The 72,089-nt window shown below is 44.0% G+C and overlaps 1 protein-coding gene across 1 annotated transcript; it reads left to right on the forward strand.

The window, feature by feature from the left end:
- Nucleotides 1–778: 778 nt before the first annotated feature.
- Nucleotides 779–36,349, forward strand: LOC149282499 (uncharacterized). The gene is made up of 5 exons (XM_089498189.1): nucleotides 779–822; nucleotides 1,116–1,290; nucleotides 4,411–4,531; nucleotides 5,924–6,619; nucleotides 35,773–36,349. Exons 2-5 carry the CDS (start codon nucleotides 1,216–1,218, stop codon nucleotides 36,144–36,146), a joined length of 1,266 nt encoding a protein of 421 aa, XP_089354315.1. The 5' UTR covers nucleotides 779–822; nucleotides 1,116–1,215; the 3' UTR covers nucleotides 36,147–36,349.
- The last annotated feature ends 35,740 nt before the right edge of the window (nucleotides 36,350–72,089 follow it).

The raw sequence follows: 72,089 nt of genomic DNA on the forward strand, positions 1-72,089 counted from the left end.
TTTTGGGAGGAAAAGTATCCATAAAACTAACTGGTTAAGATACAAGGATGTACTGAAAGAATTGCAAGGAAAACTAGAGATCAAAACACAAGAAGAACCTAAAGAATCTGGCCTAGATTGTCACTGGTATCTTTATCGTCAAATGAGGGAGAGGTTTAAAATAGATGTGAAATTAGAAAGAATACAAAATGAAACATGGGAATTGTGGAAGCCATGCTCCATGTTCATTCCATGCCTGATGAGAGTGTTGGGTGCGAGGCATTGGAGAAGCATCCAGCTGTGTTTCTCTAGCCAGAAGCCAAAGGAAGGCATTCTCCTCTGAAGGCCACTGGGGAGGTCAGGAGGTTTCAGCAGATGATGCGCTCATTTCACATCTAGCTACAGGGACATAGCCAGGGTCCTCTCCAATTCCCCATCCCCTGACCCCCCTCCACTCTCACAAGGCATGGAGTGTCAGGACCATGGAGAACAGGTCTCAGGAAATGACATGCATGTGGCCACTAGGGGGAGCTGTTGTGGAAGTCATTGACAGCTCTAGTGGCAGTTAGATGTCTCAGCATTTAAACAGTACATCATTGGAATGTTGATGCAACTGTCAACTGTCATTCTCAACTGTCACTGAGGAAGAGTCAGACAGTGTGTGCCTCAGAGTGGGTTGTTACTGGTGTGGATGGTGGAGGGTGTCGATGTATATAGTGTTGTACACAGTGGAACTTCTTATATGCATAAAAGACTCATCTGAGAGAAGATTACAGTGTCTCTTTGCTCATTGAGAAAGCGACAGGTGTTTCTTCAGCTCACAATCTACTGACTACAGTCAAGGTGGAGTATCTGGCGTCATATGTTAACGTGTTGCCTCACGTGCTGCGCAACATAGCAACGTCAAAAGTGTTTTAACATGGAGTATGTGTTGTGTAGGAGAGTTGCAGTGAAGCTATGCTAGGTCCATGGGGCTTTGTTTGGTGAAGAGGGAGGAAAGAGATACCCACCTCTGCATTGGCCCAAAGGAGGCATATGTCACCTGAGTATCTCACTAGCAGCATGCTGTTCTCTGTGTCTTTGAGTGATGCAGGATTTCTTGACAAACCAAGCCTAACCCTAGTCTCTTTTCTCAGGAACTTCATCTCGGTCTCCTTGTACACAGCTTTGGGACATATTTTGCTGGAAGAGACCCAAGTGCAGTGCCACCAAGATCACCCCTCCCCTGCCCAACTAATGGCCAACACAGAGGCCAAGCAGAGGAAGTTGGGCTCCAAGAGAAAGAGGCTGTTGAAGTACAACAACTCTTTGGTGAGTTGCCATCCTGACTATTAGTTTCATTTGTGTCATTGTTGGGCCAGTTCATGAAAGTGAGTGGAGAACATATTGTTCCAATTTGGCAAAGAAAGTGCTGGTTAATCCTCTGTCATCCCACTTTTTCAGGGGCTTTAAAAAATGTCCCAGTTTCTCTATCCTCCTCCCACTTTCCCCCTTCTCCTCAGCTCTCTTGAGTTGCTGCAAAATGACTTCCAAGGTGTTTGCACCCCATCAACTCAAAAGGGGGGAGAGGAGATAAGTTGCCAGGGTCTTCCCTTGCCAGGAGGCTGAGGCAAAAGCAAATTGCTGTGCCCTTCCTAGCTTGTGTGATCTTCCTCATAAACAACTTTGGCCATCTTCACCGCCTTCGGGTGTTGCTTGTGCACATGTGCCTTGCTTTTCCTGTCTGTGAAATGTTGGGGATAGGGGAGACCATCTCTGGATCTAAATTGGGGATGGGCCCAGTGGCCCTCAAGTCCAGAGTGCTCCCCAGAACTGTTTTTTAAAAAGGAAGCCACCCACCTCGGCGGGCCGGCCCGGTTGCCGCTGAGGGACGTCCCCGCAGCGGGAAAGGGTCCTTCCCAGCGAGCGGCTCCCAGCAGCTTTGGCGCAGGGGCCGCTCGAGCCGTGATTGGCTCCGGGGGGGACCATAGGTGGGACTTCCACCCGCGCTGTTGGGACTACAGGTCCCAGCAGACATCGCAGGAGGAAGGGCCCGCCGATTGGGCGGCGTCATCGGATGGCGCCGCCCGTTGATTTGGGGAAGGGTCGGGAGGTGGGCGTTGCAGCCCTTTCCAGGCCTCCCATTGGTTCGTGGGCCTACAAAAGGCCCACGAGGCGGCAAGGCGGGCGCCATTGCCAAGGAGCTCACCCACCCACCCTCCCTATGTGGGTTGTGCTATTGTCACAACTTTGTGGGGCGGTTGCATAGGTCTTGGATCTGGTGGGCGTGGTTTCCAGGGCTGCGTAGCACTGGATCGGGAGTCCATCCAGACAGGGAGGTGCTGCAAGAGAGGCGGTGTTGCCATTGCGGGGGCATCATCAACACAGCGTCCCCGGTGGCAAGGGATAGTTATGTGTCGATGCACATCTGCGGATATGTGATCAATCGCTTGGGCGACCATTGGTACAGGAGCGTAAAAGAAATCCCTTGCCATCCCGAAGCTTGGCCATGACCAAGCACTGGGGTTCATCCACTCAGCACTGGGCTGATGAATGACAGATCCAGACCTCATGCATTGGAGCCAACCCTACCTTATGGATTGGGGATATACCTTTTGTTATGCTAATAAAGTTGTGGCCTTTCCTCCAAATATGTGCTGTTCTCTTTTGTCCGTGGCGGCGTCCCTCTTAGGCAAATGACATTTCCTCTGAAATTTGGCAAGAAATGGCTAATTGCACCATAATTCTTTTGTAGCTAAATGTACTATATATGTGTTGGAAATGCCAGTATCCAAATCCATCCTCAGTATCCCAGCCATGGTCTAAATTATATTTTTTGTTATATTTTATATTATATTTAAAAGATTCAAGACAAACTGGATCTCAAAGGCAGTAGCTTTTTTGCATATGTATGTTGGGTATGATGGGCACAAACGGGACAAAGTCTTTAAAGAACATCTATTGAGGAAACCTTTCATTAATAACTGGGTAACTGTGAAAAAATGTTTTACATTGGACTTCCACTTTGGGTTTCCCCATAGGAGGCTTTTTTAGGCCAATGGGGAAAAGATCAGAGACATATTAACTCATAATAATGAAGGAAATGTTATATTAAGGTTAAAGGAAGAAATCATATCTAAAATAGGCCATATGAACTGGTTGAATTATATTCAACTTGAAAAAGGAATCATAGAATCATAGAATTGTAGAGTTGGAAGAGACCACAAGGGCCATCAAGTCCAACCCCTGCCATGCAGGAATTCACAATCAAAGCATGCCCAACAGTATGCAAAGGAATCTTGTAGCACCTTGAAACCAACTAAATGGAAGAGATTTTCAACATGAACCTTCATGGCCTTGTGCCCAATTCATCATGTGCATGATAGACCTTGTCACAATAGGTCTACCAAGCCAGATTTACACAGGATAAGAGTTTATTTGGTTTTGAGAAAAAATATAATGAATATTAATGAAAGAAGATGAAAAAGATATATTATGTAAAATATATAACATCTTACTGAAAAGATCCCTTGAAGAAGTGGAAATTAAAGGTTCGATGACAAAATGGGCACAAGAGTTGGGATACAATTTAGACGTGGAAAAATGGGGAAAAGCTAGATTAAAAACAAAAAAAATTACTGTAGCACAAAAAAATAAAAGAAAATTATTTTAAAGTTGTAAATAGATGATATCAAACTCAATTATAAATTAAAGGATAACTGGTGTTGGATATGCCAAAAAGAAATGGGTACATATTTGCATATGTGGTGGCAAAGCACATATATAAAGTCATTTTGGGTGAAGATTCATTTGGAAATAAAGTTAATATTAAAAATTGATTTTGAGTTTGGACCAGAAATATATCTGTTAAACAAGACCTTATTACTAGACCCAGAGGAAGAAAGGAAATATTGGGAAATATTATTATACTTAATATCGGCTGCCAGAAGGATAATAACAAAGAACTGGAAATTACCTATAATAATCCCACAAACAGAGACTTGCCAAAACGAAATCCAGGAATTGAAAGATCTAGACAGATTAACAGCATTAATAAACAAGAAGGATATGGTTAAATGGGAAAAGGATTGGGAAGCTGTCAGACTTTATTTAACGGCTGCTCAATACCTCAAGGAGAGGTAAAAGAAACAAAACCTTTTTACAGTTTCTTGTGGAGAGTTATCAGGTATAAGCCTAATATATAACAGATTTGTAGCTTGTTGATATATGTTTTTATTTATCTTGTTGTAAAAATGCAAGCTTTGTAAAAAGAGAGATATATTACCACAATAAAAAAGGGAGGAAAAGACAGTAGCTTTTTGCTTGCTAACAGAATTTAAAGTTTATTTCCTGGACTGAATTCTGAGGTGATGAAATAATATTTGGATGCACCATGTGCTTCCCTCCCCTTTTCTTAGTCACTCTCTGGATGAGGGCTATTTCCTATTTTAGGTGACCTTTGCGGATGTGGCGGTCTATTTCACTGAGGATGAATGGAATCTGTTGACGAAGAAACAGAGACTTATGTACAATTATGTAATGATGGACAATTATGAGAATGTGGCTTCTGTAGGTAAGGAACCAGAATCCATTGCTCTTTCTATAAAGACTGAGGGCCCTTTCATACTGTATTATCATGTCGCTATGGTTCAACTAGAATTATAGAATCGTAGAGTTGGAATAGACCACAAGGGACATCCAGTTCAACTCCCTTCTGCCATGCAGGAATACACATTCAAATCACCACCAAGAGATGGCCACCCAGCCTCTCTTTAAAGACCTCCGCCAAACTCTAAGGGAGTATATTCCACTGTCAAAGAGCTCTTACTGTCACGAAGTTCCTCCTAATGTTTAGGTGGACCCTCTTTCGCTGTGACTTGCATCCATCGTGCTGTTTCCTTTTCTCTGTAGCTGAAAAAAAGCAAGCCTGCTCCTTGCACAAGATGACACCCTTTCAACTATTTAAACATGGATATCATATCCACTCTTTATCTTCTTTTCTCCAGGCTAAACATAACCACCTCTCTAAGCTGCTCCTCATAGAGCTTGATGGCTTCCATACCCTTCACCACTTTGGTTGCCCTCCTTCGGACATGCTCCAATTTGTCAACATCCTTTTTGAATTGTGGGGCCCAGAACTGGACACAGGATTATTCCAAGTGAGGCCTGACCAAAACAGAATAGAGTGGCACTATTACTTCCCTTGATCTAGAAACTATTCTTGCATAGATGCAGCCTAGAATCACATTGGCCTTTTTAGCTGCCGCATCACACTGTTGGCCCATGTTCAACTTGCGGTCTACTAGGAGTCCTAGATCCCTTTCAAGCCTAGTTTAATTGTGATAGCAACATCCTGTAGAATATTTGAATCTGTACTTCAGTGAGGCACTATTGCTCTCTAGTGTCTAAGGATCCTAAACTGCCAATTCTAGGATTTTGTGGAAAGAAGCCATGGAGATTAATGCTTTTCACACCCAAATGCTACTCAGCACATCCCTGAGCAAGTTTCCTACCATTTTTGGCCCTTCCTCTATCCTTTTAAGGCTATGGAGAGTTTTCTTGGGGGAAAGCCCTCACTTGGGCCTGCAATGGCTCAGAGAGGGCCCAACAGTGGCAAAATGGCCTCCTCTGCCCTAAACAGATGCTGTTGGATGTTGGGGGCAAAATATTATTTCATCCCCCCCAGGCAATACGGTTGCCCCTGAGATCTCCTCCAAACCTCATCAGTAGTCCATGCCTGTCTTATAGATGTTTTAAGGCTGCTCCCTGGCACTTGACCCTCACCAAAATTTGAGTCCAGGTCCCAGCCCCCTTACTCTGACTTTGCCAATGACTTATTGGAATCTGACTCCAACTTAATTTAATATCAAACAGGGAGGAGTAAACATAGGGCTAAATCTTGAGCTAACACTTTCCTCTCTTAACTCTGATATTCAGTATTATCTATCATTGTCCTTCTTTACAGAAGAACTTGTCAGTCATGGGAGAGTCCACACATCAGAGAAGCCATACAACTGCCAGCATTGTGGGAAATGTTTTTCTCAGTACTCAAACCTACTGACACACCAGAGAGTCCACACAGGGGAAAAGCCATACAAATGCCAGCATTGTGGGAAAGGTTTTTCTCAGAAGTCAAACCTAGTGACACACCAGAGAGCCCACACAGGAGAGAAGCCATACAAATGCCATCATTGTGGGAAATGTTTTTCTCAGCAGACACACCTAGTGACACACCAGAGAATCCACACAGGAGAGAAGCCATACAAATGCCAGCATTGTGGGAAATGTTTTTCTCGGCAGTCAAGCCTAATGACACACCAGATAATCCACACAGGAGAGAAACCATACAAATGCCAGCATTGTGGGAAATGTTGTTTGTCAAAGTCACACCTAGTGACACATCAGAGAGTCCATACGGGAGAGAAGCCATACAAATGCCAGCATTGTGGGAAATGTTTTTCTCAGCAGTCAAGCCTAATGACACACCAGAGAATCCACACAGGAGAGAAACCATACAAATGCCAGCATTGTGGGAACTGTTTTTCTTTGAAGTCAAACCTATTGAAACATCAGAGAATCCACACAGGAGAGAAGCCATACAAATGTCAGCATTGTGGAAAATGCTTTTCTTGGAGGTCAGGCCTATGCAGTCACCAGAGAGGCTACACAGGAGAGGAGCCACACACATCCAAGCAGTGAACGAACATTATTTTTGTGAAGAAGGAATACAAAAATACTGTTTCAATCTGGCAGTGATGAGAAAAGGCCCTCATGATTTTATTTGTACATTTTTTTCTGTCCATATGTCTGTTTATGTTTTAATGTTATGTTTTGTTAAGTTTAGGTTTTAATTGCTGCTAGTATAGATAATTGTTTTGGGTTATAAATTTGGCTGGGGATTATGAGTCATGGTATAGGTTAGTTAGATGGGGGGCTGGGATTTGTTGCAACTGGCAAGTATAGCAATGATAGCATTCTGAATATGGAATGTTGGCTGGTAGTAGTAACAGAAAGGGAGCTTGCTTCTTCAAATGTCTGGGGCAGGGAGAGATTGTGCATGTGAGAAGGATGGCAAAGTGGGGCTGGTTAATAGTGAGGGATAGATGGTGGGAATTGTAGGTGGGGGCTGGGTTTGGTAGAAGGTGGAGTTTTAGGTTTTGGGGTTTCAATATATTCTGGGCAGTTCTGGCTTAAACATATTTCTGATATGTGTTTTCAATAAAGGTCTTTGCTGTTTCAACACACTGGATTCTTTGATGCACAGAATTTGTGAATATGCACAAAACTGACACTTTCTTCTCTCCTCAATCCTCAGCTCCATTCCCAGCTGTAAGAACAGCAGAGACAAACATACATCTATCTATCTATCTATCTATCTATCTATCTATCTATCTATCTATCTACAGTATACACAGAGCTACTATTTCCAAAGCAGAGCCTTCCTTTCCTGCCTTTCCTGGGCTCCATTGCGGCCTCTTAAAAAATTTCCTCAAAAGAAGGAAGGAAGGAAGGAAGAAGGAAGGAAGGGGAGGCTGCTGAACCCTCGTACACTCCTCCTTCCCTCAAAGGCCACCAGTGGAATAAACAGCAGCAGCAGTAAGGCCCTGGTGGTCCCTGCACATGATCAGAAGGGGCCTTTGGATGTATGTGTGCATGCGCAGTCTCAGACTCAGACCTGAAGCCATTGCTGCCCTCACAGTCTGTTCTGAGGGATGGAAATGGGGGACAACCCTTGTTCGTTTAGAGGAATGGCTTGAGGATCTTCGGGGGGGGGTTGGGGGTTATAAGAAGGAAGGAAGCCCCTCTTCCCTCAAAGAAAGCTCTTCCCTCAAAGAAAGGTACGGGGCTTCCAGGCCTCCTCTCCCTCTTCCCTTCCTTGCCTCCTCCTCGGAGGATTCCTTGGGGCCCAGGTACTTGGGGGTTATTATGAGAAAAGAGGGCGGGGGTTCCCTTAAAGAGAGGCATGGCCATGGAAGGGATCATGATCCAAATATAAAAAGGTCTTTGAGGAGCCCCCTCCCTCCTGGAAAGTGGAGCAGAGGAAAGACCCTGGAATAATGTGTCCAGTTCTGGGCACCATAATTTAAAAATGATGTGGAGAAAGTGGAACGTGTCCAAAGGAGTGTGACTAAAATGGTGAAAGGTCTGGAAACCATGCCCTATGAAGAACACCTTAGCGAACTGGGGGTGTTTAGCCTGGAGAAGAGACGGTTAAGAGGTGATATGATAGCCCTGTTTAAATACTTGAAGGGATGTAATATTGAGGAGGGAGGAAGCTTGTTTTCTAATGCTTCAGAGACTTGGACCCGGAACAATGGATGCAAGCTCCAGGAAAAGAGATTTCACCTCAACATTAAGAAGAAGGAACTGACAGTAAGAGCTATTTGACACTGGAACACACTCCTTCCTCAGAGTGCAGCCGAGTCTCCTTCCTCAGAGGTCTTTAAACAGAGGCTGGATGGCCATCTGTCGGGGATGCTTTGATTGAGATTTCCTGCATGGCATAATAGGGTTGGACTGGATGGCCCTTGGGGTCTCTTCCAACTCTATGATTCTATGAGTGTATACAGAATAGCCCCCAGAATTCCAAAGCATGGAGCCATCAATCTGCATTAATCCTACAGTGTAGGTGCAGCTTTATTATCTGTCTTTTATTGCTCTTTGTCCATATGAGCAAGAAGGGGAATGGCATCTGCCTGCATTGAGATACTTCACTATCATCTTAACTGAGAAGCTCTACAGACCACCCCAAAGGGACGGCCTGCAGTCGCCCCTTTTTGCGATGGATCAGGGCTGCGGCAGGCTCACCCCGTGGCCCTGATCTGGCCTGTCAAGGGTGCGAAAAGGAGCCGCAAAAAGCAGCTCCTTTTTGCACCCTCAAAAGGGCCACCATAGCCGCATTGCCATAGTTATTCAGCACTTATTTGGGGCTGCGTGATGTGGAGCAGCACATGGCATCCGGGCATCCTGGGAGGCAGAGTTGGGCATGCAACTTGAGGACACTATGCCCTGACACTGCCCCTATGCCAGCCTTAATGGCCGGTGTGTACAGGGCCTGAGTAACATCAGAGGCAGCATGTAGGCCTGTGGCTCCATCGCAGAGTGGTTTGAGCACTGGTTTATGACTCTGGAGACCAGGGTTCGAATCGTAGCCCAACCATGAAAGCCACTGAGTGACCGTAGTCAGGCTACACTCTCTCAGCCTCAGAGGATGATCAAGGCAAAGCCCCTCTGAAGAAATGTGACAAGAAACCTCCTGATAGGGTTGCCATAAGTCAGAAATGATTTGAAGGCACACAACAACAGTTATTTATTCGTTTATTGTAACCTAAAACATAACATAAACTAATGACATGACATACAAAATGACATAAAATATATAATAAGAATTCCTTTCATTCTCTTTCTCTCCTTCCTAAGATATCTATGCTTGGTGTTTATACATATTTTTGGTAATGTTCCTTCCTTATATACACATGATAATAGATAATAATAAAGGCTGCACCTACAATGTAGAATCAATGCTGTTACTTATATACAAGTGATTTTTGGATCTATCTTAAATATATGGATCATCCCAAATTCTGAATACAACAGCTTCTCTTACTTAATCCTGAAAACCAAGAATTGACATTTCTCCCAACATGTTACTTAAGTATTTCATTACCAGTTCCCAAATACTGACAAGTTTCCCCAGAGTTTCGGGTTTCATGGCTTTTATATGGGGTAGATGTATTAGATAATGCGTTTTCACTTTTGTATGTTTTTAACCTTAATTTTAAACTGTTTTAATGGTCTTATTTTAAATTGGTTTTTAAAAATTGTTTTAAAGGCGTTTTATCTTGAGAGCCGCCTTGGGAGAAACGCGCTGTATAAATAAATAAACAAATGCATGAGACATATCCATTTGTCTCTTTCAGCCATTTCCAAAAGTTTTAATGACCAATCCTGCACCAGAAAGATTGAACTCTCTTTCCATTTCGATGCTATTAAGATTCTGGCTACCAATGTCACATAACTCAATATCTTAGCATCTCTGCCGGACGAAGAAGCCAGTGAAGCTTTGAAAGTTTGCACGATGCAACTTTTTTCCCATTTTGGGAGGCCAATAAAGGTATATATTTTGTATTGTGGACAAGTCTTGGTTTCCAAATCTTTAATCATCTTCACTCATCCTTCCCTGGAGACATTATTCCAGCTTGCCCACATCCTCTTGAATCTTGGTGTCCAGAACTGGATACAGGATTCCAGCAGAGGCTTGACCAGAGTAGAATACAGTGGCACTATTACTTCCTATGATCTAGAGTCCTGCTGATTCAGCCTGGAATCATTCTAGCTTTTCTGCCTGCTACTCCACACAGTTGACATGTTTAGCTTTGCGTCTACTAAGACCCCAAGATCTGTTTCACATGTGCTCTTTTCAAGCAAGGTGTCACCCATCCCAAGTTGAGCCTGTCATACTTTGGACATGCCATGAGAAGACTTGAATCACTAGAAAAAGACAATAAAGCTTGGCAAGGTAGACCACGGGAGCCAGGGTGGAGTAATGGACTCCTCCTGCCCTTCCCCTGGCCTCCAGTTCTGGACGATGGATCTGGAGACCAGGGTTCAAATCCCCGCTTGGCCATGTAAACCCACTGAGTGATCTTGGGCAAGTCATACGCTCTCAGCCTCAAGGGAAAGCCATGGCAAACCTCCTCTGAACAAATCTTACAAGAAAACCCCATGATAGGTTCACCTTGGGGTCACCGTGACATCCTGCATTTTGCATTGCCTTGACCTCCTTTGCGGTGATGCTGAACATTTCTAGGTCCGCATGCCGGGGGCGGGGCTTATGCCCTCTGTGGGTGGGACTTCTGCCATCCATGGGCAGGGCTTCCACCATCGGAGGCGGGGCTTCCAGGGCAGGAAGAGACAGCTAGAAGCCAGGGGAAATTAGGGGGGTGACGGGCACGTGCTTTTGCTCCTGCTGCTCCTGCCCTTCCCCTGGCCTCCAGCTGTCTCTCAGCTGGGGGAGAGTAAGGGCCCCTGGTGGGGAGGAGCAATGGGCCTCTGCTGCCCTCCGTGAGGCTTTGCCAGTCCTGAGCTGTACTTCCAGGGACCATTGGATTTGATTCAAATTTCTGCATGTGTTTCGCTTCAAATGGTTTTAAAAGGCTGCTGGCTCTTCTCTTTTAATTTGCCATATTTTAAAATACAGATTAAGCCCACTTAAATCACTCTTGTCTTAAATTGCATTGCCATCTTGTGGCACATGTGAGACTAACTGAGCAACAGAAGTTGAAGCATAAACTTTTGTAGACTTGGTCTCCGTCCTCAGATGCATGGAGTCAAGAGGTGCCCAGGAAAGACCTTAGATCCTTCCTGAGCACCCTCTCACTCCTTGCATCTGCCGAAGGAGATCAAGTCTACAAAAGCTGATGCTAAAACATCTTTCGAAGGCAAAAGGCCTGGTCCAGCTCCTCTTGGCTTCTCCACTGGGTTTTTGGCACAACTGGCCTCACTTTTATCTTTCACACAATCCTTTTTCTCCTCCATTTCTGGACTAAATTCAGCAGGTAGTCAACTCGGGCTTGGAGCTGCTTCTCCTGTGGCCTTTTGTATCTCTCAACTAACATGACCTTTGGATGGGAAAATAAAGAACAAAAAGAAAATAAAATCTCACTTAGTTTTTAATTAAAATTCCCTGCCAGAGCAGGAGAAGCAAGAGTTGGAAGGTGAGAGTCTGAACCTGATGTGAACATTGTTTTCTGGGAGCAGGTTGTAGGTGACACATCTGGTTCACATGGTCATCATGGTATTACTGGTTGTTCTTTTGTACCTGGAAAACAACAATGCATGCTCTTTGGTTGCAGTTTTTCTCCTTCTCATTCTGTATTAATAAACATAACACTGAGAAATAACAGACACGTAAAGCTAATGATGCAATAATCAAACAAATGAGTTTCGACAACAATTTCCAAATCATGTCAGATAGGAAAACCCAGCAAGACAAATCATTTGGACCTGTGTACCTTTCTACAAATAGATGCAGGAGGTTTAAAGGGAGATGTGTCTATTTTTGTTTACATATGCAATGCAGATATCCCAAATCTCTAACAAAAATGTTGTATAGTGAAATATTCTCTTGTATCTGGGAAATGTCTAATTAACAATTTGTAAGCCACTCTGATAGCCTTGGTTGAAGAGCGGGGCATAAGTAAACTATTATTATTATTAGTTGTGTGTTTATTTTGGTAAGGAATTAACTTTATATACTTTTTCCCCCAGTAGTGATAGGCATTGATCTGCACCTTTTAATATATCTAAATGATAGGCTCTGACCTGCACCTTGATATCAAAAGTGCATCTTGACCTGAGTAGCTGTATGGCTCTAGCATGGGACCTAAATAACAGGTTCCCACTGAAACAAGGGGAAGCCATGGGTTTTGATATGTAAATGAATTTCCTTTCCCAGCTCTGAAGATGGGTGAGATCATGCCAGGAGCTGCTTAGCTGCTATCAGGCAGATGTCTTAAGGAAGTGTTTCTCTCTTGTGATTGAAGGGGAGCCATTTGAATCAAAGGAATGCTATTTGCATAGCCATTTGGGTCCCTACTCTAGCAGAAACATTTGTTAAGATCAAAACATGGACCCAAGATGTGAAATACACTTCAAACAGTTTCAGACTGATTGCCCTTTGTCTAGAGACCCTGTTAAACCCTTAAAAGGTCTCCTAAATTTAGGGATGTGCTGCTGCCAGCCACTCTCAGCTGCCTCCCTCACCCAGGTCAGTCACCGCCTGTCTCTGGTCATTTTGCCGCCAACATCTATGTCAGTTTGAAGTCAGAGTCGCTCTGACCTGGTCTGCTAAGTCTTAAATATTAAGCAGACTTACAAACCCTCACATAAATTGGACTTCCCAAGACAGAACCTCTACATCAGGTGACTATTACCATGAGAAAAGCCTATTATCTATCCCACATCTACCAGGTTATTTCCTGAGCCTTGTATGAATGCATGTGCGTATGCTCCTGTGCGTGTTTGAACTCCTGTTTCCAATAAAAGAGACATTGATTGTACTTGGAGCCTCTGCCTCGTTTCTGGATTTCTAGTTCCTGGTATCCAGATCGAAGGCACGAATCCTGAGGTGTAGTAAAGGCCTCCTCTTGTGACCTTCAGCTAATTAAATTCCCCATTGATAATAAGGTCACTGTTCACTGTTACAGTAGAAAGGTGGTATGTAAATAAATCTGGCTTCTTGCCTCATGAAATTCATTGAACGGCTCTCACTAAAGACAAAGTTCTGTGTCCCATTATGTCTAAGCCCCTTAGTGGCTTTCATCTTAGTGGGAAAGTGAATCCATGATGGTTTTAATCTTGACTGTCCAAGGCATTGAATTTATTGGGGGAAGAGAGTTCAGTAAAAAGTTTGGGGTGGATTTAATGTTCCCCTGCCCTGACCTCCCTTACTTTAAGGATAAATGCTCAGTGGGGAGGAATAACTAACTCTCTTTGCAAGACAGCCAGATGTGAACACGCTGCCCAACTCTAAAACACATGGAAAGTGCATAGGCTTCTTCTGTACCTTGTCAGCTAGTTCCAGGTCATCCTCTGATTCTATGAGATCCATGTTCCTGTAGCCCTGCCAGTAAGATCCCAGAGGCAAATGTGAGTCATCCTCCAATCCGCATTCAACGTCCAAATAGGCTGCTTTGACTCCGTAGGTCAGAGAAAACCTGTCCATTTGAACAAAGAGTAGAAAGATGAGCTGGTGCCCCTTTTCCATATTGCAGCTTTTCTCCTAAGGCCAAGAACCTCTTGCATAAAAGTGTCCCAGACTCACTTGGCTCCCTTCCTCTGGGTCAGAAAGAATTGTCTGGTTCACGATCGCCGTCTCTTCTTCATTTCGCATGATGCCTTTGTCATTCATCTTAAGGTCAGACAATTTTGTGGAGGGATCTTTCTTCTTTCCAAGTCCTTTGTCTGGAGAAGATTTTTTTTAAGTATAAGAACAGTCTAACAAATAAACACAATTTTACCTGAGCAAATTAAGTGAAACTAAGGAGAAGCATCATAGGATCTATCAGGAAGAACTCTCTTCATCATGTAAACTTTTAACAGGTTCACTAGTGGTCAAGTTGAAGGCAGTTCTTCGTTGGTCTGTGTTCAAAGGAGGTTTGTCATAGGCCACCTCCACCGTTTAACTGTGGATGAAAAAGCCCACCAGCCTATATGCCTAGAAAAGAAATTGAGGGCACCTTCCTGGTAGGATTTTTCTTGAACTGCCTCCCAAATAATATGTCTTCTGTGAAAGATTACAAGCCTTGTGTTTTTTAAGGAGCCAAACTGTGTCTAAGCATTGCCAAGGAAGAGGTTCATACATTTCTAAATGGGGTTGAGAAAGTGGAAGGAGAGACAGTTTTCTCCTTCTCTCTTCTTGCTTGATCTTGGGGTCATTTAGTGGAGATGGGAAATTCAGGACAGACAACAGCAAAACAAAAACCACATTTCACACAGTTCATGTAAACTTTGACAGACTGTGACTTCCATATTATTGGGGCATTGAATTTCCTCCAGGTTTTCATCCATGGGGCTGGAGCCCATTTCCAAAATAGAGTCAGCACCAGAGAGAGCTCAGACTAAAAGACAGAGCAGATTCACCAACCCACTAACATGGAAGTCTCCATTCACTACTGTCTATGTGATATAACTCCAAGCCATTGTCCTCCAATGTCCTCTTTCCTTCCCAGTTCACATTTGTAGATTATCCCTTGCAGATCTTGGAGAATGAACTTCCAACCGAAGGAAGAGCAATATCCTTATTTTACTAGCATGTGTTCTTTTTAAAGAAATGCTTTTGTTCATTCTATATTTTGTATTCTGATCCACCTTGAGACCCACCCATGGGAGAAAGGTGGGATGAAATGTAATAAATAACACAACCATACAGTTCAAAGAGTGTACAATAGGAATGAATGGATAAGAAGGATGCTTTCAGGTGAGATCAACCAGTCCAACGTGATGCCTTCACAAAGCAGGAGTAGGTTCCACTGTAAGAAAGACAGCACTCTAAACACTAACATAGAATAGGAAACAGGCAAACTAACCCAGAGAAATGCTCTTGTCCTGAGGTCTCTCCTCCTTCTCTCAGCCTCAACTGACTCAACTCCCACCTTGGCCAAGATTCTCAGTTCTTTCCAGGGAAACCAACCAAAGAAACACATTCTCCTTGGTTCCATCTGACCACTTCTCCATGAGTCCAATTACATGGGTTGCATTCCTCTTAATAGGAGGATTTCAACTGCTTTTTAACCTTTCACAGTCAGCTCTCAGGATCCACAGATTCTGCATCTCATTATATCCCCCAAAAGCCAACCTTGATTTTGCCATTTTATGTAAGGCACATCATACTACAACCCCATTGTTTGTAATAGGACTTGAACATCCAGGGATTTTGGTTACTAAGTGGGGTCCTGAAACCAAACCTCAGCAGATACTGAGGTCAAACTGTAAATAATGTTCAAATTCTTTTAGTTTTCAGAATAAACAACCATACAATCAATAAAATTATAATTCAAAAATACATCACACTTGTTCTTATTTTTGTTCTTATTATTACCATCTACATCTTTCTCCTTCCTACCTCCTTTATTCTTTAAACCACATGTGAAGACTAGATTGGGTGGAGAGGCTGAGGGGAGAACTTCTATCTATGCAAGGTAGCCGGGGTATCGATATCAATAACAGTGTCGGTGACAGTGAAAAGCCCTAATCTGGAAAGGCCTGCCGAAAGAGATCCATCTTAACAGCCTTTTTAAAGGCTTCTAAGGTGGTGACGTGACGGATCTCTTCCGGAAGGTCATCCCAAAGCCTAGGAGTGGAAGAAAAAAAGGTCCTCTGGGTTGCTGTAGCCAATCTAGTCTTCTTAGGCTTTAGGAGATTTTTTTCCAGTGCAGGGAGGATTGTGTGGAAGAAGGCACTCCTGCAAGTAGTCTGGACCCAAGCCATGTAAGGCTTTAAAGGTTACAACCAACACCTTGTATCTTACTCAGACACTAATGGGCAGCCAGTGGAGGGATTTAAGAACCGGTGTAATGTGGGCAGTTCTAGAAACTACAAATTCCATGATTTCACAAGATGTTGCTATAATAATTAAATTAGAACCAGTGTTGCATGCAATGTAGCATTCTAGAGCACTTGCCCTCATTCTATAGGAAGGGCAATAGGTCCTTACCCACAGAGGACACATTTTCATAGGTTTCCATCATCACCTCGTTGTACAGAAATTCCTGCTTTGGACTCAAGAGTGGCCATTCCTCCTCTGTGAAGAACACTGCCACATCTCAAAAGGTGATCTGCAATAGAAAATAGCCTTTGCTGAAAGAGAGAGGATTGTAAATAACACCCCCATTGCATCCTAGTCAGTCAAATTCCCAATGGCTCCACCACAAAAAAGGAGGTCTGGACACTAACCTGTCCGGAGGTCTTCTTTCCTCCAGTTTCTTCCACAAAGGAGGAATTGAGGGTTGTTTCTCTTCTTTCCCTTCCTTTGGAAGCATCTTGGTTCTTTCCACACCTGCAGAAAATACAAAGTGTTTTTATGTGCACACATTTATGCACATTTCACAGACCACGGAAAGTACAATTCAACAGCGCTAAGGGCAAATCAAACCTGAATCTTCCCTAAATTCAAAATAAATCCTTTGGAAAGAAGGATATAAATTAGTGATGATATTATTATTATCATTATTATTATTAGTATTAGTATTATTAGTCTCATCTCTAAACCCTCAGAGAGAGAATCTTCTCAATGCTGGAAGACTAAGACAGTTCACTGGGCCTTTCGGGGCATAGAGACCAGCATCATTAGCCGGCATGAGGGCAAAGGTGGCGTCTGCACAGCGCACTCCCTGACTCTTCCCGCATGCTGGTTTGACGCTGCACACTGCACCACATCACAGGTGACAACACGACGTTTCTCTGGTGCTACATCCAGTTGACGCAGTGCCAAAGGAGTGCAGAAAAGCCGCACCATTGGCAGATATGGCACTTTTTCCCCGGCGCAGAAAGGAGCTCCTTTTTGCACCACGGAAAGAGCAGATCAGGGCCACAGGGTAACCTTATCATTGTGCAAAAAGGAGCTGCAAAAAGCAGCATGTTTGCCATGGTCCTGATCTGGTGCTAAAAGGGGCGGCCTGTACATCCCCTTAATTTCCAGAAAATGGGGCTAGGATTGGAGTCCTAGGGTTGGCCCCAGCCTTCATCACTCCCAAAGAGGTCAATAGGAGGAGGGCTGGGTGGGACTCATGTGTCTGATTGATTTTAATGGGTCTATTCTTTTCTTCCAATAATCTATATGAAATCATAATGTATAGCTAGACAGGAATAACAATAACAACAACCCAGTAAGAACAACTATAGCAATTGCAATATTTAAATGTCTATATTTAATGTTCCCCATTGCCTTCCCCTAAGGCTGAGAGAGTGTGACTTGTCCAGTCACCCAGTGAGTTTCTATGTTGGAGCTGGGATTCAAACCCTGATCTCCAGAGTCATAGTTCCACTATGCTCAGACCACTAGGCCACACTGGCTCCTATAACATGGACATCATTTCACTGGGCCATTGTATGTCATGGACTTGGCCCAGCTTCCTCATCCATGGAGGTCATTTTATAAGCCCCTTCTTCTCCTCCATTTCCAGGCCCAGCTCCTTCTGCATACCCTCCGACTCTCCCAGTTTGGCAGGGACCCTCCCCTGGTTCATCCTCTGCCCTCCCACCTTTTCAGCTGCTCTTCAAAGGCCACAGTTTCCTCCTCCTGCTGCCATTTCTCCCCTTCTCTTCAGCTCACTGCCATTGCTGCAAACTGAGTCCAAAGGGCAAAAGGAGTCTGCCCTCCATGAAGACAGCAGAGGAGAAAGGAGATGAGGGGCCCTTCCCAGAGGCTCAGGCAAAAGCAAACAGCTGCAGTCTCTCCTAGTTTGCCTCTCCTTCCTCTGAAAGAACCTTGCAGTCTTGATCATATTCTGAGGTTGTTTGGTCCCAGCCTCCCTTTGATTCTCTTGGATCCCTCTCCAAAATCTCATGGCCCCACAGAGACTCCCAAGAGAGGAGAGGAGGCCTGGCAGCCGGAGAAGAGGGGAGGAGGAGGGGGGCTTCCTTGCATCCGGCCCCCAAAGCTGCCTCCCTACAGAAGACCCTCCAGACCCCCATCCTTGGCTCCAAAATGGGGGCTCTTCCCCCTCAGCCATCCTTCTCTCAGAGGAACCAAATTTGCCCCCCCCCCATCGCCATCTTGAGGCACCCATCTTCCCTTTCCTGCGAAGGAAACCCAGAAGGAGCCCTTCTTCTTCCTAAGCAGCCAACGGTCAAAGCCACCAGCCTTCTAGAACCCTATTCAGGCTCCAAGCCAACCGCCAGCCTTTCCCAGAATTCCACGCTCTCCCTCCTCCCAGCGGAGGAGACCGGGAGACGGAGCAATGGGTGCAAACGACAGGAGAAGAGAGTTTGTTCTCTTAAACTTGTAATTCCAGTTGTGTCCCTTTATGAGGGAGAATGGGATGATATTATTATTATTATTATTATTATTATTATTATTATTACCAACAACAATAATTATGGTAATTAGCTTCTTGTTTCCAAAACCACAGAGCCTTGTGAAATCTCAGACTGTGTTTATCACACAGAGGCTTTTGCAGCTCAGATCCGAAGCCACTGCGAGTCCAACGATGCGAATTCAGGCGACAACGTTTTGTGTTATCACACGCGATTCCTTTCTTCTTCTTTTTAAATAAAGTTTATTGAGTTTAAAATAAAACATACATACATACATCTTTCTAAAAACAACCGACAGTTACATTGACAAGGTATATGATATATCAATATTTGTATGTAGCCTTTTATCCTCAGAGGTTCAACAGTCAGTTCTTTGGCTTCTCCCATCTCATACCTTCTTCAGATCATCTACTTGCTCCTTTTATCTTTCTCACTCATCCAACTAATCACACTTTCCCGTGTCTCTTCCTCCTCGTTCATACATACTCTAACCTTCTTCACATACTTAATCTTCTCTCTTCTCTTTACGAATCTGCCTCTGAATCTACATCTTCTACACACTTTGCTAATCTATCAACTACTTCTTCTAACGTTCTCATCTTCTGCACTAAAAGACTTCCGCCTCCATTGATTTATAAAGCTTAGTCCTCTCTTGCAATCCACTTCTCTTCTGTCGGTTCAGTTGTCCATTTGAAGTATAAGTTCTAGAAGATGGTCTGTTTACTGATATGAAATGATAGAAATGGATAAACTCTCCTTTAGGATTAAAGAAGGCTCCTGGGAGACTGTTCCTAAGGACTGGTGCAAAGTCTTAGAACACATTAAGAAGAAATGGGGTGATATAATTATATGCTATTATCAGCTAGATCTTGGGATACTATGTTAGAGGTTAAAGAGATGATTACTTTTCTCTCTCTGAAAACATGCTGGAAGAAATCTATTGGTTTACTTTGTTGTTGGAACGCTTTACCCTTTACTATAATTCTGCATTTGGGGAAAATAGTTATTCTTCAAGACTGGGCAGCTCTTTCGATCTCCATTTCTTTGCATACAGGATCCTGGCGATAGAAACCATATACATTAAGGTTTTCTCATGTTTCTTATCCAGATTACCTTCAAACATCCCTAATAACGCCCTTCAGGGGTTAATGGAAGTAGGAACCTATAGCTTTGTTACATTTCCAGCATGTATTATTTGTATTTTTATGTATTTTAGCCAATTTTGCTGGTGCTAGATGCCATCTGAAATACATCTTGTACCAATGTTCCCTAAGGTTTTGGGCCGCTGTCAATTTAATGCTTTGATTCCATGCTTTTCCCCATTGATTGAAATTGATAGTGTGACCACAGTCTTTGCCCAATTTTATCATTGATTCCTTGATTATTTCTTGCTCTGAGTCCCAGATTAGCAACACCTTTTATATTTTACCATCAGACCTTTTTGATATCCTTTGATCAATAAAAGCTTTTCTAGCTCTGAACTATCATCTTTTTTCTCCCGTGATTTTAGGTCTTGCTGCGTTTTGGAGTATATTTGTTGATATTCAAACCAATTCAGGTTAAAACCTTGTAAGTTTAAATCTTTTTGTGTTTTAATTTCTATTTCTTCACCCTTAAACTTTAAGAGATCGTCATAAATAATCCAATTCCCTTCTCTCTCCATTTTCGTTCTGTAAATGGCTTCTAAGGCGAGGCCCATTTTGGGAATCCCATAACTATCCGACCTTTATACTTGTTCCAAATCTTAAACAACGCATGTCTAATACAAGGATTGTTAATCGAGGGATGTGCTTTTTCTTTGCCATATAAGAGAAAAGCATACCTTCCAAATTTAAGGCCTTCGCCTTCCAATTCTCATGATTCTTTATCCTGCAAATTAATCCAGTTTTTAATTAGCCTCATCATATAATTTAATATTTGGAACCATTAACCCTCCTCTTTCCTTTGCGTCTTGTAAGACATTTAGTTTTACTCCAGGGTTTTCCCTCCCAAATGAAGTTTGTTAAATCCTTTTGCCAATTCTTAAGCATTTTCTCTGGGATTATAATAGGGAGAGTTTGAAATAAAAAGAGGGTTTTAGGTACTATGTTCATTATAAAGGCAGCTTTCTTACCTAAGAAGATAACTGCAGTTTATTCCAATTATTAATTTCATTGTAATTGTTTTTCCACAGAGAGCCATAGTTATTCCCAAAGAGTTCATTTGTTTTATTTGAAATAATTAATCCTAAATATCTAATTTTTCCCTTAAACTTCAATTCCATTGAATCCGGTTACTTTGGACATTTGTTCTTTATTCATATTTTTCGTTAAAATCGCAGATTTTGGTAAATTCACTCTGAAACCACTAAAGTCTCCAATGTTTTTTAGAGCCTTGTTAAGCTTATCTGCATTATCTAAGGGCTCCTCTAGATCTATAAACAAATCATCCGCATAGGCTTTTATTTCATATGTATGTTTTTTAATTGTTACTCCCTTCAAATCAATATCCAATTTTACCTTCCTAATTAAGATCTCAATCACAACTAAGAAGAGAAGGGGAGATAAGGGGCATCCTTGACGCGTTCCCTTTTTAATTGGAAAGGAGGGGGTTTTCTCTCCGTTTCTTAAAATATTAGCCTTTTGATCCGAATACAATCTCTCTATCCATCTATGAAAACTATCTCCTATATTCATCGCCTCTAAGATTTTAAACATTGTGTTCCAGTTTACAGAATCGGATGCTTTTTGTAGGTCTAAAAGAAATAAACCTGGCTGCTTGCCATTATGTCTATGATAGTCCTCCAAAATATTCAAAGCATGCCGTCTTTTCTCTTTTAGTTGTCTTCCAGGGAGAAAACCTTTCTGATCTACATCAGTAATTTTACTTAAGATCTTTTAAAATCTTTTAGCCAAAATTGCTGTGTATATTTTGTAGTCGGAGTTTAATAATGAGAGAGGCCTATAATTAGCGGAGTCATCGTCTGCTTTGCCTTCTTTCACAATTAAGGTAACATTCGCTTCTTTCCATGTATCTGGTCTTTTACCAGTAAGAGCTTCTTTGGAAACTTGGCATAACTCTTCCTTAAATGCTTTATACAAATCTAAGGGAAAGCCATCTGGGGTTTTATGGGCTTTCCCTTCCTCTATGGCTTCTAAAATTTCATCCATAGTTATATCTGGCTCTAAGAAATTTCTTTGCTCTTCGTCTAGTTTCACTCTTTCTTCTATGTTACACCAATCGAGTAAGTTTTCCACCTTGAGATTTTCACTTCCGTATAAGTTTTTGAAGTATTCAAAGAAGGTCTGTTTAATATCCTCTTGTCTTGATAATATTTTCCCGTCTTTCTTGATTTTTAAAATTTAGTTTCTATTTCTCTTCTCTTTTAATTTAAGGGCGAACCATCTCCCTTCCTTCTTGGCATGATCAAAACAGTCTAATTGGGGGCTCCTTCCGTGGGGCTTCTGCAGTGATTCCAAAGTGACCCTCATTTTGGCGAAATCGCTAACAAGTGAATGCACAGAAATGGCTTCCAAACTCACTCCGATTCCACTCCGAATTGGTCTGGTGTGGAATGCAACTTTGCTTCTGCTCTGTTTCACCACCACAAACCCCCCGGTTGCAAATTTCCCATGATGCAGCACTGCAATTCCCCCCATTTCCTTCCGGTGGTCCTTTCGTTTTCAGGGCAACCGAGGGGAGGGGGGAATGGGCAGCCAGTGGGAGCGGAGGAAGGTCCAGGTAAAGGGAAGAACAGTATATAAAACAAAAACATGAAACAAGATAGACAAGGTAACTGTTACATGGATTTGTAATTGGTTGACCGGCCGAACCCAGAGGTTGCTCAGCAATGGCTCCTTTTCATCCTGGAGAGAAGTGACCAGTGGGGTGTCCAGTGGGGTTCTGTCCGGAGCCCAGTGCTATTCAACATCTTTATCAATGACTTGGATGACAGAAATGGGGGCATACTTATCAAATTTGCAGATGACACCAAAGTAGGAGTAGTAGCTAATTCCCCAGAGGACAGGATCAAAATTCAAAAGGACCTGAATAGACCAGAAAGCTGGGCCAAAGTTAACAAAATGAAATTCAACATGAAGAAATGTAAGGTATTGCATTAAGGCCAGAAAAATGAAATGCACAGATATAGGATTATGGGGGACACCTTGATGAATGAAACTATGTGTGAAATGGATCTAGGAGTCCAAGAAGACCAAAAGTTGAACATGAGTCAACAGTGCGATGCAGCAGCTAAAAAGGCCAGTGCAATTTTAGGCTGCATCAATAGAAGTATAGTGTCTAGAAAAATCAAGGGAAGTAATAGTGCCACTCTATTGTGCTTTGGTCAGAGCCCACCTGAGGCCCTCACTCCTGGAACCTTCTTCCCCCGCGAGCAAGATCCATCACTTCTTTAACCAGCTTCAAAACGGAGTTGAAGACCATCCTGTTCAGGGCAGCGTTCCCAGGCATTGCATAATTGTCACTTGCTATTTGATGTTCTTTTGTTGTCTGTTTTATTGAATCATTTCCTGTATTGCTATGTATTTTATATGTATTATCCTACTAGAGAGGCCCCTTCCCCACCACCACTCCCTTTGTGTCGTGTCTTTTTAGATTGTAAGCCTGAGGGCAGGGAACCGTCCAATTATAAAGATTGTCTGTACAGCGCTGTGTAAATTTACAGCACTTTATAAATAAAGGTTAACAACAACAACAACAACAACAACAACAACAGTTCTGGGCACCACTATTCAAAAAGGATGTTGAGAAACTGAAGCGTGTCCAAAGGAAGGTGACTAAAATGGTGAAGGATTTGGAAACCAAAGATCACAATGGGACAGTCTCAATGCTTCAGGCAAGGAGCATCAGACTGAAGTCACAATGGGACAGTCTCAATGCTTAAGGCAAAGAGCATGAGACTGAAGTCACAATGGGACAGTCTCAATGCTTCAGGCAAGGAGCATCAGACTGAAGTCACAATGGGACAGTCTCAATGCTTAAGGCAAAGAGCATGAGACTGAAGTCACAATGGGACAGTCTCAATGCTTCAGGCAAAGAGCATCAGACTGAAGTCACAATGGGACAGTCTCAATGCTTAAGGCAAAGAGCATGAGACTGAAGTCACAATGGGACAGTCTCAATGCTTCAGGCAAGGAGCATCAGACTGAAGTCACAATGGGACAGTCTCAATGCTTCAGGCAAGGAGCATCAGACTGAAGTCACAATGGGACAGTCTCAATGCTTCAGGCAAGGAGCATCAGACTGAAGTCACAATGGGACAGTCTCAATGCTTCAGGCAAGGAGCATCAGACTGAAGTCACAATGGGACAGTCTCAATGCTTAAGGCAAAGAGCATCAGACTGAAGTCACAATAGGACAGTCTCAATGCTTCAGGTAAAGAGCATCAGACTGAAGTCACAAAGGGACAGTCTCAATGCTTCAGGCAAAGAGTATCAGACTGAAGTCACAATGGGACAGTCTCAATGCTTCAGGCAAGGAGCATCAGCTTCCCTCGGTTCGCGTCTGACATCTTTCTCCTCCGCATCTTTAACTTGGGCACCATCCACTTCATAAGGTCCTTTAATTCCTTTATGTCTTCCTCCATTCGATAAACGTCTACCTGGTGTTCTTCTGTCCTGGGGCAGCTATCAAGCGACTCCCCCACTGCCAGGTCCCAGGCTGTCACTCTGCCCCCCGACGGCCTTCCTTTCCCCAGTCTGGGGCCAGAAACCCAAATCCTCCAGTGGTGGCCTGGATGGTGTGAGCTTCAGGAGGTTTCCCAGTCTTGGGCATGGCTCCTAGTTCCTCTGAAGAAGGCACTGCTCCTCCACCACTGGGATCTCCAGAACCACCGGGTTCCCCAAGAACTCTTATTGTTCCTGGGTCTCCATTGGAGTTAAAACTGTGAGACCTGGAGTCAGTCCTGTGCTCAGAAAATAAAACTCATTTGAAACAAAAGAAGCTTTATTGATGAATCCAGGCAGAAACATCCATTAACACGGTTTTGCAAAGTCGAAGTCCAAAGGAACCTGCTGAACCCCTCCCTAAGCCAGACCCCAATTCCCAAGCTAAAGCAACACAAGCGGAGGTTGCATAGATCCCAAGGTTGTCTCTACTTCCCTTCCCTTCTCCCAGACAGCCTCACCTTGAAGAGCGGTGTTCCCAAGCCAGCTTCACTCCTCCTTGATAACCATCCTCCAGCTGCAACCCCAGCCCCTCTCCAAAAGCCCTCCTTCATCTAAAAGCCACTCCATCTGCCCTTCTATCATTTTCCATGATGTGCTTTCTATCACCCATCACTCTACACTACCTACTATGAACTACAACTCCTACTTTAATAAGCAAACCCTAATATTTTTACCCTTTATGACAGAACTCTTATACACTAGTCCTGACACGCAATGGGCCAGTCCCAATCCTTCAGGTATACAGCACCAGTCTGAAGTGACAATTCTCCTGTCTCAATCCTTCAGGCAAGGAGCATCAGCATAAAGGCACAATGGGCCAGTCTCAGTCTTTCAGGCAAGGAGCATCAGCGTGAAGTCATAATGAACCTGAGTTCAAATTGGGCCAGTCTGAATCCTTCAAGCAAGGAGCATTGGCCTGAGGTTGCAATGGGCCAGTCTAAATCCTTCACGTAAAAGAGCACCCCTCTGAAGTCACAGTACTACTATCTCAATTATTCAGGCAAAGAGCATCAGCCTGAGGTCACAATATGTCATGTATTCATGCATTTATTGATTTAGGGATTCATGCCATAAGGGTTATAGGTTTAGGTTTAAATTAGAGTTAAGACAGATGGGATTTATGGTGGGTTAAAATAATATGTTTGAATATGTGCTTTAATAGAAGATACTAGAAAGAGGTAGAGAGATCATGGCTAAAGAATGTGCTTCTTTGCTAGGATTGGAATGTGTGGGAATCACCCTTCTAACAGAGCCTTGAGTTTAAAAGACTGGTCTCTGGAAAAGGAGGAGGGAACATAGAGAGTCATTGGTGTTGTTATATTGTATTATGTTGTTATGGGTTTATGCTTATTATATTTTCATATGGTACCATATTAGATTGGGATTGATGGGGTTTCATATTAGATAGATAGATAGATAGATAGATAGATAGATAGATAGATATTGTTAAGCCATAATGTTAATTAAAACTGTTGTGTGGCTGAGCTCTGTGGTCCAAGGCCAGAGGTTCAGTGGTTGAGAAAAGGCACATGAGAACTTAATTGTCTTTAGAACAGCTGCCAAAATCTCAGATGGGAGGACACTGCGCAGGAAAGGGCTACCCAATTAATTGGCTTTATTGGTGAATGGGGTGGGGTTAATTGATATGGTTATAAAAGTGATATGTTTATACTTTCTTTCATTCCTGCCAAATAAAGTCCCTTCTATTGCATGTATCTTCTTCAATAAAAGCTGTTCTTTTTCAAAGTACTGCCTTTTGTGTTGCAAGAGGGGCTGCAATTAGGACCCTGACAGATATATCTCTCCCCTTCCATTCACCCTGCTTTCCCAAAAGACCTGGAGAGCATACCAAAACAACCACAGAACCTTTCCCTGCTCTTGTGTAATGCCAGGTCAGTCAAAAATAAAACACACATAGTCCATGATCTCCTATTGGATGAAGAGGCTGACCTGGCTTGTTTCATGGAGACCTGGCTGGGTGATGAGAGCTCAGCCACCTGGGATCAGGCCTTACCAGCCGGGTTCTCCATCAGTGAGAAGGTAAAGGGAGTGCCTTTGGTCCATAAAGACAATCTTGCTTTGGCCAGGATACGTATCCGTACGATGGACCAATCGAATGTATTTGCCTCAGCTTAAAGACTAGGGAAAGTCTGGGGATTGTGTTGATTTAATGTCCACCCCGTTCCTTAACATAAATACTCTCTGGAAAAGATAACATCAGAATTATCACAAACCAGGGAAAGAGTGACATTCCTGGAGGAAGAATATTAAAAATTGGGAAAAGAGATAGAGAGATTAACAGAAGAACATACTGAAGATACAGCAGAAAAAATTAAATTAGAGCAAAGATTTAGGGAGAGATATCTTGGAATAAGAGGTCTTCCTGAACAGAAGGACGAAGATCTACATAAAAGGATAATACCGGCCTTGGCTGAATTTATGGACCTAGATAATGAATCTTTTCTCCTTGAGGTGGACAAGATGTTAGAGTAAGCTCCTGGGTTGCAAAACAGAAGAGTCTGCCCAGAGATATTGTGATGTATTTTGTTAGGACTCAAATGAAAGAAGCAATTCTTCAACAACACTTTCATACAAGATTCAAAACCAAAGAAAGTGAACTTTTATTGTTGAAAGATATCTCTGGGAAACTGTTAAGGAAGAGGAAGGAATATGGACCACTGACTAAGGTTTTGCGCAGCAATGGAATCTACTACAAATGGGAACTAACTCAGGGCCTATCTTTTACATTCAAGCAAAAAAGATACCAAATCAACTCGGTACAAAAAGAAAGACATTTTCTACATGAGAATGAAAAAGAACTTAATAAAGGGGACAGTCGGAAAGAAGAAAGAAACAACCCCAGAAAAGGAGAAGAGGATAAGGAGGAAGAGAGCTTAGAAGAAGAAACAGAAGAAGGAGAATTGCTTAGGAAACCAAACACAAGAAAGGACGATATAAATGGAGAATATGAGGATGAAACAGGAAAAGACGGACATCCTATCATTGAATGTTAAAGGAATTAACAGCCCAAAAAGACAAGGTAAACTTTTCCATTATTGAGGGAAACAGAGACAATGTAATTTGCCTTCAGGAAAATCCTATAAAGGAAGAGGATATAAGATTGTTGGAAAACGCCAAATTGGGGAAAGAATACATAGCAGCCTCAAAAAAGAGGGGAAAAGGTGTAGTGATGTATGTAAAGGATAAATGAGAATCTAAAGAGGTATTCTCAGACCCCAATGGATACTTGGTTGGTGTAGAAGTTACTTTACAAGACCAAAGGATCCTAATGGTGGGAGTTTATGTACCCTTAGGAAATAAAGGCCTGTTCTTTGAAAAATGGAAAAAACAAATGCCAGACTGTATGTGCGATAGGACCTTAATGATGGGAGATTTGGCCAGTGTCCGTGTGGCTGGGGCTCCAGGGTCCCTCAGTCCCTTCCTGCCTTCTTCCATATTACAGTGGATCCTTGTTATACGCTGGGCTTTGGTTCCAAGATCCCCTGTGTATAACAAAATCCGTGTATGCTCAAGTCCCATTAAGTATAATGACATAGCAAAATGGTGTCCCTAATAAAAAATGGAACATCAAGGTAAATTTATACTTTTTTGGAACATTTTCAAACCGTGTATGCTTGAATCCATGTATAAAAATCCGTCTATAAGAAGGGCCGACTGTAACTGCAGGAGGAGCCTGTGAGGGTGGGGCAGGGGGAGGGGCCTTCCAGCTCCTCTGCCCCTATTGGCCAGAATGAAGAAGGGGAGGAGCTTCTGCCTCTCTATTTAGCTCTGTGCGCAGAAGAGTGAGTGAGGAGTAGAGAGTGAGAAGGGGTTAGAGAGAGACAAGGAGGAAGGAGAGAGACAAAGACAAGGAGGGAAGGAAGGAGGACAGTGGAGAGGGACAAGGCCTGGAAGCGGTAGGCTTCACTGCTGTGCTGAGGTCTCCAACTGCCAAGCGCTGAGTTGGAGGTGGCCATTTTGTGTTCCAGAGGCCATTTTGTGTTCCGGTGGCCATTTTGTGTTCCAGTGGCCATTTTGTGTTCCAGAGGCCATTTTGTGTTCCGGTGGCCATTTTGTGTTCCGGAGGCCATTTTGTGTTCCGGTGGCCATTTTGTGTTCCGGAGGCCATTTTGTGTTCCGGAGGCCATTTTGTGTTCCGGTGGCCATTTTGTGTTCCGGTGGCCATTTTGTGTTCCGGTGGCCATTTTGTGTTCCAGTGGCCATTTTGTGTTCCGGTGGCCATTTTGTGTGCTGCTTGTGATTGTGGGGAATAATGTTCCGGAACCTTCTCTGAGGCCTCTTCAGTTGAACAGAGGCTCCTCTTTCTCTTCTGAGGCTCCAGAGTCAGAAGGAGGCCAGGCTCCTTGGGCCAAAAGGAAGGAAGTGTGTCCCTTTGTGTGTCTTTTGTGTCTCTTTTCTGAGAGGGTTTTCTTATAACACACCTCTGCTCCTTCTGGGGAACTTGGGTTTTAAAAGGGGTCAGAAATGGGGAGGATAGGTTTAATACAAGCCTTATTATTATTCTTCACAAACATTGGGCTTTGGCTCCTAAGAGGAGGATTGTCCCCCCAAAAAGGCCAAAAGTGGCTCCTTTGGGAGGTTTTAAAAGTCTGTCTAGTTTTCTTATTGAGAGATTTTCAGGGAAGAAGGAAGGAGACATACCAGAATAACTCATATTACCAAGAATGAAACAAGACATGGGTGCTTCTACCCTTTTACAAGCAACTCTGGCTGTATCTGCACTGAAGAAATAATCCAGTTTGAAATCGCTTTAACTCTCCTGGCTCCATTTTGTGGAATCCTGGGATTTGTAGTTTGTTGTGGCATGAGAACTCTCTGGCAGAGAATGTAAAATCCCAGGATTCCATAGCACTGAGTGGTTAAACCGGTGTCAAAGTGCCTTATTTCTATAGTGCGGATGCAGCCTTCTTGGGAAAAGGGCTGATGATGGGGAAAAGCACAGGGGGACTCTGGAGGTTTCAGCAGATGATTCATTTATTTATGATGCACTCATTTCACATCTAGCTACAGGGACATAACCAGGGCCCTCTCCAATTCCCCATCCCCTAATCCCTCACCACTCTAAGAAGGCATGGAGTATCTGTTGTGTAGGGGAGCTGTAGTGAATCTATGCTAGGTCCAGGGGGCTTTGTTTGGTGCAGAGGGAGGAAGGGGATGCCCACCTCTGCATCGGCCCAAAGTAGGCATGTGTCACGTGTGTATCTCACCAGCAGGATGCTGTTCTCTGTGTCTTTGAGTGCTGCAGGGTTTCTTGCCAAGCCAATCCTAACCCTGGTCCCTTTTCTCAGGAACTCCATCTCAGCCTCTTTGGACACGGCTTTGGGCCTCTCTTGCTGGAAGTGACCAAGAACAGGGCCACCAGGACCCCCTGCCCTCCTGATGGCCAACACAGAGGCCAAGCGGAGGGAGTTGGGCTCCAACAGAAAGAGTCTGCCGAAGTACAACAGCTCTTTGGTGAGTCACTATCCTATTAGCTTCATCTGTGTCACTTCTGGGCCAATTTATGAAAGGAAGCAAATAATATACTGTCCGAGTTTGGCAGAGACAGTCCTGGTTAATCCTCTGTCACCCCACTTTTTCAGGGGCTTTTAAAAATTTCCTGGCTGCTCTCTCCTCCTCCCATTTCCCCCTTCTCAGCTCACTTCAGTTCCTAAGTGCAATTGAGTTTGCACTCCATCAATTCAAAAGTGGGGAGAGGAGAGGAAAAAGGAGACGGGATATGGCCCTTCCCAGGAGGCTGAAGCAAAAGCAAACTGCTGTGCCTTTCCTAGCTTGTGTGATCTTCCTCATAAACAACTTTGGCCATCTTTACTGCCTTCTGGGTTGCTTCTCCACATGTCTCTTGTTTTTCTCATCAATGAAATGTTGGGGGCTATGGGAGAATGTCTCTGGATATAAATTGGGGGTGGGCCCAGTGACCCTTAAGCCCAGAGTGCTCCCCAGAACTGCTTTATAAAAATGACATTTGCCTCCAAAATGTGGCAAGAAATGTCTAAATGCACCATAATTCTTTGGTGGCTAAATGTACTCTATGTGTTGGGATAGTCAGTATCCTAATCCATCATCAATATCCCAGCCATAGCCTAAATTATATTGTTTATTATATTTCATATTATATTGAAAAGATTCGAGACAAACTGGATCTCAAAGGCAGTAGCTTTTTTCTGGCTGACAGCATTTAAAGTTTATTTCCTGGACTGAATTCTAAAGAGATCAAATAATATTTGGATGCACCATGTGCTTTCCTCCCCTTTTGCTTAGTCACTCTCTGGATGAGGGCTATTTTCTGTTGCAGGTGACCTTTGCGGATGTAGCAGTATATTTCACTGAGGAGGAATGGAAACTGTTGACGAAGAAGCAGAGACTGATGTACAGTTCTGTAATGATGGAAAATTACGAGAATGTGGCCTCTGTGGGTAAGGAACCGGAATCCACTAGCATTATAGAATCATAGAGTTGGAATAGACCACAAGGGCCATCCAGTTCAACCCTCTTCTGCCATGCAGGAATACACATTCCAAGCACCATCCAGCCTCTGTTTAAAGACCTCCAAAGAAGAGGACTCCACCAAACTCTAAGGGAGTATATTCCACTGTCGAAGAGCTCTTACTGTTCCAAAGTTCCTCCTAATGTTTAGGTGGAACCTCTTTCTCTGTCGTTTGCATCCATTGTGGTGTCTCTTTTTCTCTGAAGCAGCAAAAGGCAAGCTTGCTCCATCCTCAATACAACCCCTTCCAATATTTGAACATGGATATCATATCCACTCTTAACTTTTTTTTTCTCCAGGGTAATCATACCTAGCTCTCTAAGCCACCCCTCATAGGGCTTGATGGTTTCCAGATCCTTCACCATTTTGGTTGCCCTCCTCTGGACATGTTCCAACCTGTCAACATCCTTTTTGAATTTCGGAGGCCAGAACTGTACACAGGATTATTCCAAGTAAGGCCTGACCAAAGCTGAATAGAGCGGCATTATTACTTCCCTTGATCTAGAAGCTATACTCGTATTGATGCAGCCTAGAATCACATTGGCCTTTTTAGCTGCCGCATTACACTGTTGGTCCAAGTTCAACTTGTGGTCTACTAGGAGTCCTAGATCCCTTTGAAGCATAGTTTAATTGTGATAGCAACATCCTGTAGAATATTTGAATTTGTAGTTTAGTGAGGCACTATTGCTTTCCACTTTATAAGGATTCTAAATACTGCATTGTAAAGTGCCAATTGTCAGAAGCAGGTTCTGTGGTTCATCCAGAATGGTATTAGGGTTTAGGGGGGATTGTTAGTAGTTTAAATGCTAGTAGTTTTAAGTAGTTACTAAGGATATTGGGGCCTAGAATGGCTTCAGGGAAGGGAAGCAGTTGTGGAGGCTATTAACTGCCTGGTCTGTGAACTCTGGGTGGCAGACATGCCCCAGTGGGGAGAGGCGCATGTGAACGGTGGAAGAAGAAGGCAAAAGGTACCTTGGCAGCCGGGCTGGTTAGGGGCTGAAGGGGAGGAAAAGGGAGGAGCGTGAAGGTAGTTAATGATGGAGGGAAAAGGTTTAGACACTTCAGAGACAGCTTAGACTTATTAATGGATCCTTTTGCCTGAGTTTCTCAATAAACCTTTTGGTGGAAGCAAAGAACTTTTTAATTCTGAAGCTAAGTTCTGGCCCCAGATATCTCACCAAAGCTAGGATTTTGTAGGAAGACAGCATGGAGATTACTAGTAATGCATTTCTCATTGAAATGGTAGCACATCTCTGAGTATTTTTCCTTTTTTGGCCCTCTTCCAGCCTTTTGAGGTTCTGCTTCACTTCCCCAAAGGGATGCAATGGGATACTGAGGCACAAAACTTTATTCCTATTTTAAGGCAATACAATGTGTGGTTGCCCCTGAGATCCCCTGGGGGCCAATGTGACGCCCCCAATCCCCAACAGTAGCCCATCCCTGTCTTAGAGATGTCTTAATACTGCTCCCTGGTGCTTGATCCTCACCAAAACAGAAGTCCAGGTCCCAGCCCCCTTGCTTTGCCTTTCCCAATGAGTAATTTGTATATGGATTATCCTGCCTTTCTCAACAAATGAGCTTCAAAGTGTCCCTTTTATGCATCACATAAATGGGTGTGTGTCTGTGATAGAGAGAAGGAGTGAATGTGAAAAACAGAAAGACAAGAAAGAGATGGTGAAGGTGAAATACTGAAGCAGTGCAGATGGGCAAGAGGGAAGGTTGGAAAGCAGAGGGGAAAAGGGAAGGGGATCAGGCTTAAGAGGGGGATGAAATGCACAGATATAGGACGGGGGACACCTGGCTGAATGAAACTACATGCGAAAGGGTTCTAGGAGTCCAAGTAAACCACAAGTTGAACATGAGTCAACAGTGTGATGCGGCAGCTAACAAGGCCAATGCGATTTTAGGTTGCATCAATAGAAGTATAATGCCTAGATCAAGGGAAGTAATAGTGCCATTCTATTCTGCTTTGGTCAGGCCTCACCTGGAATATTGTGTCCAGTTCTGGGCACCACAATTCAAAAAGGATGTGGAGAAACTGGAGCATGTCCAAAGAAGGGCGACTAAAATGGTGCAGGATTTGGAAACTATGAGGAACGACTTGGGTAACTAGGGATGTTTAGCCTGGAGAAGAGAAGGTTAAGGGGTGATATGATAGCCCTGTTTAAATATTTGAAGGAATGTCAAGCTTGTTTTCTGCTGCTCCAGAGACTAGAACACGGAACAATGGATGCAAACTGCAGTAAAAGAGATTCCACTTCAACATTAGAAGGAACATCCTGACAGTAAGGTCTGTTCGACAATGGAACAAACTCCCTCTGAGATTTAGGTGGAGTCTCCTTTCTTAGAGATCTTCAAACAGAGGCTGGATGGCCATCTGTCAGGGATGCTTTGATTCCTACATGGCAGAATGTGGTTGGACTGGATAGCCCTTGTAGTCTCTTCCATCTCTATGATTCTAGGCCTCTGGGAGCCAGGAGGGGGAGGCAGGAGCAAAGCCAGGATCGCCTAGCTCTGTGCGGAGAGAAAGGGACCTCTGGGAAGGACCAGGAGAGGGGCCTTGGGGATTGGGAGGCAGCCACCAACCTCACAGATTATACTGATAATAATAATAAGTTTTATTTGTATTTACCTTCCTCTCTCAATGGAGTGAGGCAGTATTACAACCGTAAAATAGCCACAAAACAACAATAGCATCCAATTTACACACAGTAAAACAACAAAACGCTTAAAACACAATTTGGAACAAATAAAAACATCATTTAAAATGCACAGTTGTTATCAGAAGTGGGATTTTTCCTTAAGTTCTTTACAAGAGGTCAGCTGGATAAGCCTGCCGGAAAGGATCCGTCTTAAGTGCTTTCTTGAAAGCATCCAAGGTGGTGTTAAGACGGATCTCCTCCGGCAAGTTGTTCCATAACTTGGGGGCTATGGCTGCGTATGCTCTGTGAGAAGTTGTTCTTAGCCTGACCTTTGGGTAATCTAATAGATTCTTCCCAGATGTTCTGAGAGTGAGGGGCGGATGGTGTAGGGAGAGGCGTTCCCTCAAGTAGCTCAGGCCCAAGCCATGTAGGGCTTAAAGGTAATAAGCAACGCTTGGTATTGCGCCCGGAAGCTAATTGGCAGCCAATGTAGGGATACTGGTGTTATATGGTCTGACCTAGATGTTCAGGTGACCAATCTGGCTGCCACGTTTTCAACTGACTGAAGCTTCCAAACTTGGTACAAAGGTAGCCCCATGTAGAACACTGAATTTAGGAAATGAACTTGAAATCAGGCCCTTGTTTTCATACTTATTAAGGGTTCCATTTAGCAATTATGAGCAATGTCTATGAAGAGTGGAAAGGGTGACAAAAAAACTCCTTTTTCTCTAATGCTTCTTTTCCAACCTGAGCTTGCTTAGCTCCGTGGTTGATTCCAGAGGCCCTTTGTCACTCGAAATGCTGGAGTCTGGGGAGAAGACCCACAAGTGCTATGCTTTTAGGAGAATTTCATCCTTAGCTCAAAGGGGAGATTGAGGCAACAGTGACCTCGGGATTCATCCCAACTATACCAGGCCCAGAAGCACACAGAACTCCAGAGGCGTTTCAAATAGGCTTTTGTGTTTTATTTAGGGGGAAAGCAAAATACATGCACGCACACACACATATACACATATAGGTGTTCACACACCACATGCGAGAACTAGGTAACAAAGGTGGGAGTGGTGAATAGCGTAAGGCTTTGCTAATGGTAATACATTACCTAGATGGATCTTGATTCCAATTGCTGAGGGTTCAGAAAGGGGAGAGAAGTCAATAACTGCTATAGCAAGTGGGGCTGGTGAGTGTAGTGAGGTGTTTAGCAATGTAAACCAACGGAGTGTAAGTCTGCAAATGGACTGATGCTGAAGAACAGCCAGTTGGGGCTGATATTTATACTGAAATTGTTGCTTGGGGGCAGAAACCGAGCATTCAAAAAGGTTTAAATAGCTTTAGGATGTTTCCTGGGTGGGGAAAGAATTGTCTGAAACTGAATTAAATTAAATGGGTGCTTGGCGGAAATACTTCAGCCAAAAAGGATTATCACACCAGCTTTTAGGTCCTTCTTGGCTCTGAATTCTGGTCCCATTCAAAGCCAATGTATAGCACAGTCTGAAGGCGACACTCCCAGAGTTCAATAATAACATAGCAGAGTACAGTAGCAAATCTCCAGATATAGCTATTGGCAATGCATTAACCACTTTCCACACTTAAAAATAACTCACAGACACAGTTGATTTCCTCCAAGTCCTTGGAGATTCTTTAGCTTGAGTTGCAATAGAAAACAAATATGTACCAGCTCTCCTCTCTGACTTTCATTAACTTCACAATCTCTTGTACACACAACTCCAACCCACATCAATCCACATGTGAGCTGTATACTGTATTGGTTGTGAGTCATCTCCTGGTGACACACAGCATGAAGCATCCTCTGCAGTTAGCTTGCATCATGCCATGTGCTCTGACTCAACACTCTATGGCAGTCTCACAGGAAATGATGCCACTTTTTAATCAAAGTACTTTTACATATATATATTGGAATATTTTTCAAATGCTTGACTATCTGCTTCTACTGATTTCCGCATGACAGTTCCCCTTCAATTTCTTCTTTGGTAGCTCTGAGTAAGGATACAGTCATTATATGGATTTGGGGCATCCAGAACAGGGTCATGTTCAGTTCACTCACACCAACATTATTAATTTAATCTCAGATAGGGAGGGATGAACGTGGGGCTAAATCTTGGGGCAACACTTTCCTCTCTTAACACTGAGATTCAGTCTTGTCTGTCATTGTCCTCCTTTACAGAAGAATTTGTCAGTCACAAGAGAGTCCACACAGGAGAGAAGCCATACAAATGCCAGCATTGTGGGAAATGTTTTTCTTCCAAGTCATACCTATTGGTGCATCAGAGAGTTCACACAGGAGAGAAGCCATACAAATGCCAGCATTGTGGGAAATGTTTTTCTTCAAAGTCATACCTATTGGCGCATCAGAGAGTCCACAGAGGAGAGAACCCAAACAAATGCCAGGATTGTGGGAAATGTTTTTCTTCCAAGTCATATCTATTGGCACATCAGACAGTCCACACAGGAGAGAAGCCTTACAAATGCCAGCATTGTGGGAAATGTTTTTCTTTGAAGTCAGACCTAGTGAGACATCAGAGAGTCCACACAGGAGAGAAGCCATACAAATGTCAGCATTGTGGGAAATGTTTTTCTTTGAAGTCATACCTATTGGCACATCAGAGAGTCCACACAGGAGAGAAGCCATACAAATGCCAGCGTTGTGGGAAAGGTTTTTCTTCCAAGTCATACCTATTGGCACATCAGAGAGTCCACACAGGAGAGAAGCCATGCAAATGCCAGCATTGTGGGAGATGTTTTTCTAATAAGTCAAACCTAGTGAGACATCAGAGAATCCACACAGGAGAGAAGCCACACAAATTCCAGAAATGAACTAAGATTATATTTATCAAGAAGCAAAACAAAGAATATATTTTAAATCTTGTGGTGATAAGAAAAAGCCCTTGTGATTTCGTGTGTTAGGTTTGTGTGTCCATATGCCTGTTTATGTTTTTCAATTATATTTTGTTATTTTGAGGTTTTAATTGCCTTTATTATAGATTATTGCTTTCGTTTATAAATTTGAGTGGGGGTCATGGTGGTGGAATAGGTTAGTTAAACAGAGGGGTGGGATTGGCTGCAGCTGGTTAGAACAGTTATGAGAATGATAGCATTTGGAATTTGTTCGATGTTGGCTGAAGAAAGTTGGGGACAGGTATTAACAGAAAGGGCTAGTTTGTGGGAATGGCAAAGGGGGCCTTGTTATCTGTGGGGCATAGACTGTGGGAATTGGAGGTGGGGGCCAGATTTGGACGAGTGTGATGTTTTAGGTTTTGGGTTTTTAATGTTTGGTTTGGGGAGGGCAGCTCTGACTTAAACACTGAATTTCTGATTATGTGTTTGAAATAAAGTTTTTGTTGTTTCAACACACTGGACTCATTCATGTACAGAAATTCTGCATTTGCACAAAATGTACCCTTTCTTCTCTCCTCAGCCCTCAGCTCCATTCCCAGCCATAAAAACAGAGGCAAAGACACATATATACTCAGAGAGACAGAGCTATATGTACAAACCAGAGCCTTCCCAGCCTTTCCCTCCTGAGTCCAGCTCCGCAGCTTGGTCTCCATTCTGGAAGGAAGGAAAAAAGGCCGTAGTCCTTCCCTTCTTCCAAAGGCCGACAATGGAATAAACAGCAGCAGCAGCAAAGGCCTTACAATCCCTGCGCATGCTGAGAAGGGGTCTTTGGGGCATCTGAAAGGAATGAAAGTGCCAAGGGAAGAGAAGCATAAAGGGACTGCTGAAGTCGGGGGGGAGGATTTGGGACCTGTTTCAGGCACCTTCCTCCTGGAACCCATTATTAGAGCCTTCCACAGCTTACTATGATACTTTAAATGACTATTTCACAGAAAATATCTCTCAGATAAGAGCCAAATTGGACATCAGCATTATTGCGGAGGCTATAAGTGAGGTGTCCATGAGTAAGATCATACTGGATCAATTTGAATCTGAGTACTGAGGATGTGGACAAGCTCCTTGTAAGTGTGAAGAGGAGAACTTGCCCTCCTGACCCTTGCCCTTTTTATATCACCTGAGATATATCATAGATACATCTCTTAGTTAGGGCTATTTTCCATCATGTTTAAAAGAAGCAGTGTTACAGCTGTTTATGGAAAAGCCCTCCCTAGATCCCTTGGAGATGAACAATTACAGACCGGTCTCCCGTCTTCCATTTCTAACCAACATAATTTTGAGGATAGTTGCTCTTCATCTCCAAGCGGTCTTGGATGAAACAGATTATCTGGACGCATTTCAAACTGGCTTCAGGATGGGATACGGAGTCGAAACTGTTATGGTTGCCTTAGTAAATGATCTTTGCTTCAAGGGGGGGGATGTAACTTACCAAACTTTAAGGTGTATTATTATGCAGCTTGTCTCAAATGGTTAGAAGAATGGTTCAAATTAGAAAACAAGAATTTATTGAATATAGAAAAAGCTAACCTGAATCTTGGTATACATGTGTATATGTGCTATACAAAACCAAAATATAATAATGCTTTTAACCATCATGTTATAAGAAGATCATTGCTTAAAGTATGGTATAAAATGAGACATCAGTTTTGGGTGTAATTGCAAGAGGCCTATTACAATAGAACAAAGGACAAAGATACTCCATGGCTAAGATATGGAGATTTAATAAATAAAACACCAGAAGGAAAATACAATATGAAATCTATGGAAGAACTTAATGAAAGAGGAAACATGAAGGACTGGTTTTTATACAACCAATTAAACAATCGTTTTAAGGCAGACAATAAAGCTCCTGAGTTAACGATGGATAACAATGAAATAGATAAAATTATGATGGACAAAAAAGGTAAACACATATCAAATATTATAAGTTATTAAAAGAAAGAGATCTAGAAGATGAAATTATTAAAGACAGCATGGTAAGATGGGCACGTGATATAAATAAAACTATAACTATAGAGGAATGGGGGAAATCATGGAAAGGAACAAATAAATTCACTCTGTGCCAAAACTATAAAGAAAATGATATCAAAATGTTATACAGGTGGTATCTAACCCCCCCAAAAACCCACCAGATATACAAAGCTGGCAATACTAAGTGCTGGAAATGCGGGGAACCCGAGGGAAGCTTCTTTCATATTGGTGGACATGCATTAAAGCTAAAGGATTCTGGCAAAGGATTCATGGAAGCATCTAAAACATTCTGGATATAAATATTTCCTTTGAACCCAATTTATTTTTACTAAACATGACACACAACATAAAGTCAGCAAAATACAATAGCATTATTTTATATATGGTCTCATGTGCAAGGATCTTATTTGCTCAAGTTTGGAAATCTGCAATTAATCCTTCTATCGAAGATTGGTTGATTAAGATATATGAAGCTAGAAATGTGGACATAGTATCTGCCTTACTAAGAGGGAAATCAAAGGAATATTTAGAAATGGAATGGAGTTGTCTTAAACATTTGAAGAAAAAAGTGATAACATTCCGTTAAATTAATAGTTAATGTTTGGTCGATATTTGGTAATTTAAATACTATCATAGGAATACCTCAGTGTAATAAACATTTTTCAAAATATAAAAAGGAAAACCCACATCATTGTTGTGGGGAGCGCCACACACCGAGTTGCTATAGCCACATTCTGTGCTGCTCCTGGCCTGGTGAGCGATTGACAGTTCGAGGGTGGCGACACGCTCCAACGCTGCAGTGGGAAAAGGAAGTGTTTAGACTTTGCTTGTTGTTTCTTGCTCCCTTCACCCTTAATAATAAGTTTTATTTATAAACCGCTTTTCCGCAGTGATCAAAGCAGTGTACAGGTAAAAATTGCAATGACAGAGTAGATAATACAGAATAAAAATTGCAATACATAAATAAAACTGCAATAAAAACATTACAGTTATACAAATTAAAACCATTACATCAAATCCAAGATAGCTGAGTGCAGTCGATAGTACAATACATATAGGGGGGAGTCACATGATATCAAGGAACTTTGGGGAAGGCTTGCCAAAACAAGAAGGTCTTGAGTCTCTTTTTAAAGCGATCCAGGGAGGTGGTGGAGTGGAGCTCATTGGGAAGGGTGTTCCAGATCCTAGGGGCCGAGATGGAAAAGGCCCTTTGCGAGGTTGACACATATCTCTCCATCGGGATCCTCAGCAAATTCTTCCCGGCTGACCTGAGCGTACAGGGCAGATTATATGGGGAGAAGTGGTCCTCCAAGTACCCTGGGCCCAAGCCATTTAGGGCTTTATAGGTAATAACCAACACCTTGTATTGAGCCCGGAAGCAGACAGGCAACCAATGAAGATCTTTCAAGATAGGTGTTATATGGTCTGACCTGGAACCTCCAGTGACCAACCTAGCTGCCATATTTTGCACTAATTGAAGCTTCCGGGTTTGGTACAAGGGTTGCCCCATGTAGAGCGCATTGCAGAAGTCTAATCGAGAGGTTACCAGAGCATGTACTACAGTTTCGAGGTCCCTCTGGTCCAGATAGGGGCGCAGTTGGCGTATCAGCCGAAGCTGATAACAAGCGCTCCTGACCGTCGCATCCACCTGAGATGACAGGTGGAGCGACAAGTCCAGGAGCACACCCAAATTGCGAACTGAGTCCTTCAAGGGGAGCATGACCCCATTCAGGACAGGGTGGCAAATCTCACTACCTGGACCCGGGGAACCTATCACCAGTACTTCCGTTTTCTCTGGATTCAGACTGAGTTTGTTTTCCCTTATCCAGCCCATTACCGACTCCAAGCAGGCATCCAGAGGAGAGATGCCATCCCTAGTAACTGCATCAGTCGGAGACACAGAGAAGCAGATCTGGGTGTCATCAGAGTACTGATAACACCGCGCCCCATCTCTCTGGATGATCTCTCCCAGCAGTTTCATGTAAATGTTGAATAGCATGGGGGACAGAATGGCTCCTTGAGGGACACCAGATGTAAGCGCCCTCTTATTGGAGCACACGTCCCCCAGCCGCACCATCTGGAATCTACGCGAGAGGTAGGAATGGAACCACTGGAGCGCAGTGCCCCTGATTCCCAACTCCCCCAGGCGTTCCAGAAGGATACCATGGTTGATGGTATCGAAAGCCGCTGAGATGTCCAAAGGCACTAACAGGGACACGCTTCCCCTATCCATGCTCAGACAGAGATCATCGACTAAGGCAACCATGGCAGTCTCAACTCCATAGCCCGCCCAGAAGCCGGTTTGAAATTGGTCTAGAAAATCCGTTTCATCCAAGATCGTTTGGAGTTGGAAGGCAACCCCCCTCTCGATCACCTTACCCAAAAAAGGCAGCAGCGAGACCAGCCGATAGTTATTATAAATCAGGGGGTCTAAGGAGGGTTTTTTAAGTAGAGGTTTTACAACTGCTAATTTCAATTGTGATGGAAATCGTCCCTCTCTTAGAGATGTATTGATTATGCGGTGCAGCATAGATGTCACCACCGTTGCCCCCTGAGCTGCCAGCCATGAGGGGCAGGGATCGAGAGAGCATGTTGTCTTCCTGACACTTCTAAGAATCTTGTCCACATCCTCGGTACTAACAAACTCGAAATGATCCAGTTTAACGGAGTCCACGGAAGCTCCGGACACCTCTCTTATAGCATCTGAAAAAATACTGGCGTCAAGATCAGCCCTTATCCGAGATATTTTGTCCGCGAAGAAGTTGTTAAATTTGTCACAGCAGGCTTTGGATGGCTCTAAGATAGGGTTCAGGGAGGGGGGCAGATGAGTTAGCTCCCTCACTACCCTGAACAGCTCTGCCGGATGCGACTCCACGGACACAATACGTTTCTAGTTTTTTGTGGTGTGGCTCCAAGTCATTGTCGACTTCTGGGGAGTCTCTCCTGGGGTTTCCTTGGCAAGAGTTGTTCAGAAGAGGTTTGCCATTGCCTTCCCTGACGCTGAGAGAGTGTGACTTCTTGCCCAAGGGACCCAGCTGGTTTCATGGAGGAGTGGGGCACTGGACCCTGGCCTCCGTAGTTACAACCCAACACTCAAACCACTGCACCACACTGCCTGCCATTCCCATGTCCAACCTGTGAAATAACATCCAGTGAATTATAAAAGGATTTCCCTTAACCTACACTGGGACCAGTTAAGGAACCTTATTTCTGCTTCTTTACTGATCTTCCCAAGCATCAACTGAGCCAAGACACGTGTAAAAGGAGCATTGAGTAGTAGATACTCCAAGGAGGTATTTATTATAGATATCAAAATATAACTAAAATATAAGTCATACAAGATATTAAGAATCTTGCAGGTACAATATTTGTAAGTATATAATGTTCAATTCATACAAGTTATTAAAACAATAAATAAACCTAAGCGTCCAATTCTGAGACTAACTTCCAAGATCCGCTCTTTAACTCTCTCTCTCGATCTCCAACCGACACAATTCCCCCAACTGTCTCTTGGTCTCTCAGGCCTTATATCTCCTTCTCAGGGAAGCTTCCAGAAGGACCTTTATCTTGCTCTCTGATTGGTCAAGTGAGCCTTCCGTTGCAGTGATGTCATTCTGCATTTGCATAAACCTCCCTTTACTGCCTGAAGAAGACCTCCATTGACTGGAGCCCAGTCATTACACAAACACTTCAAGGGTTTGTGCCTAATGACGACTAAACCGCTTCTAAACTGCGTCCAAACCGCTCCTAGTCTCCTGGACGCTCAGAAACGCCTCGCAAACGAAGCCAGAAGCGGTGTACCATAAGCGGAGAGACAAGACGCGCGGCTTAAGGAAACCTAGAGCGTCCAGCAACAGCGTCATCTCTTTGCCTGGAGCCATTGCAGTGGAATTTTCATCCTTGGAGCCAAATGGGGCAGAGGAGCCTGTCCTTCTTGCTGAGAAGAAACAACAGATTGAACAGCAACCATGCCCTCCAGACTTTCTGACCAAAGAATGCCTTTCAACAGCCCATACTGTTATCTCAGTGTATGAACTCGTAAACAAAAAACTGGGAATCAACTGAAGTGTCTTAAACTCCCCTTTGATAACTTTATACCAAAAGCTCCAGCTCTATAAGAAAGCTTGGCTCAATCCAGCAGCACAGGACCCAGAAAGGAAGGAAAGCTGGGCTGCAAAGAGAACAGAATCCATGATCCTAGGAGCAGTTCAGCAGCTGTTTCAAAGGAGCTGGGAAAGGAAAACGCAAGAGGACTCTGCAAGCACACCAAGCCATGCTGCAAATGGCCTAGGATTGATCAAGCAATGGCAGATGGAGTTCCTATAGAGCTATTAGACTTTCTGTGAGCCAGCTTCTACATAGACACCCCTATAGCATTGATATGCTTGCTGTGGAGTGGCTTCCCAGTATATTTGCACATAAGAGTATTGTGCTAACATTGGAACCGTCTTCAATTCCTCTTCCGTTGGTGAAAATGAAGGGTCTTTTGACCAACTTTCAAATAATACCCAGGTGAGTTTAAAGTGATAGTACGACTTCCCCTCACACTTCCGCTGTTATGAGGCCAACGTCTAAGGCACTTTTAAAACAGAGAAGACACATCCACTAGAACATAATGGAGTCAATGAGCGCTAGCTGTGAAGACAAAGAAAGAGAAGGAATTTTGGGGCGATCTATTCTGCCTCCTTTGGATTCTACTATTCTTTCAGAAGGGATTTTTCTTTTTTAATTTCCTGTCTGATTTTAACTCTTAAGGTTTCTCCTTTTTCTCTGGCAGCAATGAAGATTGGGGCTAGATCTATTGCCGATATTGCTGTTGATTGCTTTGAGGACGCCCTCATTTAGTTATAGTGTTGTTGTCTATATTTTAACCGAATTGAATTTTAAACCTTTTACATGCAAGATTATTATGTAATTTACTTGTGTTGTACTTTTATTATGCTGTTCCTACAGCTGTATTGTATTTTAACATTTTGTATGCAAATGGCCTTTGGTCTAAGTATTAATAACTGATTGATTGCTAATGTTCTAATTGCAAGGCTTAATTGATTTGTGGCTTCAACTGGCAAAGATTGCAGGGGAATCACTCTCTACTCTGCATCCTCCATCTGGCTAGAAACAAGGAGGCTAAATTACATCTTCTTCATCCTGTCTCTCTAAGGAAGTGGAAAAGAATATTCTTCTCAGTTCCCAATGATCCGGGAAGAGCCAGTTAAAAATGTCAGTCTTCATTTCCACACAGGAAAATATATTGTGAATATCTGAATGTCAAGCTGAAGGCAACTGTGGTTGGTACTTTATGCATTAGGCTGAATGGCATTGCTAGAGGCCCTGCCCCAGGAGCTAGGATTCAGCTCCCAAACCTCAGGTCCTGGGAGGATTCAGGGAGAGCTTATGGGAGCCAATGGGGAACGTTGCCTTCTCCTCCTGGTTGCTTTCCTGCACTCTTTTGTCAGGCTTGAAGACAACACAAGGTCAGTTCATGTAGTAATTCTGAAGGAAGAAGAGAGTTCAACTGAAAATCAACTCTAGGATGGGATGGGTTGGGAAAGAAGGACTCAGGCTCTTAGACTTTTCCTGACCGCTTTTAAGTTCCCAGTGAGAGTGGGTTTGTTCTTCATTGGAATCCTATTCTTGGAGGTTTACAGACAAGAGAGTCTTCTCAAAGACTAAGGGTTTTTCCCCCAAATCCCTCTGCTTCTCCCTCCCAGAGAACATGGCTTCCCTTTGACATCTAGCTATGATGCTGAGTACTACACAAAGATCTCCCCATCTCCCTTCTTGAAATGGTTCTGTTTCTGGAGGGAGAAAACCAACCCTTCTTTCCACAAAGTTGTGGCCAGCCTTGCTCCAAGATGCCATGACAGTCCCTGGTGTAGAGAGGCCTGTGGGGAGGATGGCATGGACCCACGGAGGGTGGGTTTCCCCACTGTCTCTTGGCTAAAGAGAGCCTCCATGTCGAGAGGCAGGCAGCCGTTTCCTTCTGAATCCCAGCTGCCCAGGAGGAGAGCAACCTCAGCAGAGGAAGGCTCTCCCTTTGGAGCAATGGAAAGGCATTTCTTGGCCTGGCTCTTCCTGGGAAAAGGAGACGGGGCTCGCTGGACTTTTTCTGGACCCTTGGCTTATTTGGCTGTTTAGTAGGGCTAGCGCAAGGTGAGCTTATGGCAGAAGGAGGAGAACCGGCTTATGATGTTCTTCAGATGCAAAAAAGAAAGACTGGTTTGTCCTCAGAAACCCACCTTCGGATGGGAAAGGAGACAGAGCAAAGAGGCTGTTCTGTACTTTCCAGTCCCCAAAGGCTGGCTCTTGCATGTGAGGATGAGCTAACCACAATCCATGTGGGATTTGCAGCATAGAGAGAGGCATTTAGAAATCCAAGCCAGAGAGACCTAGTGCTTCCCAAACTACATATCCGACCATTTCATAGCATGTAAGCATTAAAATTCAAAAAAGAAATAGTGCTGTAACAGTGTAGTGTGAAAGAACTCTTTGATTCCACTTTATCTGTTTAGACTACATCTTACGGGATCCTAGGATTTGTAGTGTAGTCGGCACTAGGACCTTCTTGCAGAAAACTCCAAGTATCCCTTCCAAATGTGCAAAGCCTGAGGGATTCTCTACAGTGTTGTCATATCAGTTAAAGTAGAATCCTTGTGGTGTAATTCTCTGGGCATCAGACCAAAGGAACCATTTAATAGGACCTGTTGAAATCCACATTCCTGTTGGAGTACTCTGCAAACACAGCCAATGACCTCAAGCGGCTGAGAGGTCTGTCCCTTTCTCTTCCTGCCAGACCCTGAAACCAATCCTGGCCAGCTCCATCAGGGCTAGCCTGGAAGAAGAGACTCCTCCCTCCATAACTGTCATCTTCCGGCCTGCAAGGGAGTTGACCAGGCAGGCCCAACTCCATCAGAGCTAGCCTGGAAGAAGAGAGTCATCCCTCCATAGCTGCCATCCTCCAGCCTGCGAGGGAGTTGACCTGGCAGGCCCAGCTCCATCACGGCTAACCTGAAGGAAGAGAATCCTCCATCCATAACTGCCATCTTCCGGTGTGAGAGGGAGTTGACCAGGCAGGCCCAGCTCCATCAGGGCTAGCCTGAAGAAGAAGAGTCCTCCCTCCAGTCCATCTGCCTTGGTCCAGGCCTCAGAGGGAGAGAAGAACCACTGGACCTCATCCCCTTTCCCTCCACCATTCCCTTCTCCTTTTGTGTTGTGTCTTTTAGATTGTAAGCCTGAAGGCAGGGAAGAGTCTAATTAAAAATAATAATTGTAAGCTTCTCTGATAGCTTTTAGGGCTGAAGGACGGGGTATAAATACCATAAATAAATAAATAAGGTGCCCTCAAGGTTTTGTCCAAGCGGCTCTCAGCCCCTTGCAGACTGTCCCTTCCCTGAGTCTTGCTCTCCTGGAGGCTCAGAGGGGATTCTGGGGGGCCTGGGCACCTCCTCTTCTTAGGGACCCTGAGCCCCAAGTTCAGCTGACAAACGGTAATTTGCCCACGATGAACCCACCTCCCCCCCTCTGTCCTGGCACATGCCTTAGGAAACCTCTTCCATGGAAATTAGGGAGCTCCTAATCTTAGTGGAAATGGGAACCTCTGGAATTTTTCTCTTTTTCCCAGCTGGAAAGCAAGGCATCGTTGGAAATCTCTTCCAAGGACAAGAGGTATTTGTTTGTCATTTTGTTGTTGTTGTTGTGTGCCTTCTCGGTGTTGCCAACGTATGGCAACCCTAAGGTGAACCTATCACACGGTTTTCTTGACAACATTTGTTCAGAGCGGGTTTGCTCTTGTCTTCCTCTGAGGCTGAGAGAGTGTGACTTGCCCAAGGCTAGCCAATGAGTTTCTATGGCAAAGTGAGGACTTGAACCTAGGTCTCCCAGAGTCCATTCCACCATGCTGGCACATTGCTCCTTACTATTAAATACTAAGGCATTCTACATCTATGGGCTGTTCTGTGCCACAGAGGTGACACCGGTTTCTGTCCTGGGCCCAGAGCTTTTCAACATCTTTATCAAGGACTTGGATGAAGGAACAGAGAGCCTGCTTCTCAAATTGACAGATGAGGCCAAATTAGGAGGAGTAGCTAATACCCCAGAGGAGAGGATCAATATCCATAGTAACCTTAATAGATTAGAAAGCTGGGCCGAAATGAACAAAATCAATTTCAGCAGGGAGAAATGTAAGGCACTGCATTTAGGGAGAAGAAATGCCATGCACAGATATAGGACACTGGTTTGGTCAGGCCTCACCTGGCATAATCCTGTGTCCAGTTCTGGGCACTACAATTCGAAAAGGATGTTGAGAAGCTGGAGTGTGTTCAGATGAGGGCAACCAAAATGGTGAAGGGTCTTGAAACCATAAAACCCTATGAGAAGAGACTTAGGGAGCTGGGTATGTTTAGCCTGGATGAGAGAGACAGTTAAGAGGGGATATGAAAGCCCTGTTGAACATATTTGAACGTCATATTGAGGAGGGAGCAAGCTTGTTTTCTGTTCCTCCAGAGAACAGCAAAATGGAGAAATGGATGCAAACTCCAGGAAAAAAGCTTCCAGCTCAAAATGAGAAAGAACTTCCTGACAGTAATTCCCTGAAGTCACCATGTTGGGGGCAGCGAAAGTGTGGGTTGAAGGCTGCAGAAAGTGGTGGCATGTGGGGGGCTTGGAGGGGGGGTTTTTTTGAGGAGGAGGAGGATTTGGGTGAAGAAAAAAAAAGGGTCTCCTATTCCCACCCTGATTTGCTGAGGGAGGGGGGTGTCCTGATGCACAAACATATTCCCCCACATTTGACTGCAAAGCTCCCCCATCTCTGCCTCCCTCCCAGCCCAATGCTATTCCAACACAAGAAGAGAGATGACAGGGGTTTAATTCCTTTGAAAATGTTCAAGGATTTGTCCATGGAGAAGAACATTCAGTACTGGAAACCAGTGGAAACCAGAGACGCCTTTACAATGGGGCAAAAAGGAAAAACATACTAGTGCTCCAACAGAAAAAGAGGAGGTTGCTTGTATTGATTTTATGGGAACTTGTCTTCCTTCCTTCCTTTCTTCCTTCCTGCCCCATCTTTACCTGGGATCTTCTTTCAGGGCCAAAGGAGAGCTTTTCAGAAAGAAAGAAAGAATTATTATTGTTATTATTATTATTATTATTTCTTATCTGCATCTCTCCATGGATGGAGGCAGGGAACAATGACAGACCAAACAATACACAATATCAGTTAAGAAGACAACTTCAGTTCAAACATCCATCCATCGAAAAGAAAAAGGAGACACAGATGTATTAAACCATCCACCTTTTAAACTGATCAAAGTTTACAGTTTTAGAAAACTGCCAGGACAGGCCTGCTGCTGAAAGAGACCAGTTTTCAATGACATTTTAAGAATTAATTATAAATTAATGAAGAACGAAGGAAGGAAAGAGAGATCAGAAACACACACCTCCCTTTTAGGGTCTCCTTTCCTTTTTGGGGGGAGGGTGTTATTGGGGGGAAACTAAACCAAGTTGGGGAGGACTAGGTCCAAATAGGTTTATTGCTCCCCAAGTGAAGATGAAACAAGTAATGACAAGGTAATGCTATGTAATGAGAAGAAAAGGTCTATGTACAAAGAGCAATTATAATATACAAATCAGCTTCAATTTACCTAGTCTGAATAACATACTGATATCATGCAGAATAACATCTAAAAAATGATAATGTAGGAGCTAACTTCAGTTTATTACTATGAATAACCTACTAATCTAGGTAATACAGAATAATATCTACAAAAAATAATATAAACAAGGGCAATTGTGAGTACAGGTACACAAAGGCTTCAGTACAATGACATACACATCGATAAGAATGGACTAAAACAAAACAACAAAAGGAACAATTACAAGACACAAACTGCCTCCAATATCTCTGCTCCAGGTGACCTGCTAAAATAGATGAACTGAAACTAAATAAGTGGCATTATCCCTGTCTTTGCGAATTAATGGAGGACCTTTCAAGACAAAAGGTCTTCCTCAGCCACAATGGAGAGGCTGTCATCTGAGATACTCTAGTTCTTCCTCCTTCAAAAAATGTGCCAGGTACGTCTTTTGCAGCCAGTCTTCCTGTTCTCTCCTGCAGGAAACCTGTCCTGGTTTTGGGATCTTCTGGGGAGGCCCTGGTTGCTGTCCCACGGACCTCTCAGGTGCATTTGGGGGGGAGGCAGGAGAGGGCTGCTTGGGGGCTGCTCTCAGGATTTGGGACCCCTTCTTATTCTTGCCATTTTCATTAATCCCTCCCCTTTTCAATGTAAATCCTTTGTATATATTTCCCCAGATATTGCCATTTCTTTCCTACAATACATAGTAATCTTCATTATAATATTGGCGCTTATAATATCATCTCCCCTCCGTCTATGGGGTTGCAAAGGGTGGGGGCTTCCTTTCCTGGGGAGGGCATGATCTAGATCTTCCCTGTCTATGGGGCTTGCAGAAGAAGGCTCCAGGCAGAGGGGATGGTGGCCCAATATAGGCACCCTAACGTTTTCCCAAATGAGCACATTCTCCGTCTCTCTGTCCAGAGGCAGAGCCCCTTTCCCCCAAATGGCTACCGAGGGATTCCTATCTAGATGCCCCCTTTATGCCTTCTCTTTCCTTGGCACTTTCCTTCCTTTAACCTCCATCCCTTCAAGGAAGGGATCTTTCAGGCAAAGAACTAACAATGGCTTTCATGCCCTTTCTGTATGTTCCCAGGAGGAGGACCATTGATCTCTCTGCTGGCCCTCCTCTGCAGGGTTGTTGTGAAGGGTAAGTAAAGGATGTGTGTGTGTGTGTGTGTGTGTGGGGGGTAATCCAGATCCTGTAGGCCTCTAAGCCTAGTTGCCAGGGGGATGTCCCTCTCCCCAGAAGGGGATTTGAGCTCCCTCCGTCTGCCAGCTCTTGGCTTTGGCCTAAATCTGGGCTCTTCTCTGCCCCACAGACAGAGTCCCCTTCCCCCAGAGAAAACCCCTTCCCCCCAGAAAACTGTTGTTTCCAATGCTATTGAAGCCTATGCTGTCTGATGCTTTTTTTTTGTCACAAAAGTCTTTTGACTGGGAGCCTCCCCTCTTCTGAACCCCATCCCAGCCCCCCAGAGATGAAGAGGGTGCCCCATTGGAAGACCAAAGAAAGGGGCTTGCCAGTCCTCATCTCCTCCCAAATGAAGAGGAAGGGAGGAGGGTCTGTCCTCTGCCCTACTTTCCAGGACAGAGGGGCTCCTCAAAGCCCCCTTTTCATCTGAATGACCCTGCCCCCTCCCCCCATGGCCATGTCTCTCCTCAAGGGCCCCCTGCCCCCTTTTCTCATACACTTTCATACACTTTCTTCCCTTGAGGAGACTTGGAGGATGTGTTTGCCTCTGTTCTTCTTATGGCTGGGAACTGAGTTGAGGACTGAGAAGAGAAGAAAGTGTGTTTTGTCCAAATTCAGAACTTCTGTGCATCAAAGAGTCCAACGTGTTGAAACAACAAATAATTTTATTGAGAACACATAATCAGAAATCCAGCATTTAAGCCAGAATCGCCCTCCCCAAGCCAAAGAAAACATTGAAACCCCAAAACCTAAAATCCCACCCTCTTCCAAACCTAGCCCCCACCTCCCATTCCCAGAGACTATGCCCCACAGTTAACCAGCCCCCCTTTGCCATTCTCAGAAACTAACTCCTTTCTCTTAATCATTCCCATAACTATTCTAGCCAGCTGTAAAACATCCCAGCCCCCCCCCCCCCCCCCCCACATCTAGGTAAGCTATACCACAAATCATAATCCCCAGCCAAGTTTATAATCCAAAACAGTTATCTATATTACAGTGCACCTGCTTCATATGCGGCATTCAGTATATGGTGAAAGCCACATGGGAGCACAAGTGGCGGGGCGTCTCATTCGGATGATGGAGGTGCGGGCCCATGGCGCATGGGCGCCATGGCACCACCAGATGCACAAGCCCCATTCACTTGAATAGGGCTGCATGTGCGGTATTTTGCTTATCTGGGGGGGGGGGGGGGGGTGTTCCGGAACGGATCTCCCACCTAAGCCAAGGGCAGAATGTAAAGACAATTAAAACCTAAACTTAACAAAATGTAACTTTAAAAGATAAACAGACATATGCACAGATAAACCACAGACATACGGACAGACAAACATTACAATCCAAATCGTAACGGCCTTTTCACCACTGGATTGAAAATAAATTTTCTGCAATCCTTCTTGAAAAAAATATTAGTTCAATGCTGGCATTTGTTTGGCTTCTGTCCTGTGTGGATGCTCTGATGTCTCTCTAGGTGTGACTTCAGTGAAAAACCTTTCCCACAATGCTGGCATTTGTATGGCTTCTCTCCTGTGTGGACTCTCTGATGTGTCACTAAGTGTGACTTCTGAGGAAAACTTTTCTCACAATGCTGGCATTTGTATGGCTTCTCTCCAGTGTGGACTCTCTGATGTTTCACTAGGTCTGATTAAGAAGAAAAACATTTCCCACAATGCTGGCAATTGTATGGCTTCTCTCCTGTGTGGACTCTCTGATGTGTCTCTAGGTGCGCCTTTGAAGAAAAATATTTCACACAATGCTGGCATTTGTATGGCTTCTCTCCTGTGTGGACTCTCTGATGTGTCTCTAGGTGCGCCTTTGAAGAAAAACATTTCACACAATGCTGGCATTTGTATGGCTTCTCTCCTGTGTGGACTCTCTGATGTGTCTCTAGGTGCGCCTTTGAAGAAAAACATTTCACACAATGCTGGCATTTGTATGGCTTCTCTCCTGTGTGGACTCTATGATGTTTCACCAGGTCTGACTTAGAAGAAAAACATTTCCCACAATGCTGGCATTTGTATGGCTTCTCTCCTGTGTGGACTCTCTGATGTGTCACTAGGTTTGACTTTGAAGAAAAACATTTCACACAATGCCGGCATTTGTATGGCTTCTCTCCTGTGTGGACTCTCTGATGCATGTCAAGCATTGACTTGTAAGGAAAACATTTTCCACAATGCTGGCATTTATGTGACTTCTTTCCTGTGTGGACTCTCTCATGACTCAAATGTTTTTCTGTAAAGAAAGACAATGACAGATGAGACTGAAAATCAGAGTTAAGAGAGGAGGGTGTTACCCCATGATTTGCCCTCATTAACCCGTCCTTATTAGAGATTAAAGTAAGAAAGTTTATGTGAGTAACCCAAGCATGACCCTGCTACTTATGTCCCTAAATCCATGGTATGATTGTATCCTTACGTATAGGAGCTAGCAAAGAATGGGGACTGCCTTGAGGGAATCGGTGGAAGCAGGTAGTCAAAGGACTGTTGAAAAAAATATTCCATTAACCATGTGCAAAAATACTTTGATTGACAGGTGAAATCATATCCTGTGAGACTCCCATAGAGTCCTGAGTCAGAGCCCAAGGCATGATGGAAACTAACTGCAGAGGTCATTTCATGCTGTTTGGCACCAGGAGATGACTCACAACCAATATAGTATGCAGCTCACATGCAGATTGGTGTGGATTGGATTGGAGTTCTGTGTACAAGAGATGGTGAAGTTGATGGAAGTCGGAGAGGAGAGCTTGCAAATAGTTGTATCATTTTGCAACTCAAGAGAGAGAACCTCCAAGGATTTTGATGAAATCAACTGTGTCTGTCACTTATTTTTCACTGTGGAAAGTGGTCAGTGCATTGCCAATATCTATATCTGGATATCTGCTTCTGTACTCTGCTATGTTATTATTGTGCTGCATCTGGCAGTATCACCCTCAGATTGTGCTGTATATTGGTTTTTCAACGCGACTGGAATTCAGAGCCAAGATGCACCTGAGAGCCAGTGTGCTAATCCTTTGTCTGTGATATTTGCACCAAGCACCCATTGCATTGAATTTGGTTTCAGACCATTCTTCCCCCCAGGAAACATTCTGAAGCGATTTAATCCTTGTTGAACACTCAGTTTCTTCCCCCAAGCAACAATTACAGTATAAATATCTGTCCTGGATGGCTGTTCTTTGATGTCAGTCCAATTACAGACAGACAGTCTGTCTGTTTACATGGCTGAGCACCTCAATGCACTCGCCAACCCCACTTGTTGCAGGAGCTCCTGACTTCTCTTCCCATTTTGAACCCTCAGCAATTGGAATCCAGATCTGCCTAGGTAAAGTATTACCATTATGAAAGTCTTACATCTCTTGACCACTCCCACCTGATATCTAGTTGTTGTCCATGTGTGAACCCTTATGTGTCTGTGTGTTTTGCTTTTCCCCTGAATAAAACAAAAAACCTATTTCAAATGCCTTTGGAGTTCTGTGTGCTTCTGGGCCTGGTATAGTTGGGCTTGAATCCCGAGGTCACTATTGCCCCAACCAAACTATATCTCTCTTTTCAGCTAAGTACCAAATTCCCCTAAAAGCATCACACTTGCAAGTGCCCTTCCCAAACTCCAGCATTTTGGATAACAAAGGGCCTCTGGAATCAACCATGGAGCTAAACAAACTCAGGTTGGAGAAAAACATTAGAGAAAAAGGAATTTTTGTGTCACCTTTCCTCTCTTCATAGACATTGCTTGATAACTGCTATATGGAGCCCCTTAATATCCCTGAAAACAAGGGCCTGAGCCATGTTCTCACCAGTTCACTCAATCCAGTTCTTAAAATCTGTCAGGTTGGTGGCTGCCTCCCAATCCCCAAAGCCCCTCTCCTGGCCCTTCCCAGAGGTCCCTTCCTCTCCACACAAAGCTAGGCGATTCTGGCTTTGCTCCTGCCTTCTCCTCCTGGCTCCCAGATGCCTGATCCCCTTCCTTTTCTCCCTCCGCTCCCCAACCTTCCCTCTTGCCATCTGCACTGCTTCAGTATTTCACCTTCAGCATCTCTTCCCTGCCTTTTTATTTTTCACATTCCTTCCATTTCTCTATCACAGACAGAAAAACACCCACAGAGAGTGTGTGATGCATAAAAGGGACACTTTGAGGCCCATTTGTTGAGAAAGGCAGTATAATCAATATACAAATAATTCATTGGGAAAGGCAGAGCAAATGGGTTTGGGACCTGGACTCCAATTTTGGTGAGGGTCAAGTGCCAGAGAGTAGCCATAAAACAGCCTTAAGACATCTCTAAGGAGTTTATCGAACATGAGGAATTTCTCTTAATTTCGAATGAAAAGAAAGTAGGGCCAGAACGCATTCACATCAAGTTGCTAGTTTAGCGCAATTATGTGAATGTGTATTGTGTTCGAACTGGCTCCCCCTTGCCCGAAAATAGCATGCCATGGCCCGAATTTGCATGTGGCAGTCTATCACGCAATAACGTGAAACCACATGATTGCATTCAGATTGCCATCAGAATATACTTCCAATTCCCCTTGTCTGATAAACTCCTAAGACAGGGATGGACTACTGTTGTTGATGGGGGAGGTGGTCATATTGGACCCCAGGGGATCTCAGGGCACCTCCACATGGTATTTCCTTGAGGGGGGGGAATAAATAATATTTTGCCCCTCAATATCCGATAGCATTCCTTTGGGGAAGTGGTATCCATTTTGCCACTGTTCTATGAGCCACTGCAGGGCCAAGGCATGCATTTTACCCAAGAAGCCTCTCCAGACTCTCAAAAGGCGGGAATAGGGGCCAAAAAAGCAAGGAAACTTGGTCAGGGATAGCCTAAGGAGCATTTGGAGCCAAAAAGCAATTCTCTCCATGGTTCCTTCCAATAAAATCTTAGAATTGACAGTTTAAATTAGGATATTTAGAATCCTTAGATAGTGGAGAGCGATAGTGTCTCTCTAAATTACAAATTCCAAGATTTCACAAAAAGTTGCTATGACAGGTAAACTATGTGTGAAAGGGATGTAGGAGTCCTGGTAGACCACAACTCAAACATGTGTCAACAGTGTGATGCAGCAACTAAAAAGGCCAATGTGATCCTAGGCAACATCAATACGAGTATAGTGTTATGTCAGTGGGTTGGACTGGATAGCTCTTCTAGTTTCTTTCAACTCTAAGATTCTATGTTATTGATTAAGGGAAGTAATAGTGCAACTCTATTCTGCTTTCGTCAGGCCCTCACTTGGAATACTGTGTCCACTTCTGGTCACAATTCAAAACGGATGTTGATAAGCTGGAGTGTATCCAAAGGAGAGCAATGAAAATGGTGAAGGGTCTGGAAACCATCAAGCCCTATGAGGAGTGGTTTAGGGAGCTGGGAATGTTTAGCCTGGATACCTAGCTAATACCCCAGAGGACAGGATCATAATTCAAAATGACTTGAATAGACTAGAAAGCTGGGCCAAAGCTAACAAAATGAAATTCAATACGGAGAAAAATAAGTTATTGTACGTAGGGCGGAAATATGAAATGCACAGATATAGGATGGGGGAAACCTGGCTGAATGAAACTACTTGTGAAAGGTATCTAGGAGTCCCAGTAGACCACAAGTTGAACATGAGTTAACAGTGCGATGCGGCAGCTAACAAGGCCAATGCAATTTTAGGCTGCATCAACAGAAGTATAGTGTCTAGATCAAGGGAAGTAATAGTGTCACTCTATTCTGCATTGGTCAGGCCTCACCTGGAATACCGTGTCCAGTTTTGGGCACCACAATTCAAAACGTATGTTGAGAAACTGGAACACGTCCAAAGGAGGGCAACTAAAATGGCTGGATGGCCATCTGTCAGGGATGCTTTGATTTGGATTTCCTACATGGCAGATGGTTGGAGTGGATGTCCCTTATGGTCTCTTCCAACTCTAAGATTCTATGACTCTATTCCAGCTCTATGATTCTATAATTCTAAAGTGGAATCATAGTGCCATGATAATGTAGAATGAAAGGGCCCTCAGTCTTCATAGTAAGGGCAATGAATTCAGCTTCCTTACCCACAGAGGCCACATTCTCGTAATTCTCCATCATCACATCCTTGTACATAAGTCTCTGCTTCTTCGTCAGCAGTTTCCATTCCTCCTCAGTGAAATATACTGCCACATCCTCAAAGGTTACCTGCAAAAGAAAATAGCCTTCATTCACAGAATGACTAACAAGAAAAAAAAAAAAAGGGGGGGGGGGCACATGATGCATCCCAAAATCATTTGATCACCTCAGAATTTAGTCCAGGAAAGAAACTTTAAATTCTGTTAGCAAGAAAAAAAGCTATTGATTTTGAAATCCAGTTTGTCTCAAATTCTTTCAATATAACATACAATATAAGAAACAATATAATTTAGGCCATAGGTGGGATATTGATGATGGATTAGGATATTGATTATCCCGACACTTTTGTACATTGAGCCTCCAAAGATTATAGTGCATGTAGCCATTTGTTGCCAAATTTCAGAGGCAAATGTCATTTTTAAAAAGCTGTTCTGGGGAGCACTGTGGGCTTGAGGGCCATGGGGCCACCCCCACTTTATATCCAGAGACACTCTCCCATATCACCCAATGTTTCACAGCTGGGAAAAACAAGACACATATGGACAAGCAATGCCAGAAAGTGGTGAAGATGGTCAAAGTTGTTTATGAGGAAGATCACACAAGTGGGAAAGGGCACAGCAGTTTGCTTTTGCCTCAGACTCCTAGCAAAGCAAAGTCCCTGCCCCCTTCTTTCTTCTCCTCTCCCCACTTTTGAGTTGATGGGGTGCAAACTCCTTGGCATCCATTATGCAGAAACTGAAGTGAGCTGAAGGGGGAAAGTGGGTGGAAGAGAAAGAAACAAGGACTTTTTAAAAGCCCCCGAAATAATGGGGTGACAGAGGATTAACCAGGACTGTCTCTGCCAAAATTGAACATTATTTTATTTGCTTCCTTTCATAAATTGGCCCAGAAGTGACACAGATGAAGCTATAAGGATAGTGACTCACCAAAGGGTTGTTGTACCTCGGTAGCCTCTTTCTGTTGGAGCCCAACTCTCTCCGCTTGGCCTCTGTGTCAGTCATCAGGTGGGCAGGGGGTCCTGGTGGTCTTGCACTTGGTCACTTCCAGAAAAAGAGGCCCAAAGCTGTGTACAAGGAGGACGAGATGGAGTTCATGAGAAAAGGGACCAGGGTTAGGATTGGCTTGGCAAGAAACCCTGCAGCACTCAAAGACACAGAGAACAGCATCCTGCTGGTGACATATGCAGGTGACATATGTCTCCTTTGGGCCGATGCAGAGATGGGTATCCCCTTCCTCCCTCTGCACCAAACAAAGCTCCCTAGACCTAGCATAGATTCACTGCAGCTTCCCTACACAACAGATACTCCATGCCTTCTTAGAGTGGTGGGGGATTAGTGGATGGGGAATTGGAGAGGGCCCTGGTTATGTCCCCGTAGATAGATGTGAAACAAGTGCATCATAAATAAATAAACAAATAAATAACCTGCTGAAACCTCCAGAGGTCCCCAATGCTTTTTCCCATCATCAGCCCCTTTCCCAGGAAGGCTGCATCTGCACTATAGAAATAAGGCACTTTGACACCGCTTTAACCGCTCAGTGCTATGGAATCCTGGGATTTTACCTTTGGACACTTAGCCTTCTCTGCCAGAGAGCTCTCATGCCACAACAAACTACAAATCCCAGGATTCCATAGGATGGAAATAGGAGAGTTAACAGACTTTAGAACTGGATTATTTCTGCAGTGCAGATGCAGCCTGAGTCGGTTTTAAAAGGGTAGAAGCACCCATGTCTTGTTTTTACCCTCCTAATAATGGTTTTCCTTTTAAAAAATAAGTAGTTTGTTTTAGTCTCTAATTGTTATTCTTCTTGTTGTTTGTTTGTTTGTATGTTTGTTTGTTTCATTCTTGGTAATCTGAGTTATTCTGGTCTGTCTCCTTCCTTCTTGCCTGAAAATCTATTAATAAGGAAACTGGGGAGACTTTTAAAACCTCCCAAAGGAGCCACTTTTGGCCTTTTTTGGGGGAGAAGCCTCCTCTTAGAAGCCAAAGCCCAATGCTTGTGAAGAAGAAGAATAAGGCTTGTATTTAAACTATCCTCCCCATTTCTAGTCCCTTTTAAAACCCATGTTCCCCAGAAGGTGCAGAGCTGTGTAATAAGAAAACCCTCTCAGAATAGACACACAAAAGAGACACAAAGAGACACACTTCCTTCCTTTTGGCCCCAGGAGCCTGGCCTCCTTCTCTCTCTGGAGCCTCAGGAGAGAAAGAGAGGCCTCTGTTCAACTGAGGCCTCAGAGAAGGTTCTGGAACGTTGTTCCCCACAGTCACAAGCAGCACAAAATGGCCACCAGAACACAAAATGGCTGCTGGAACACAAAATGTCTGCCTCTGCCTGAGCGCTTGGCAGTTTGAGGCCTTCAGGGAACCCAAAATGGAGGATGAAAGGGCCCCAAAGTCAGAAAGGGACCCCAAACAGCATTTCCAAACCTTAACAACAGCTGAAATCTTTCCTGATGCTATAATACAGAGACTCACTGAGATACTCTTTATAAATACACTGGTGCCTCGGGATACGAAATGATCGGGTTACGAAATTTCCGGGTTACGAAAAACCTGGATTGGAAAAAACTGTTTCGGGTTACGAAATATTTTTTGGGTTACGAAATTCATTTCGGCGCGAAATTCAAATGTTGCAAAGTGCAGCTATAGGCTTTCCAGGGCTAACGGAAAGCTAAGGGGGCTGGGTTAGGGGTTAGCTTTGGCGCGAATTTTGAATTTCGTTAGCAGCAGTGATTGGCTTGAGAAATCAAGCTGATCATCTGGATTGGCTAACAAAATTGGGGGGGTGGCCTGGCTTCAGAAACAAAAGCCGGCCTCCATTGATCTGCTCCTTTGTCTGGCCTTGTGGACTGGAGAGGAAGAGTTGGTTCTGCACTCTAACTCTTTATTCCAGTAGAGGTTTGGACTTTTTCTGGCTTTCTGCCTTTGGACTTGTTCTGGCTTATCTGCCGTTGGACTGTACTGTACACTTCGGATCAAGACCTGCCATCAGGAATTTCTCTACAGGTAGGTGGATGGATTTTTACCTTCTTCTTGTGGGGTGAGACAGTGTGACCATGCTTTTTCTGTGGGGTGGTGGTTTGGTTTGCTCATGGCTGTGATGTTTTCAAAGTGTGGTGTGTGAGTTTTGCAAGTTTGGCCATGATTTGATGTGGGCCAGACAGTGTGACATTGGGGTTGCATTTTCAGATTTTGGGTTCCTGGCCCTTGGGTTAGTGTTCTTGGGTGCTTTGGTCATGGCTGTGATGATTTCAAAGTGTGGGCATCGATTTTTGCAAGTTTGGCCATGATTTGATGTGGGCCAGAGAGTGTGACTTTGGGGTTGCATTTTCAGATTTTGGGTTCCTGGCCCTTGGGTTAGTGTTCTGGGGTGGTTTGGTCATGGCTGTGATGATTTCAAAGTGTGGGCATCGATTTTTGCAAGTTTGGCCATGATTTGATGTGGGCCAGAGAGTGTGACTTTGGGGTTGCATTTTCAGATTTTGGGTTCCTGGCCCTTGGGTTAGTGTTCTTGGGTGCTTTGGTCATGGCTGTGATGATTTCAAAGTGTGGGCATCGATTTTTGCAAGTTTGGCCATGATTTGATGTGGGCCAGAGAGTGTGACTTTGGGGTTGCATTTTCAGATTTTGGGTTCCTGGCCCTTGGGTTAGTGTTCTGGGGTGGTTTGGTCATGGCTGTGATGATTTCAAAGTGTGGTGTGTGAGTTTTGCAAGTTTGGCCATGATTTGATGTGGGCCAGAGAGTGTGACCTTGGGGTTGCATTTTCAGATTCTGGGTTCCTGGCCCTTGGGTTAGTGTTCTTGGGTGCTTTGGTCATGGCTGTGATGATTTCAAAGTGTGGTGTGTGAGTTTTGCAAGTTTGGCCATGATTTGATGTGGGCCAGAGAGTGTGACCTTGGGGTTGCATTTTCAGATTTTGGGTTCCTGGCCCTTGGGTTAGTGTTCTTGGGTGCTTTGGTCATGGCTGTGATGATTTCAAAGTGTGGGATGTGAGTTTTGCATGTTTGGCCTTGATTTGATGTGGGCCAGAGAGTGTGACCTTGGGGTTGCATTTTCAGATTTTGGGTTCCTGGCCCTTGGGTTAGTGTTCTTGGGTGCTTTGGTCATGGCTGTGATGATTTCAAAGTGTGGGATGTGAGTTTTGCATGTTTGGCCTTGATTTGATGTGGGCCAGAGAGTGTGACCATGGGGTTGCATTTTTAGATTTGGGGTTTCTGGCCTTTGAGTTTGGGTTCTGGGGTGCTTTGGTCATGGCTGTGATGATTTCAAAGTGTGGTGTGTGAGTTTTGCAAGTTTGGCCATGATTTGATGTGGGCCAGAGAGTGTGACCTTGGGGTTGCATTTTCAGATTTTGGGTTCCTGGCCCTTGGGTTAGTGTTCTTGGGTGCTTTGGTCATGGCTGTGATGATTTCAAAGTGTGGGATGTGAGTTTTGCATGTTTGGCCTTGATTTGATGTGGGCCAGAGAGTGTGACCATGGGGTTGCATTTTTAGATTTGGGGTTTCTGGCCTTTGAGTTTGGGTTCTGGGGTGCTTTGGTCATGGCTGTGATGATTTCAAAGTGTGGGATGTGAGTTTTGCATGTTTGGCCTTGATTTGATGTGGGCCAGAGAGTGTGACCATGGGGTTGCATTTTTAGATTTGGGGTTTCTGGCCTTTGAGTTTGGGTTCTGGGGTGCTTTGGTCATGGCTGTGATGATTTCAAAGTGTGGGATGTGAGTTTTGCATGTTTGGCCTTGATTTGATGTGGGCCAGAGAGTGTGACCATGGGGTTGCATTTTTAGATTTGGGGTTTCTGGCCTTTGAGTTTGGGTTCTGGGGTGCTTTGGTCATGGCTGTGATGATTTGAGAGTGTGGGGTGTGAGTTTTGCAAGTTTGGGCCAGAGAGTGTGACCATGGGGGTGGGGGTGGTTTCCAATTGTGGCTTTTGCTCAGTGCCTGTGCCTTTTGTCCTTTTTAGGCTTGAGCTATGGCTCCCAAGAAAGCCACAGATAAAAGCGGCGGTGACAAAAAGAAGAGGGCTCCCTTGTCCTTGGAGGACAAGAAGGAAATCATCGCCAAGCATGAGAGGGGCGTGCGCTTGGTGGACATTGCCAAGGAGTATGGACGAAACCCTTCGACAATTGACACTGTCCTCAAGCAGAAGGAGGCCATCAGAGCCGTTGTGGCTCCTGCGAAAGGCGTGACTACGATTGCCAAGCAGAGGACACCAAAGCACGAGGAGATAGAGCGCCTGCTGCTCCTCTGGATTAAAGAAAAGGAGCGAGTCGGGGACACTGTGACCACCTCGGTCATCTGTGAGAAGGCCACCACCATTTTTGAAGACCTGGCCAGCAAGGAGGCAGGCGAAGGAACTTCTTCCCAGGAGGAGCCAGCCACCCCGGAATTCAAAGCATCACGTGGCTGGTTTGAAAGGTTCAAAAGGAGGACCGGGATCCACTCTGTCGTCCGTCACGGCGAGGCGTCCAGCGCAGACCACCAGGCCGCTGAAGCATTTGTCATCGAGTTCAAGGCCATGGTGGAGGAGGAAGGCTACGTCCCGCAGCAAGTGTTCAATTGCGACGAGACGGGCCTCTTCTGGAAGAAGATGCCTCGCCGCACCTACATCACCCAGGAGGAGAGGAGATTGCCAGGCCACAAGCCTATGAAGGACCGCTTCACACTTGCGTTGTGTGCGAATGCCAGCGGGGACTGTAAGATCAAGCCCCTGTTGGTGTACCACTCTGAAAATCCAAGGGCCTTCAAGGCACACAACATTCAAAAGGACAGGTTGCCAGTGATGTGGCGTTCCAATGGCCGCGCATGGGTCACACGCCTCCTTTTCGTGGAGTGGATCAACAGTGTCTTCGCCCCGACTGTGAAGCGGTACCTGGAGGAAGAGGATTTGCCCTTGAAGTGCCTCCTCCTTTTGGACAATGCTCCTGCGCACCCGCATGGCCTGGAAAAGGACATCCTTGATGAGTTCTCCTTCATCAAGGTCCAGTTTCTGCCGCCCAACACGACCTCCCTCTTGCAACCCATGGACCAGCAGGTCATTGCCAACTTCAAGAAGATCTACACCAAGCACCTCTTCAAGCGGTGTTTTGATGTAACGGAGAGCACACAGCTGACCCTGCGAGAGTTCTGGAAGCAGCATTTTGATATCGTCGTGTGCTTGAAGATGGTGGACTTGGCCTGGCAGGAGATCACCAGGCGCAACCTGATTGCTGCGTGGAGGAAGCTGTGGCCTGATGCTTCTTCCTTGGAAGGGTCACAGACCGAGGGTGCTGAGCCAGGTGAAGAAGAAGAGGTTGCTGAGATTGTCTCCATCGCAAGGTCCCTGGGACTTGACGTGGACAACGAGGACGTGGAGGAACTCATCGAGGAGCACAGCGAGGACCTGACAACAGAGGACCTGAAGGCCTTGGCGGCCATGCAACACTCGGCCGTGGATGAGGACGTGCTCCATTTTGACAGGGGCCAGGAGGAGGAGGCTGCGGGGGCATTTTTGCCAACGGCAGAAATTAAAGACATTTTGCGGCAATTCCACAATGTGTCTTCTTATGTTGAGAAGCATCATCCTGAGAAGGTGCTCACCAGCCATGCCATTGCCCATTTTGATAATGTCTGCCTTAGCCATTTTAGGAACCTGCTTAAGGGCCGGCAAAAGCAGACATCCTTGGACCAGTTCTTCACAAAAGAGGGAGAACCGTCATCCAAGAAGGGCAAAGGTGCTCAGGACCCTTAAAAAAAACACCAAATTTAAAAAAAAATGTTGTTAAAATGGTTAACTTTGTTAAAATGGTTAACTTTGTTAAATTGGTTGAATTGGTTAAATTGGTTGAATTGGTTAAATTGGTTAAATTGGTTGAATTGGTTGAATTGGTTAAATTGGTTGAATTGGTTAAAATGGTTAAATTGGTTGAATTGGTTAAATTGGTTTAAATTTGGTTTTTTGGCTGCCCCTCTCCTCCTCCTCCTCCTCCTCCCTCACTCTGAGATGCCAGGACCAGCAAAGATAAGTCAAAACCTTTTTTTTCTTTATCCTTTAGAAACTTTAGAATGGACCTGCATGTCATTCTTAAGCTCTTTAGTGCCTCAGGCAACTTTGTATTACATTGTATTGTAGGGTACTTAGCTTAATAGGCCTCTATTGTACCTTTGTTTTCACTTGCAGGTTCAGTCTGAGGTCATAGAACGCATTAGTTATTTTCAATGGAAAATGTGTTTCGGGTTACGAAATTTTCGGGTTGCGAAAGGAATAGCGGAACGAATTAATTTCGTAACCCGAGGTACCAGTGTATGTCTTTTAATACAATAAAGATTTAAAAAAGAAACCTTCTGGGTGACCTTGGGGAAGTCGCACTCTCTCAGCCTCAAGGGAAGGCAATGGCAAAGCTCCTCTGAACAAATCTTGCCAAGAACAATCCAGGATAGCGTCGCCATAAGTCAGAAACCACTTCAAGACACAGAACAAAAACAATGGTTGTTTTAATGGTTAGAACCTGCCTTGTGTCCCAAATCAGGGGAAGCAGAATATTAATGAAAACGGCAAGACTAAGAAGGGGTCCCAACTCCTGAGAGGAGCCCCCAAGCAGCCCTCTCCTGCCTTCCCCCCAAATGCACCTGAGAGTTTCGTGGGACAGCAACCAGGGCCTCCCCAGAAGATCCCAAAACCAGGACAGGTTTCATGCAGGAAAGTAGAGGAAGATGGGTTGCAAAATACGTCTCTGGCACATTTCTTGAATGAGGAAGTACTAGAGTATCTCAGATGACAGCCTGCTCCCTTGCGGCTGAGGAAGGCCTTTTGTCTTGAAACGTCCTCCATCAGTTCCCAAAGACAGGGATAACAGCACTTTATTCAGTTTCATATCATCTATTTTAGCATGTCACCTAGAGCAGATATATTGGAGGGAGTTTGTGTCTTGTAATTGTTCCTTTTGTTGTTTTGTTGTAGCCCATTCTTAATTATATGTATTGTCATTGTACTGAAGCCTTTGTGTAACTGTACTCACAATTGCCCTTGTTTATATACAGTCATTCTGTATTACTTACATTAGTAGGTTATTCATAGTAATAAACTGAAATTAGTTTTTACATTATCATTGTTTAGATGTTATTCTGCATTACATCAGTATGTTATTCAGAGTAGATAAATTGAAGCTGATTTGTGTATTGTAATTGTTCTTTGTATACATACCTTTTCCTCTCATTACATAGCATTACTTTCTTATTACATGTTTCATGTTCACTTAGAATCATAGAATCATAGAGTTGGAAGCGACTACAAGGGCCATCCAGTCCAACCCCATTCTGCCATGCAGGAAATTTCAATCAAAGCATCCCCGACAGATGGCCATCCAGCCTCTCTTTAAAGACTTCCAAGGATCACTGCACTCCGAGGAAGGAGTGTCTCCCAATGTCGAACAGCCCTCACTGTCAGGAAATTCCTCCTAATGTTGAGCTGGAATCTCTTTTCCTGTAGATTGCATCCATTGTTCAGGGTCCTAGTCTCTGGAGCAGCAGAAAACAAGCTTACTCTCTCCTCAATATGACATCCCTTCAAATATTTAAACAAGGCTCTCATATCACCTTCTCTTCTCCAGGATAAACATCCCCAGCTCCCTAAGTCGTTCCTCATAGGGCATGGATTCCAGATCCTTCACCATTTTAGTCGCCCTCCTTTGGACACGCTGCAGTTTCTCAATGTCTTTTTTGAATTGTGGCGCCCAGAACTGGACACAATATTCTAGGTGGGGCCTGACCAAAGCAGAATACAGTGGCACTATTACTTCTCTTGATCTTGACACTATACTTCTATTGATGCAGCCGAAAATCGCATTGGCCTTGTTAGCTGCCTCATCACACTGTTGACTCATGTTAAACTTGAGGTCTACTTGGACTCCTAGATCCCTTTCACACAGAGTTTCATTCATCCAGGTGTACCTCATCCTATATCTCTGCATTTCATATTTCCACCCTAAGTGCAATACCAAACATTTCTCCGTGTCGAATTTCATTTTGTTAGCTTTAGCCCAGCTTTCTAGTCTATTCAGAACATTTTGAATTTTGATCCTGTCTTCTGGGGTATTAGCTACTCCTCGTAATTTGGTTTCATCTGCAAATTTGATAAGTATGCCCCCAATTCTGTCATCCAAGTCCTTGATAAAGATGTTGAATAGCACTGGGCCCAGGACAGAGCCCCACTGGACACCCCACTGGTCACTTCTCTCCAGGATGAAAAGGAGCCACTGTTGAATATCCTTTGGGTTTGGCCAGTCAACCAATTATAAATCCATGTAACAAGTTGCCTTGTCTAGCTTGTTTCATGTTTTTGTTTTATATACTGTTTAATTTGGTTAACTGCTATTAAGAGACATATCTATGAGAGTCTATGATAAGGGGTGCACTATAAACCTTTTAATAAACGAACAGGTATTTCAATTCTATATAACCATATTATCAGACATAACTCCAGAGAATGTTAGTCTTTTGGATGCCAGAACGTCCCTCTCTTTCTTCAGAGCAAGAAGCAACACTTCAGCTGCCTTCTAGAAGATAAAGCAAAAAGGCTTCCAAAAGAACTGAAGCCTTGGGCAAGTCACACTGTCTCAGCCTCAGAGGATGGCCATGGGAAACCCACTCTGAAGGAACCTGCCAAGAAAACCCCTTCAGAGACTCCCATAAGGTCACCATAAGACCTGGAAACAACTGGAAGGCAGACACCAAGAACAACATTAGAAATAGGTGCAAGCCTTCCCTTGGGAAAGTGCAATGACTGGGCTAAAGTCAATGGAGGTCTTCTTCAGGCAGAAAAGGGAGGTTTATGCAAATGCAGAATGACATCACTGCTACGGAAGGCTCTCTTGACCAATCAGAGAGCAAGATAAAGGTTCTTCTGGAAGCTTCCGTGAGAAGGAGATATAAGGCCTGAGAGACCAAGAGACAGTTGGGAGAATTGTGTCGGTTGGAGATCGAGAGAGAGAGAGTTAAAGAGCGGATCTTGGAAGTTAGTCTCAGAATTGGACACTTGGGTTTATTTATTATTTTAATAGCTTGTATGAATTGAATATTATATACTTACAAATATTGTATCTGCAAGACTCTTAATCTCTTGTATGACTTATATTTTAGTTATATTTTGTTATTTATAATAAAGATCTCCTTGGAGTATCTACTACTCGATGCTCCTTTTACATGTGTTTTGGCTCAGTTGATGCTTGGGAAGATCAGTAAAGAAGTAGAAATAAGGTTCCTTAACTGGTCCCAGTGAAGTTTAAGAGAAGTCCTTTCATAATTCACTGGATGATGGCAGCGTGATTTAAGGAGTTTAAGGGTCTGCTGGGCTAAGAGCCATAATGTCTAAATGTCTAATTAACAATTTGTAAGCCACTCTGATAGCCTTTTGGCTGAAGAGAGGGGTATAAAACTATTATTATTATTATTATTATTATTACAGGGCCGCGGTTTGGCTGCTTGGACCACCGGAGATCATCACAGTGAGTCACTTGGAAAAGCCCATCTCACTCCAGAAAATAAAGGTACTTGAGGAGTTTGCACTCTACGTCTTTCTGTAATAATAGCTACAAAACTGATAATAGCATTTGGGACATTTAGTCTTTTAAAAACAAATATGGCAGATTTAAATGCTGCTTTGAAACCTCTTTCCATCTGCCAGCTTTGCGCTGGTTTTGGGGGGAAATGAAAAAGTGTTGGGAGGGAGGGACTCCCAACAGAATTAGGAGATGCATTGCAGGCTATGGACAGTTTGCGGCCAAGTAAGGTCCAAAACACACGGCAGCAATAGTCCATTTTGAGAGCGCTTTAACTGCCCTGGCCCAGTGCTAGGGAATCCTGGGAACTGGAGTTTATTGTGGCACCAGAGCCCTCTGACAGAGAAGGCTCAATGTCTCACAAAACTACATCTCCCACAATACCCTAGCACTGAGCCAGGGCAGTTCAAGCAATCTCAGATTGGATTATTGCTGCAGTGTGTTTTGGACTTAGGTGCCCCTTGGCAAGTCACACTCTCTCAGCCTGAGAGGAATGGCATCCCCTCGCTGAATAAACCTGCCAAGGAAACCCCATGATAAGTTTGCCTTAGGGTTGCCATAAATTGGATTAGACTTGAAGACACACATGAAGAACAGAAAATGTCTGCAGTTATTTCACAAGTTGTACATGGGAATGGGAGGCAGTGTGGTACAGTGGTTTGAGTGTTGGGTTACAACTCTGGAGTCCAGGCTCCAGTGCCCCACTCCTCCATGAAACCAGCTGGGTCCCTTGGGCAAGAAGTCACACTCTCTCAGCCTCAGAGAAAGGCAATGGCAAACCTCCTCTGAACAACTCTTGCCAAGAAAACCCCAGGGAAGGCTCCCCAGAAGTCGGCAATGACTTAGAGCCACTCCACAAAAAACTACAAAGCCTCAAGAAAGAGCCAGCGGTGGTTTAGTGGCTGGAGCATTGGACTATGACCCTGGAGCCCAGGGTCCGAATGCCCTCTTGGCCACAGAAATCCACTGAGTGACCTTAGGCAAGAAGTCACACTCTCTCAGCCTCAGAGGGAGGCACTTGCAAAACCACTTCTGGACAAATCTTGCCAAGAAAAGCCTTCAATGGACTTCCCTTAGGGTCACCATAAGTCAGAAACAACTTAGAAGCACAGAACGACAACAAGAGCAGTAACAGCACTAACACAAGGCAGCTTGGGAGAAAAGAAGGAAGGAAGGAAGAAGGAAAGTAACAAAAAAAGAAAGAAAGAAAGAAAGAAAGAAAGAAAGAAAGAAGACTTGGGAGTTGTAGTCCTCGGTTGAGAGGGATTGGAGTGGCCTTACTGCAGGGCAGGACCAGTGTTGGTAAGAAGCCTTGAACTTATTTCCCGGCATGTTTTACCAAAATCCATGGAATCCACCCCATATTACACGGAATATTCAGTCAAAATCCCTTGAAAGTTCCCGTAATGTTAATAATAATAATAATAATAATAATAATAATAATAATAGGATTTATTTATATTTTTACTAATATGGTGGATCTTTAGCAAATAAATGTAAACCTAATTGAATAAAAATAATTGTAACTTATTTCAACTCTCAAAATTACCATTGGACCAAACAAAGAATCTTTCAGTCCTTCTAATACCTTTAAGATACTTATTTGGACATGAAGGGGGGGCCAGGAAGATTTATGCAAAATAGAAACGTGTTCGGCTGCAACCACACTGCAGAAATAATCCAGTTTGACACCCCTTTAATTGCCCAGGCTCAGTGCTATGGAATCCTGGGAATTCTAGTTCTGTGAGACATTGAACCTTCTCTCTCAGCAAACTCTGGTATGATAACAAACTACAATTACTGGGACTTCATAGCACTGGGCCATGGCAGTTAAAACGGTATGAAACTGGATTGTCTCTGGAGTGAAGATGCAGCCTGAGTTGGTTCCAAGACACACTGCAGAAATAATCCAGTTCAAGACCACTTTAGCTGCCGTGGCTCAGTGCTAGGGAACCCTGGGAATTGTAGTTTTGTGAGAAAGAGCTCTGGTGCCACAATAAACTACAATTCCCATACATCTGAGGAAGTACGCTTAAGTCTAGGAAAGCTCATGCTGCCAACTTTTCTTTTAGTGAGTCTCAAATGTGCTACACGATCTATCTATCTATCTATCTATCTATCTATCTATCTATCTATCTATCATCATCATCATCACCATTATTATTATCATTATTAAATTCAAATGCAGCTGAAAAAGTGGACTTAAATTGGCAATGCTGATATACTATAGAGACTCTTTCTCTGGCGCTGTGATCTGGAAGCGTGGAGGCAATTCCCTTGTCAAATCAGGGAATCCTGGGAATTGTAGTTTGTTGTGACACGTATGTATATATACAGTATATGTATGTGTATATATGTCTGTGTGTGTGTGTGTGTGTGTGTGTGTATATATATATATATATATATATATATATATATATAATGTGTGTATATGTGTGTCTGTGTGTGTATCTGTGTGTATTTATGCATGTTCCACTGAGGACTCAGAGAAGGTTCTAGAACATACTCCATAGTCACAAACAGCACACAAAATGGCCGCCAGTGTGGCTGGGGCTCCAGGGTCCCTCAGTCCCTCCTGCCTTGTTCCATATTAACTGCAGGAGGAGCCTGTGAGGGTGGGGCAGGGGGGTGGGGCCTCCCAGCTCCTCTGCTCCCATTGGCCAGATTAAAGAAGGGGAGGAGCTTGTGCCTCTCTATTTAGCTCTGCACGCGGAAGAGTGAGTGAGAAGGGGACGGAGGGAGGAAAGGAAGGAGAGAGAGAGAGAGAGAGAGAGAGAGAGAAGGAGGAAGGAAGGAAGGAGGCAGAGAGAGAGGGGAGACGGAGCAGAGGGACAAGGCCTGGAAGTTGTAGGTTTCACTACTGCACTGAGGCCTCCAAGTGCTGAGCCAGAGGTGGCCATTTTGTGTTCTGGCAGCCATTTTGTTCTGCTTGTGATTGTGGGGAATAATGTTCCAGAACCTTCTCTGAAGCCTCAGTTGAACAGAGGCTTCTCTTTCTCTCCTGAGGATCCAGAGTCAGAAGGAGGCCAGGCTCCTTGGGCCAAAAGGAAAGAAGTGTGTCCCTTTGTGTGTCTTTTGTGTGTCTTTTCTGAGAGGGTTTTCGTAATACACTGCTCTGCTCCTTCTGGGGAACATGGGTTTTCAAAGGGATCAGAAATGGGGAGGAGAGTTTTAATACAAGCCTTATTCTTCTTCTTCACAAGCATTGGGCTTTGGCTTCTAAGAGGAGGCTAGTCCCCCAAAAAGGCCAAAAGGCTCCTTTGGGAGGTTTTAAGAGTCTCCCCAGTTTCCTTATTAATAGATTTTTAGGCAAGAAGGAAGGAGACAGACCAGAATAACTCATATCACCAAGAATGAAACATAAAACAAACAACAAAAATAAGGATTATAGACTAAAACAAACTACTTAATTTTTTAAAGGAAAACCATTATTAGGAGGGTAAAAACAAGACATGGGTGCTTCTATCCTTTTACAATCGACTCAGGATGTATCTGCACTGCAGAAATAATCCAGTTTGAAACTCCTGGCTCCATTCTATGGAATCCTGGGATTTGTAGTTTGTTGTGGCATGAGAACTCTCTGGCAGAGAAGGCTAAGTGTCCTAAAGGTAAAATCCCAGGATTCCATAGCACTGAGCAGTTAAAGCGGTGTCAAAGTGCCTTATTTCTATAGTGTGCATGCAGCCTTCTTGTGAAAGGGGCTGATGCTGGGGAAAAGCACTGGGGACCTCTGCAGGTTTCAGCAGATGGTTTATTTATTTATGATGGACTGATTTCACATCTATCTATGGGGACATAGCCAGGGGCCTCTCTAATTCCCCATCCCCTAATCCCCCCCCCCACTATAATAAGGCATGGAGTATCTGTTGAGTAGGGGAGCTGAAGTAAATCTATGCTAGGTCCAGGGAGCTTTCTTTGGTGCAGAGGGAGGAAGGGGATGCCCACCTCTGCATTGGGCCAAAGGAGGCATTTGTCACCTGCGTATGTCTCCAGCAGGATGCTGTTCTTTGTGTCTTTGAGTGCTGCAGGGTTTCTTGCCAAGTCAATCCTAATCCTGGTCCCTTTTCTCAGGACCTTCATCTCGGCCTCCTTGGACACGGCTTTGGGCCTCTCTTTCTGGAATTGACCAAGTGCAGGGCCACAAGGACCCCCTGCCCACCTGATGACTGACACAGAGGCCAAGCGGAGGGAGTTGTGCTCGAAGAGAAAGAGGCTCCTGAGGTACAACAACTCTTTGGTAAGTTGCCATCCTTACTAGTAGTTTCATCTATGTCTGGTCCGGCTCATGAAAGCAAGCAGAGAACATACTGTCCCAGTTTGGCAGAAAGAGTCCTGGGTAATCCTCTGTCACCTCATTTTTTTAGGGGCTTAGAAAATGTCCTATTTCTCTCTCCTCCTCCCACTTTCCCCATTCTCCTCAGGTCAGTTCAGTTGCTGAAAAATTTGTTCCAAATTCAAAAGAGTGTTCATCCCTTCCACTCAAAAGAGGGGAGAAGGGAGGAGAGGAGGAAGCAGGGTCTTGCCCTTGCCAGGAGACGGAGGCAAAAGCAAACTGCGGTACCCTTCCTCGCTTGTGTGATCTTTATCATACAACTTTGGCCATCTTGACCACCTTCTGGTGTTGCTTAGCCACATGTGTCTTGCTTTCCTCATCTGTGAAATGCTGGGGGATATGGGAGAATATGTCTAGGCCTAAATTGAGGGTGGGCCCAGTGGCTCTCAGACCCAGAGCACTCCCCAGAACTGTTTTTAACAATGAAATATACCTCTGAAATTAGGTGAGATATGGCTAAATGCACTATAATTCATTGGTGACTAAATGTACTATACATGTTGGGATACTCAGTATCCTAATCAATCAATAATATTCCAGAAATGGCCTAAATTATATTCTTTATTATATTGTATATTATATTGATAGGATTCGAGACAAACTGGATCTCAAAGGCTGCAGCTTTTTTCTGGCTTGCAGAATTTAAAGTTTATTTCCTGGACTGAATTCTAAAGTGATCAAATAATATTTGCAATGCACCATGTGCTTTCCTCCCCTTTTGTTTAGTCACTCTCTGGATGAGGGCTATTTTCTGTTGCAGGTGACCTTTGCGGATGTGGCGGTATATTTCACCGAAGAGGAATGGAAAATGTTGACGAAGAAGCAGAAACTTATGTACAGTAATGTGATGATGGAGAATTACGAGAATGTGGCCTCTGTGGGTAAGGAACCTGAATCCATTGCACTTCCTGTGAAGACTGAGGGCCCTTTCATAATTTACTGTCAGAGCGCTATGATTCGGCTTTAGAATGATATAATCAAAGAGTTGAAACAGACCACAAGGACCATCCGTTTCAGTCTTCTGCCATGCAGGAATAGACATTCAAAGCACCCCCCCAAGAGATGGCCATCCAACTTCTGTTTAAAGACCTCCAAAGAAAGAGACTCCACCAAACTCTGAGGGAGTAAATTCCACTGTTGAAGAGCCCTTACTCTCAGGAGGTTCCTCCTAAAGTTTAAGAGGAATCTCTTGTCCCTGTGGCTTGCATCCATTGTTCCATGTCCTTTTCTCTGTAGTAGCAGAAAGCAAGCCTGCTCCATCCTGAATATGACATCTCTTCAAATATTTGAACAGGGCTGTCATATCCACTCTTAACCTTCTCTTCTCCAAGCTAAACATACCCAGCTCCCTAAGTCATTCCTCAGAGAGCATGGTTTCCAAACCATTCATCATTTTGGTTTCCCTCCTCTGGACATGCTCCAGCTTCTCAACATCTGTTTGAATTGTCGTCCCAGAACTGGACACAGGATTATTGCAAGTGAGCCCTGACCAAAACAGAATAGAGTGGCACTATTACTTTCCTTGATCTTGACACTATACTCCTATTGATACAGCCTAGGATCACATTGGTCTTTTTAGCTGCTGCATCACACTGTTGACACATGTTCAACTTGTGCTCTACTACCATTCCTAGTTCCCTTTCACACGTAATTTAATTGTCATAACAACTTCCTACGGAATCTTGGAATTTCTAGTTTTAGTGAGGCACTATTGTTCTCCACTTTGTAAGGTTTCTAAATATCCAATCCTAAACTGCCAATTCTGGAATGTTGTGGGACGCAAGCGCTATGCTTTTAGGGGAGTTTGGTACTAATCTCAATAGAGCGAAATAGTTTTACTGGGGCAATAGTGACCTCTGGACTCAGCCAATCTATAGCAGTTCCTGAATCAAACAGATCTTCAGTGGGATTTGAAATAGGTTTTTGTGTTTTATTTAGGGGGAAAGCAAAACACACAGACGCATATATATAAGTGTTCATGCACACACGCAAGAACTAGGTAACAAAGGTGGAGTGGTGAATAGATGTAAGGCTTTGATAATGGTGATACGTTATCTATCCAGATCTTTATTCCAATTGTTGAGGATTTGAAATAAGGAGAGGTCCGTAGTTCCCATGACAATTGGGGTTGGTGAG

Source organism: Sceloporus occidentalis, unplaced genomic scaffold (genome assembly GCF_023333645.1).
Source record: "Sceloporus occidentalis isolate IW3139 unplaced genomic scaffold, rSceOcc1.0.p SCAF_114, whole genome shotgun sequence".
In the NCBI taxonomy this organism is placed as follows: Eukaryota; Metazoa; Chordata; class Lepidosauria; order Squamata; family Phrynosomatidae; genus Sceloporus; species Sceloporus occidentalis.

What these genes read in the sequence shown, in the direction of transcription:
- LOC149282499 (XM_089498189.1), top strand. Translation starts at nt 1,216, where the DNA reads ATGGCCAACACAGAGGCCAAGCAGAGGAAGTTGGGCTCCAAGAGAAAG. An exon ending in TGAAGTACAACAACTCTTTG is followed by an intron (nt 1,291 to 4,410) that starts GTGAGTTGCCAT and finishes TTCCTATTTTAG; the next exon opens with GTGACCTTTGCGGATGTGGC. An exon ending in TGAGAATGTGGCTTCTGTAG is followed by an intron (nt 4,532 to 5,923) that starts GTAAGGAACCAG and finishes CCTTCTTTACAG; the next exon opens with AAGAACTTGTCAGTCATGGG.